This window comes from Trichosurus vulpecula, chromosome 6 (assembly GCF_011100635.1).
Source record: "Trichosurus vulpecula isolate mTriVul1 chromosome 6, mTriVul1.pri, whole genome shotgun sequence".
Lineage (NCBI taxonomy): Eukaryota > Metazoa > Chordata > Mammalia > Diprotodontia > Phalangeridae > Trichosurus > Trichosurus vulpecula.
Genome location: NC_050578.1, coordinates 69309991 through 69361098, shown reverse-complemented (window position 1 = coordinate 69361098; position 51108 = coordinate 69309991). Strand labels below are relative to the sequence as shown.

The window sequence follows — 51108 nt, the reverse complement described above, 5'->3', positions numbered from 1 at the left end:
TTGAAGTTCAGGGTGCTGGCTTTTTCCCCTGAACTAACTGAATGATATTTGTATGCTGAATTAAAAGTAAGCTTGTCAACCCCTTCACCTTGCTTTCCTTAATTAAGCAGATCAAAAGAACCTGTGCTGTTGGCAGCTTTCTGGGTGCTGGCTGTGGGTGGATCTTACACCCCCACAGAAGCTGCTAGCCAGATTGTTAAAACAGGAACCCAGGTTTTGTTTTGCAGAGGGAACTTGACTGTTTAGAAAATTGTAGAACCTGGAACTGTGTGATGGATTGCTATACTGGCCTGTCATTGATCCCACACATAGTATCAGGGAAGGGTTGGTCCTACTCAAGGCATTATGTCCTACCAACATAAAGTTAAGATTTGATGACTTCAAACCCTTGGCTCAAGAGAGAACATTTGAGTTCATTAAAAATAGATTTTACTGGCCTAAGATGGTAGCAGATCTCTGTTAGCAGTGTAAGACCTGTGCTCAATGTTTTCAGAGTAAATTGCTCCTAACTCATGCTTGTATATTTGGAGAGATAAGTACTAGCGAATCACTGGGGTATGTGTATTTATAAAGTTTATCTCTGGAAGGAAGCAGGAAGATCATGAGCATTGCCCTAGTGATGGTACACCATTTCACTTGATATGTTGAGTTGTACCCAACCAGCATAGAGTGGATAGAGTGCTGGGCCTGGAGTCAGGAAGACTCCTCTTCCTGAGTTCAAATCTGGCCTCAGACATTTAATAGCTATGTGACTCTGGGAAAGTCATTTCACCCTGTTTGTCTCAGCTTCCTCATCTGTAAAATGAACTGGAGAAGGAAATGGCAAACCATGCCAGCATCTTTGCCAACAAAACCACAAACAGGGTCATGAAAAGTTGGATACGACTGAAATGACTACAATACCACCCAACCAAGAACAAAAAAGCTTCTATAGTTGTGAAGGTATTGAAGGAGGAATGTTATGCAATATATGGCTTCTCTTTCAGGAAGCATAGGACTACATCTTACACCTCAGCAAGATGCATCCTGCTGAATATATTGGGGACTTGGAAGCCTGAGCCCAGTGGAGTGTTTCTTGCAACAATCCTACTGTCTGCATACAACAGCACCAGTTATAATAACACAGATTTTATTCTATACTCATTGATAGTTGGACAGGAGCCATGGTTGCCTACTAATATGTGGTTTGGGATCCCAGAGAAAGAAGACATAGAGATTCACAACACATATGTACTTTGCCTGAAGATTTTTGAAGGGAGCCCATCGCTTAGGTATAAACTTCTCTCAGAAAAGCTCTGATAGAAAGAGAAAACATGATGTAACATATATATCATGTCAAGAAAGTGACAGCATGATGCTTGAATTTGTTATCAAGAACTTAAGTAAGGTCTTCCTAAGAAATTTTGATATATAGAGAAAGTACATGATAGTGGACCAATGGAAACCATCCCATGGCAAGTAGTTGAAAGATCAGACAACCTGTTGGTATACAAAATATATAGTATACGAAATAGCCCCAGGAAGTGGTTGGGACCTATTAGGATGACACATTGCATTTATTGCTCAGGGGAGAGTTAGTTGGATTCCATGGTACACAGGAGAATGATGGAATTAACCAAATAGGTTCAAAAAAAGAAGAGCTCATTTACCAGATGCAGGTGGACTCATACATCTAGACAATGATTTATATCAGTGGCATCAAACTAAAATAGAAAACTGATCCTTGCAGGTAGCATATTGACTTAGAAAATCACAAATTAACATTATCTATGTTGTATTGTATTTTTGTTTCTTTTGTTAAGCACTTGTCAGTTACATTTTAAGCCTGAGTTTTGCAGCTGTATGTGGTCCAGAAGTTGACATGTCTGATTTATGTGATCAAAACCAGATAGGATTATGAAGCAGCTAGGTGGCACAGTGGGTAGACTCCACTAGCATTTATTAAGCACCTACTATGTGCCAGTCAGTGTGCAAAGCACTAGGGATAAAAAGAAGAGCAAAAATCAGTCCCCTCCCCTCAAAGAGCTCACAGTCTAATGAGGGAGACAACACACCAACAACCATGTACAAATGAATTAAATACAGGATAAATTAGAGATAATCAAAAGAGAAGACACAATGATTAAGGGGGATTGGAAAAGGCTTCCTGTGGAAGGTGGGATTTTAGCTGGCACTTGAAGGAGTCCAGGAAAGTTGGGAGGCAGAGATGAAGAGGGAAAATGTCCCAGGCATGGAGGACAGCTGGTGAAAATGCTCAGTCAGAAGATGGAAGTGTCTTGTCCAAAGAACAGCAAGGAGACCCTTGTCACTGTATTGTAGAGTACATGAAGGGCAATAAGATCTAGGAATCCTGGAAAGGTAGAAGGGGCCAGGTCATGGAGGACTTTGAAAGCCAAACTGAAGATTTTATATTTGATCCCAGAGGTAAAAGGGAACCACTGGGGTTGATTAAATAAAGGGGTGATATGGTCAGACCACTTTAGGAAGCTGAACTTGACAGATGAGTGGAGGATGGATTGGAGTGGGGAGATGCGAGGCAAGGAGACCACCAAGCAGGCTATTGCCAAGCACACCTGTTGCATAGGTATGAGGTGATGAGGGTCTGAACCATGGGGTTGTAGTACCAGAGGTGAAAAAGGGGTATAAATGATAGATGTTAGGAATGTAGAAATGATAAGATTTGACAACTGATTGGATGTGGAGGTGGGGTACGAGAGAGTGAGGAGTTGAGGATGACACCTGGGTTATAAGCCTGGATAAATGTGAGCATTTGACAGTAAACAGAAAATTGGAAGACTGGAGGATGTGGGGGGGGGGGGTGGGGGAGGAAAATGAGTTCAGCTTTGGACATATTAAGTATAGAAAACCTGTGAGACATCCACTTCTAGATGTCTAGTAAGCGGCTGGAGATGCAAGTCAGAAGATCAAATTCTTCACCAGACACTTTCTAACTCTGATTTATGGCACCACTTAATTGCTTTGTGCCTCGGTTTCTTTATCTATAAAATCAAAGGGATGAACTTGATGTCCTTCAACTTCTCTTCCATTTCTAAATCTATCCTCCTATGGTCTAGCTGGGAGGTCTAAGAGAAAAGAAGCCATCCATAGCATTTGAGACTGTAATATTCAGCCTGGACCATTAACAAGCTTAGGAGTGAGTGCAAAGCTATTCGCTGATTGCAATAAAAGTGACAAGAGAGTATTCATTTAGTAATGATGAGGAACAATGGGAAAAGTAATGATCTCTACCTTTTCTGAGGGTACTAGTATTCTTCTTAGCATTCTACCTAAACATTTAATTTCTTATCAGAGAATGACTGGGGCTATATATAGTTCAGATATCACTCAAAATATTCACATGCAAAGATACTTTGGGAATTCATACATTACTGAGCCAGGAAGGATTGCAGAATTTTAGTGAAATCAGTGAATGGAAAACATAGCCTAACCGCAATTATATATACATATATATGTATACACACACACACACATATGTATATATACACACACACACATATACAATATGTGTATGTGTATATACATATATATGTATATATATATAAACATAGGTATATAAATATTTGTACATAATATATGAAAATCATATATATATGGGGGTTGGGTGGGCAAGGCAGGCAGAATTTGATTATCCTCTGGAATATGTCAGGAAAACAAATCTTTTCAGCTGTCAGTGAAAGTATAGCATGCTCAACGTAATAACGATCACCACAAAAAGTACATCATGTTATATGTACTTGTGAATCAACTTGACATTTCCTCTATATCCTGCTGATTCTCAATTCTACTGAGCTTAATAAGAGTTGAAACTAATGGTATTATTCTTCACTTCCTGTATCTTCAAAGCCCAGTATTGTAACTGGAATCCTCAACAATTTCTATTACGATTATTTAATGCAAAGGTAGCTGATGCATTAGGACTTCACTGGATAAATCACAGCATATGCTTCTTGAGGAAAGGGGCTGTTTCAACTTTCTTTTGATATCTCCAATACATAGCACAGTGCTTGGCACATAGTAAACCCTTGATAACTGCTTGCTGACTGATACAAAATAAGACCAGACACTAAGTCCCCAGCCTTCATATCTGGGTGATGATGGTCTTGTCTCTCCTGATAGCTTCCTTAAAATGGCAGGTATCATTTGTCAGAGAGGTGGGTGAGCTCTTTTGGGTCATACAACTTTTATGCCAATTTCAGATCTCTGAGGACTAATGTAAACCCTCGTATCCACTTTGCTGGTGCGGTTGTATATGTTTGGCATACTTGCAAGAGGTTTCTTTAAATAGAAACCTACCTAATTTGGCTTCTGTTTCACTTGTAGCGGTACTATTACATTGTTATTTTTTTTTCCTAAATGTAATTTTCTATATGGGGAGCTTCTTTAATCTTGAATTTTTTTCTTTACAATTTTTAAGAAAAATAGACTATTTTGAGTCAGACTCTATCCTGGAGCATGGAAACACCAAAGAAAATAGAAATACCAAAGATTTAGATTTAATTCCTTTTATTATCATTATTCATAATTATTTATAAGTACATTCCTTGCCAAAAGTTTATGGTTGAGACATTTCCATTTCAACAATATATCTATAGTTTCCTTAGTTTCATACGTGAGACAAAAAACTTGGTATTAGAATACAGGATATTTCTCTCTTTCAAAAAAAAAGTTTTATTGTTGCCTTTTGTTTTTACCCCAGTCATCTCCTCTTAAGACCTCCACATTTTAAATCTTCATAAAAAAAAAGTTATATTTCAGGAAAAAGAGGGCTTAACAAATTGTCTGAATTGCCATTTCTTGTTCCAAAGGAAGTTCTGTCTCCAAAGGCCCCAACAGTCACCTTCACTCAGATAATGACATAGGTCTGTTTCTTGACTACAGACACAATGAGAAATGGGTTCAAGCCCAACCTCTGACACATATTGCCTCAGTGACTTGATTAAGTTTCTTAACCTTTGAGCATTCCAGGAAACTCTTGAAGACTTTAGATTGAAGTACAGTTGCAGATCTGCATGGATACAGAAACTTTCTTGACTAAGACTTCCTATACCATTGATATCACAAGTCTAGATAAAAAAAAAAAGATTTTGAATGATGTTATAGAAAAAAGGAGTCATCTCTTCTAGAATGTTGAACTGTTAGAAAACTTCCATGTGAGTGAAGTATAAAAACTTGAGTGTGAGCTTTAAAGAGCTATTGTCACATATCAGAGGATATTGTGAACCATTCTAGAGGTAGAATAGTTGGTGATGCCAATGTGCAAAATTGAAGGCACTCCCCCAACACTGGATATGACCGTTAGGGGGCAAATGAAAATTAGTGTGGTTCAAGAAAAATTTATTACTAGAGAAAGAGAATCAGAAAAAAAATAGAAACCCTCAAATCTTCAAGTCTCAGATAAGCTGTACTTGAATTATATCAAATAGCAGGTGCTCTTCAGGAAGGAAATCCAAGGCATTTACTGTGCTTTGTTTTTTAATCCAATCACTGCATCAAACTTAACATTGATGAGGCTTTTCAAGGCATTCTGGAAACGCTCTGGAAGGATTCTAAAAGAAAGACAATGCATGAAATAATTTAGGAAATCAGTATTTGCATAACAACTAACTGTCCTTACGTTTAGTCACCTCTCAAAGATCTCTTCATGTTCAAGCCTCCATATTATGTAAGATCAAGAACCTGAGATTTCAGCACATCCTCTGAACCAGATGACTGAGGTCAGTGTTCATGAAAGGGAGGCTGAACTGCTCTTTAGGACAATGAGGGAGAAGGTTAAGTCTTCGGGTTTTAAAACTCCATATATTAATGGAGAGAGAAGGGGCAATTTGCAGTTAAATAAATGATATTTTCTACTAAAAAATATTTATCTCTTCCTTCTTAAGAGACTACGCAACACATTTAATTTCTTTTGGACTGATGATTTGTTGGGTTAAGGGAACTCCCAGTGAAGGAATCCTCTCTACCACTGTATATTAGCATTTGTTCTGCAATTGATAGTCTAAGAGAGTTGCCTGAGACCCTGAGAGGTCACATGACTTGCCCACAGCTGCAGAGATAGGCTGTATCAGGGGCAGCCTTTGAATCCAGATCTTCGTATCTCTAAGGCGAGAACTGTCCACTACACCATGCTGCCTCTTATCAAACACATTTAATTTTTTAAAATCAGAACATTAGACCCTGAACACAGTAATCTTGAAAAGAAATTCATACCTAAACACACCAGAAAGTGATCAAATAAGTGGCATGCTAAATATAAATGCATATTAGTACCTGGTTGTTTATTTGTTCAGAAAGAAGTCAAACATGTAGATGAATCAGTTCAACAGCATATGGGATATGAAGAGATTTTGATTACACTGGTAGTGACCTCAGAGGTCATCTAGTCCTACACCCTAGCTAAGGCATACATTCCCTTTTTAGTATCTCTGACAGGATACTCTCATCTTGAACCTTTCTACTTCATACAAGTCTTCCCAGATTTCTCTGAAACTCTTTGATCATTTCTTATAGCATAAAAGTATTCCTTTATAGTCATATACCAAAATATATTCAGTCATTCCCCAAGTGATGGGCATGCCTCTTAGATTTCTGTTCTTTGGCACAACAACAACAACAACATACATACATACATACATACATACATATATATTTATGCATTGGTGCTTTTACTCTTTCATTGATCTCTTTGGGGTATAGGCCTGGTAGTAGAATTATTGAGTCAAAGGGCATGTTTAGTAACTTTGGGTCATAGTTTTAGAATGCTTTTCAGAATGGCTGGACTAATCCATTCCTCCAACAGTGAATGCATCAATCTGCCTGTTTATCTGCAGTTCATCCAACACTTGTTATTTTCTTTTTCTTTTGTCAGTTTTGCTAATTTTATGGGCATAGGGCAGAATTACTTTAGTGATTTGTGATATTTTCCCATATAGCTATAGAAAACTTAGATTTCTTCCCATGAGAGCTGCCAGCTTTCAACTATTTATCACTCAGAGAATGGCTCGTACTCTTTTTGAATCAGTTTCCTATATATTTGGGAAATGAGACCTTTATCAGAGAAACCTAATGCAAATATTTTTTCCTAGTTAATTCTTTCTCTTCTAATCTTAACTGCATTAGATCTGTGTATGACTTTTTAAATTTTATGTAATCAAATTGTCCATTTTATCTCCTATGATCCTATCACTTTTTTTTGGTCAAGGATTTTCTCCCTATTTGCAGGAGATAATTTTGTTTTTTCTTCTAATTTGTTTATGATGTTATTTTTTGTGTCTGGGTCATATAACCATTTGGAGTTTATCTTAGTATATGGTGTGAAGTATTGTTCTAAATCTAATTTCTGCCAGGCTGCTGTCCAGTTTTCACAACAGTTTTTGTCAAATAGTGAGTACTTAACCACTGACTAGGACTTTGAGGTTTATCAAACATTATGTTAATATGTTTCTTTGCTTTTGTACATTGTATACCTAATCTGTTCCCTTGACCAGTCTATTTTTACAATGTCAAAATTTTTTGATGATTGTTGTAGTATACTTTTCTTTTTCTGGTAGAGGTATATTAAAATCTTCTACTATTACAGTTTTCCTATTTCTATCCAAAACTCATTTAGCTTCTCCTTTAAGTATTTAGATACTATTTCATTAATGTATACATGTTAAGTATTAAAATTAATTCACTGTCCATGGTACCTTTCAGGAAAATGTAGTACACCCATTTACCTATTTTAATTAAATCTAGTTTTGCTGTTGCCTTATTTGAAATCATGCTTGCTACCCTGGGTTTTCTGAGTCTAATTAGGGTATAATAGATTTTGCTACACCATCTTATTTTAACTATGCATACATCTTTATGATTCGAATGTTTCTTCTAAGCAACATATTGTTGCATTTTACTTTGCAATATATTTTCCTAACTTTTTTGTTTTATGTGAGAGTTAATCTCATTCAAACTCACAGCTGTGTATTTCCCTCCATCCTATTCTCATACTATTTTCTCTTTGTTTCCTACCCCTTCTTTATTATCCTTTCTTTCTTTCCTTTTTACCACCCTTCCAAAAAACCCCTGAAACCCTTAGAGTTGCTTTGCTTATTACTAATCCCTCCCTAAATTACCCTTCCTATTAGTCCTCCCTTTCCCCCTTTTCTAATCTTTCATTTCCATGTTGAGTTGAAAGTACTTGTACACCTAACTCTTAGTGTGTGTCTTCAATGCTTTTTGGAGATGGAAGCATGATTCATGTAACATTCCCTCCACCTCTTCCTTGTTTGCACAGACTTCTATCTATGCATCCTAAATAAAAGTTCCTCATCCTTCCTCTCCCCCCCTTCCCCAGTGTAGTCTTTCTCTCCTCCTTCCGTTTCTTTTTAAGACATCATCAAAACATAACAAAACTACTCTCAGGCCCTCTGTCTCATGTGACTCCCTCTGACCCCTTCATGACATTAGGGTTCTAAAGGAACTCTTGTATTATCCCCACTTCCATATAAGGATGCCAACAGTCCATTCTCATAAAGTCTCTTCTGAATGTTTATTATATTTACCTTTTTATGTTTCTCTGAACTTGTTTTTATATTTTAAGGTTTTTTATTCAACTCTGTTCTTTTCATTGGAAATGCTTGGAAGTACTCTATTTCATTGAAGATCCATTTTTCTCTCACCCACAGTTGTGCAGTGGAATTATTTCATAGTGAGCCTAAACTGGCCCCTATGGATCACATCTCCTTTTTCTACATGCTCAAAAATTATATAATTTTTCCACAGCAACCTCAATAATCTCCCCCCATCCCCTTTTTGAAAATTGGGATTAAATTTTCCTACCTACAGTCTTCTAGCACCTTCTTAATGATTGCTGACAGACAATGGGCAATGCAATCACATTTGTTTATAGTTTCGATACCTTATGATAGAATTCTTCTGAGCCTAGGGTCTTAACCTTGCAGGTAAAAACCTAAGTTTGTGAGTCCCCAAGAGACTGAAAGTTCCTGAATTTGAAAATTGCTCCCCTATCCCCACCCCAGGTCTGTGGGAGAGAGATTTCCTTAACAGCATTTTCAGAGAAGAGGATCATTCATAGAAGATCACTCTATAGGTATAAGCTAAAGCAATGCCATGAGGGACTAGTATTAGACACTGACTACTCTTCAAGTTGCTCAGATGGTGGAGGTATGAGGTGAATGAGGAGTATTTAGTCAGCAGCCCTACAAAGTATTTTGGGGGGCATCTTATGTATTTTAATGGGCAATTTGAGAGCTTCATATTTCTATATTTGTTCAAGGGCTCCATTGAATCCTTTGAATTTTAGACATTTCTGTGATAGAGCAAGAAAAGGCTGTCAGTTTTACTTATAGCTGGTGCAACCAAGACAGGAGTCGTTCTATGGAGAACCTGGTTGGGGTGATGAGCCAAAAAATGGTATTGACTCCTTTGGGGTTGGCCTTCAGTATCAGATTCAAATATGCTCAGAGCCCTTGGAGGGCCCTGGTCCATGGGTAACATAAGTATACGTCTGAAAATGAAGTTCATTATTAAGCCTATTAATTTCTAGTACTTTAATTCTAGTGTAAACAAATAAAGCTTTATCTAAACATTTAATTTTAAATCTGACATAAACACCTAAGTTTTAATTTCTAATGCTGACACAAGTATAAAAGATGCTTACCTTTCCAACAGTGTTACAAAACTTAAGGAAGATGGAACAAAAATCATTTCTTGTTCAGTTAGTATGCCCTTCATAAGCTTGTTTACTACTTCCTCTGGCTCCAGTGTAGGTAGAAATCTGAGATTAAAAAGAAATTTTTAAAACTAGTCATATTTCACTAAGACTTTAGGCTTAACTTGGTGACAAATATAATAAAAATAAATACCAATATTAACTAAAAATGTAGACTGTTATAGAAATAACAACAGAAATCAAACATTTACTATACGTTGGGATTTTACTCTGCTTTAACTTTTTGAGAACTATTAATTCTGTATAACAAGAGAAATTATTTTATAATTTTAGTACAACTTTTGCTATATTATTACAAGATAGAACTTAAATATATACAATGTGTGTATATGCACACATACAAAATATATACACATATATCTTATTATCATACACAAATATATAAATACACACATGTATATACACACATACATGTATATGTGTGTATATGTATATATGTGTGTGAGTATGTGTACATATATATGTATGTGTAAATATATGTATATGTCTTATTATCACTGACAAGTACAATCACCTTTCTGTTCTAGGGCTTTCATCTTGCACTAGTTGAAAAACTTTTCCTGTTCACTTGGTACCAACTAAAAGGTGATGACTACTAGGCCTTTCTTGGTCCCTGAGTTCAAGGATTTGCTACATACAATTTCTAATGACTTTTTCCTGTTCCTTCAAACACTGACACCAATCCTGGATGCCCTGGTCTGATGTCCACCTCCAATACATTCTAGACCACAAGGGTACCTTTTTAAGGCCTTATCAGGGGAAAGACTATTAAAATTTTAAAGTAATATGCTAGGATAAAGTAATTAGAAATTTAAATAAAAGAAATTTGATTAGTTCTAGATTAGGTAATCTTTAAGCTTCCTAAATATCTTCAATCTATTTAATGTTCCCAAGTTTGGCATGTAATCCACACCTGTGAATAATGTGCCCAGAAGAGAATGGTGCCATGTCTCAACATACCACTGCACCAATGTTAGGATCTTCTCACTTAGTCATGGTGTAGCAAGATTGCCCATTTTTACCATAACAGGCTGACTCTAAGCCAATCAAAAAGTCAACTTGCTTGAATGGAATGTTTGGGGGATTCCACTCGTAGTCAAACATGTCATCACTTAGTAACTAGATATCTTCCTCTAATCAAGGGAAAATGAAGACACACCACTGGCATATTATTCCAAATATCTTAAAAATATAAATAACAATGCAATACACAGGTCAACTTCAGATTTCATTAGAAAAATTCCTTACTGAAAGTTAGATACCTTCACACAAATCTGAATTATTTCTGAGATTTCCTTATTCCTTATGTTCCTAATACTTATATAGGTAAGGCTGCAGCAATTTGAATGCCTGATTTAAAACTATTGTTCAGCGTCTACATTAGTCTGTTATTTGGCTATTGGGTCGGTTTAATTATTGAGTGGGTCTAATAATAATGATAGCTAGGATTTATATAGCTGTTTTGAGGCTGGTACAAGAGGAGTGTGTTCAGCACCTGTGTTCTAGATATGATACAATCCGATTCTGCTCTCCTCCCCTTTTTCTCTTTGCCCCACCCAGAGACCAATCAAAGGTTCTTGTCTTTTTTTTCTTTCCTCTTAAACTGAATACTCTCTGTGGTTAGAGTTTGTTTTGTTTAGGACTAATCTTTACTTTAATCTACCCTCTCTTGTACTCCCACTTCCCCCACCCCTTACTTCTCCCCTTTCCCATGAATAGAATGAAATGTATTTCTGCCCTCAGCCATGTGTTTTGTATTCATCCTCCAGTCTGACCAGTTCAGATGAAAGCCAGGTTCAAGTGTTAGACTGTTCCCCCACCCCTTCCTCTTTGTTCATATGGTTTATGTATATTTGGGATAACTTTCTCCCACTCCCAACACCTTGTCTCCTTTTCCCTCCAGTTTTCCTTTCCCGCTCCTTTTCTTTTCTTCTTTTTAGATCATCAACAACACCCCTTCCAAAAAAAAAAAACCCAAACAACACCCACTAACAGGGCCTCTGTCTCATGTGACTCCCTCTATGACTCTCAATTATTAAAGGATTCTGAAAATTTACATGTATCATCTCCCCATATTAGAATGTAAATAGTTTATCCTTGCTTTTCCCCTTTTGATTACTCACTAATATTTACATAAACATTTATAAAATACAAAATTTACACAAAATGTTTACATAAAATTTTATCTCTCTTGACTCATGTTCATATTTCAAAGTTTCAATTCAGCTCTGTTCTCATCTACAGTGTTTAGACATCCTTTATTTCATTAGAGGTCAATTTTTTGCCATCTAAGAATATACTGTTTTGCTGGGTAAAATATTTTCAATTGTAAGTCTTTATCTCTTGCCTTCTTGAATACTGTATTCCAAACTTTCTGCTCTTTTAAAATGGTAGATGTTAAATCTTGTGTTATTCTGACTGAGATTCTTTGGTACTTGAATTTTTTTTCCCCCTAACTACTTGCAGTACCTTTTCTTTGACCTGGAAATTCATTTTGGAGTTTCTTTCAGGAGCTGACCGGTGGGTTTTTTCTGTTTCCTTTTTAACCTCTGACTCTAGCAGAGCCAGGCAGTTTTCTTCTGTGATGTTTTAAAATATGATGTCTAGGTTCTTTATTTTATTCATGGCTTTCAGGTAGTCTTGGCTTAAATTATCTTTACTTGATCTGTTTTTCCACGTCAGTGATTTTGTTGTAAGACACCTTAAACTTCCTTCTATTTTTTCAATCTTCTTACTTTAATATTTCTTGCTGTCTCTTGGAGTCATTTACTTCTATTTGGCTCATTTTACTTTTCAAGAAAGTTGTTGCTCAGGTTATGTTTTGTACCTCTTGGAATAAGAGGCACAAAATTAATTTCTTCCCAATTCTTTCTTCCATAGCTCTCATTTCCCCCACCCTCAATTTTCCCCCTACTTCTTTCATTTCTTTTTCAATCCTTTCTTCTTACTCTCATTTCATTTATAACATCATTTTAACTCTTTAAAAAACTTCATCTCTTTCACGAATTCTAGGTGAACTTGTGCTCAGTCTCTGTTCATTTTTAAGACTTTTCCTGCAGAAATTTTGGAATCATTCTGTTCTCCTAGGATTTTGTCTTGAACATCTCTGTTACCATAACACTTAATGGTGGGACTTCTTTTTGTTTGCTCATTACTTCTTGATTTTAGACTGTGTTAGGGCCATGTTATAGGCACCTCTGAAGGAATCATACTTGGTCCCTTTTTGTGCCTTCTTGTTTCTGGGTGTTGCTCTATCAGGAACAACTCAGTCCAGGGACCCACAAGCTTTCAGTACTTCTAAATTGGTCTAATCCACAGAGAAGACAGTGCTTCTCTTCTGATCTGAGCTCTGTAAATTCCCAACCTGGGTTTGGGTCTGAGCAACACAATTGTGAATTTTCTCCTGGTTAGAAACCTAGTAGATTATTGGGGGACACAGCCACTGTCTGCCAGATGGAAAATTCTGCAGGTTCAGAGTGACAGAACTACAGGATCCCTTTGGTCTGGGTTTCCTGCCCTGGTTATTCTACTGCAGACTTTGCAATGGGCCAGAAGCTCAAAGTGAGACCTGCCCTGCCCCTTTCTGCAGCTGGGAGCAGAGTCACACAGATGCTGTCTTCTTCTGTACTTGCTTCACACTCAGCTCCTAGCTTAGGGCCCATTGGTACAACGTGCCCTAGATCACCACCCATAGCTACAGGTCCTCTCCCCTGCACCAGATCTGTGACCCAGCATTGGGGAGTGAGCTACAGAGCAGCCAGTTGACAATCTGTTCCTACACAAGGTCAGGCCCCTTGACAAATATGGACCTCTTCTTGTCCTGGAGTATAGCCAGTGGGGAGGTCCAATCCCAGCACTAGAAGGCTCTACATAACATGCTCTTGGTTGTACTTTATTCCTAGTATATACCGACTTCAGTGTCTGTCTCCCTATGCCAATCTGGGCTAAAAATGATTCATTTTGATTTGTTTTCCTTGGATTTCCTCATCAGGACTCAGTTTGGTGCATATTCTAGATCTTCATGGAGGAGTTGTGGATGAGAGGTCTGTTGTATTATTTCCCTCTACAATCTTAGCTAATCTTCAGTTGCTAAAATCTTCTTGGTTTCTACATTTTTAGGCAATAATACTGATGAAATCTTGCTAATATGACTAGGTCTTCTACCCAGTGGAAGGATATAGGACATGTAGATGGAAACAGTTAGAATGATTGATGAGTCTTTAACAACTAGGTGGCTCAGACAGCCAATTAATCCCATTTAGCTCTCTATGGTTCTCTGAGAGTTAGCAATGATCTATCATTCAGCTCTACCTCTTTCTATGGGGGTAGTACTAACTTGTTAGAGAGTTCATGGATTTGTGGATTTATCCAGAATTCATCTCTGACCCCTATTCAGAGTGTGTGTGTGTGTGTGTGTGTGTGTGTGTGTGTGTGGTCTTCCTCTATTGGAATGTAAACTCCTTGAGGGCAAGAACTGTCTTTTCTTCTGCTTGCATTTATATTCCCAGTGCTTGGCACAGAGCCTGGCACAGAGTTGGTTGGTTGTTGTCCTTTATTCTCCAAGAGGATCAAAATGACATCACTATGCTAGAGGCAAGTTACAGTGTGTCCGACTGTGGCTGATCAGACCAATATGAGCTCAGAATGTTCTACAATAGATTGGGCACAAATAGCCCATGTTGACATTTGGGGTGAATTCTTTAAATGCGGCATCCTGCATTTCCTTTGAGTTACTTCAGTTCTGCTTTGCTCATGGTGCACAGCACTGATTTGGGCATGCCATGCTGGGTGGCACATAGTACACACTTAATAAGTGCTTGCTGACTCTGAAATTCCAGACTAAACTAGCAGACATATTGTCTATGATTTTTCCCATTCTTCTGGAATCTTCCCATCTTTGAGATACTTTGAAAATAAACCTCTGAATTCCATTTTGATGCCTCCAACATGGGTTTTTTCTGTACTTATTTGATTGGACCCTGCTGTTCATCTTCATAATTGTCATTTTCTATGGTACACTGGGGACTCTGTAGTGGAGCATGAATAAGAGGATTCCACCATCATTCATGAAGATAACATAGATCGCTATAGGAACACCGGCAAATATGTTCCATTTCATACATATTTTTTCTTTCTTCAGGTTCATCTGTAATTGATCTTGGGCTAATCTGTCTTAGCCTGGCTTCGTACCAAGTTTCCTTTAGATGTTTTTCTCTTCCATTGCTTTTTATGGTCTTGCAACACAGTACTGTTCAAAACTTTCCATTTGACTTTCCCTGTAATAATTGTAAATGATCATGATTTTAAACTGGTGCTGCTCTTGACTCTCACGTATCTCTTCTTGGCAAAGAAATCGAGTGTTTCCTGGCTGAGACAATTTCTTGACTTCGGTTACTTTTTATGTTGCAATAATTTGTAATTTAGTGTAACTGCTTTTGATAGTTACTTCTCCATTTTCTTCTTTGTGTTTCAGCTAGAAATTGTCTGTATGAGGAGACCCTACTGGGTTTATAGGCTTGTTCTCTTAGCCAACCGGTATCTCTCCCCATCTTGGCTTGTAAGAGCAATTAAGCTTTTCTAATTTTAAATTGTGAGTTGTAGGTTCTTTTAATTATGACAGTTTCTTTCTTGTCTTAATTCCAAACCACAGTTTTCAATACAAACATATATTTCAATACACACACATTATACATATATGGGCATATAATATGTATAGTGTATATGTACATATAGTGTGTATATATGATGGTATACACACGTACATACATATGTGTGTGTATTTGCCATAAGAGGTAGTGAGAACAATGGATGGACTTGTAGACTTGGAGTCAGGAAGGCCTGCATTCAAATCCTGCCTCTGCAACTTATCAGCTAAGTGACCCTAAGAGGTAAGTTATTAACCTCTCTATGGCTCAGGACAATCTATATCCAATAGCTCTCTCTTTCCTGACTCTTTAGAGGGCATCATGTAACTACAGGACTTCCAAGGATGGACAGGGAAAGGCCTGTCTTTCTGCATTACAGCATCATGTTGACCATGCGCACATGACAGGGACTCACAACTAGGCAAGCCTATACCTGGGTCCTTGCCCACCTTTTCCGTTTTTGTCTTGATATCAGATCAATAAACAAGCATTTATTAAGTGCTTACTGTATGCCATGTATTGTGTTAAGCACTGGGGAAAGACAGAAACAGCCTTTTCTCTCAAAGGGGCTCACATTCTAATGAGTGAATGACTATCCTAAGATGGATATGTTCAGGCTTGGGGTGACTTTGTGAGTTCCAGAGGTTCATAGGTCTCATTAATGGAGGCAAGAAAAAAAGAGTTCCCAACAATTGCTGCAGCATTTTTGGAGAGGATAGGTCCAAATCTGGTAACTTCATGTGTAGACGTTGACCAGGAATTGAATAGTGAAAAAGTCAAGGCAAAATGTAAAATTCCTGATTAAAAAAAATTAAAAGCCTACTTTTTGTTCTGGTGAGATTTATGTGTCAGCCTCCCACTAGATTATAAAATTGGTTACAAGTTGTTGCTGAATCTTATTTTAAGTTGTTCTGATAATTCTTGGTGTGAGTGATTTTTGTGGCCTCGTGGATAGTCCTGGACTTGGAGTCAGTATGACCTAAACTCAGATCCTGTCTCTGACACCAACCTCTCTGTGCCTCATTTTCTTAATCTCTACAATGAGAGGATTGGTCTTGTCCCCCTCTAAAATTCTTTACAGTTCTAAATCTGTCATCCTATGTTTAGCATATCTTTTGTGTCCATACACAAAAGAATTACCTACTACCTATCCCATACCTGAATAACATTGTACAACTGAGTATCTTTTTAGTCCCTCTTTTTAAGCCATAACTTAAGCTATGAATAATTTTTTTCATCCAGGGCACTGGGCTGTAGATTTAACAAGTCTAAGAATATGAGAATACGGGATAGCTAGGTGGTACAGTGGATAGAGCACCAGCCCTGGAGTCAGGAGGACCTGAGTTCAAATCTAATCTCAGACATTTGACACTTACTGTGTGACCCTGGACAAGTCACTTAACTCCAATTGTTTGTGTGTGTGTGTGTGTGTGTGTGTGTGTGTGTGTGTGCGCGAGAGAGAGAGAGAGAGAGAGAGAGAGAGAGAGAGAGAGAGAGAGAAAGAGAGAGATGAAAGGGAGAGGGAGAAAGAATTGCACCTTCTTCTCCCCTACCCCATCTATTAGAAGCTAAATTTCTCAAGACTAAACTTAGTCCAAACTGCATACCTGGGTAGAGAAAAGGGAGAGCTCATAGAATTTCCTGTGTGGGCCTAGTAGCAGCTCTTTAGTGTTAGGAGGAAAAGAAGGAAAGACAGTTGATTAATGTAGGCGTTGGTCTCTATTTTAAAGACTTGTAACATCATTTCTATTAAGTAAATACAAGCTAAGATATTTTATATAATTTTATTACAGTACAGTTCTATACTTTGTATCATATGGTTGGATTGTATGCCATTATTCTATATCAGAGATGGAACTTTGGCTGAAGCAAGTTATGAGAGTCTATAATTATTGGAAAATATGAAAAAGAAATGATTATGGTCAGGACTAGTCTGAGGCTAAGCTGTAAAAAATGTGTTTAAAAGATGTGTTAGAGGGCTCAAGCAGGAGGTCTTTAGACAGGACTCTCCTTACTCAACATAGGTGAGTTTTAACTAGTCTCTTTCACAGTCCGTTCCCTATCCTTCCTTGTTTCCAGTGGGGCTTTCAGATCACTAGGGGTGGTACTTGAGGATTAAATGAAGTAATATATATACAACACTTTACAAACCTTAAAGCATTATAGAAATGATGCCACAAGCATGCCATGTTATTATTATTGTTGCTGTCGTCATTACTACTGCTTCAGTCTTTTTCTGGACTCCTGGTAAGCATCTCTTCACCCCCCTCACTCATCTCCCTTTAGGGTTGGTTGTGATAATGGTGTCTTCCAGATAGAGCTTGCCCTATCTCTGATAAGGTCAAACATTCTGTTTCTTTGCTTGAGAAATATGTCACCCAAATTGCTAAGAAGTGAGGGAGGATGTAAGGAATGAACAGGACTTGGAAATTAGTTCCCAAACCTGTTATGTACATAGATAAAAGAAGGTATTCAGCTGGAACTGATATGTGAGGTGTGGACTTCCATGTTCTAATGAGGAAAGAAGATATGGTAAATAAATTCACCTGTCACATGCTATCTATATCCAAGCTCTCTTTCTGCCCATGTCATCTGTGTTCCAAAACCTTTGGGCAAGTTTCTCTAAAGTTTGCCTTAGATGTTATGTTATCCATGAAGCTGATGGTCATAGCAACTTCCAGTTTCTTTTTTCTTACCTCCTCTGAGTTTACACCTACCTGGTACTTGGATTTTTGATGAAGCCGGTGTTTATGAAATTAGGGCAGAGGCATGATGTTTTGATTCCATATTTTCCTAAGGCACGCATTTCTGCAGTAAGACCTCTGTGAAATCCAACAGCAGCAAATTTGCTCGAACTGACGAGGAAAAGACATAAAATAAACAATTTTAACTTTGACAAGTCTCCCACATCCATTTCTGTGACAATTCATGCCCTTTTAAAACTCACAATCATGTATAGTCTCTTCAGTGGTACAAATCATAACATCTATACCTTTTTATTTTATGCAAATTTTGCCTGCATCCTCCCATAAATCTCTTCAAGGCACTCACCCCCAGGACCAGTGATTTTCCTCTGGATCTTCTGATCCTGTCAGAATATCACTGGGGCCCAAGCACTGTTCATGGGTTCTCTGTCCCTCTTTGTACATGACTAGCATATCTCCCTTTTGGATCATACATCTCCCTAATATGTAGTTTGTGCCATTTCATCAATACAGTCTTTGATGGTGCCCATTGTATGACTAATGTGTAATGTATAATGTATGTATAATCTTCACAGATTATGGTATTCCATGATAGACAGCCAAATAATATCACTGTAAGAATACCAGCGCTCAAAAGACGAACCTTTGTTTTAAGGAGTACCTAATTTATTTCAGTCTCGAAAAGAATAGCAAAGGCCATATCACCTCATCTTCCTTTGCTTAATTCTGAGCCAGACTCTTTGTCCAACTGAAGTATTTCTTCAAGAAATATGGTCCATAAAGACTAATTATAAGGGCAATCCATCCAATTTGGACAGTAGGCATTCTTTATCCAATTAAGTCTTCCTGTGTGAATAATTAGGCTAAACTTTTCAGCAACTATGGATCTCAATTAGGAACCTCTGCAATATTTTTTCACTTGATATAACTAGGATAATATCACCCACAAATAGAAACATCTGGAAAACTTCACCATCTCTATTTGTGGTCTTCATTAGACATCTCCCATGACAATAGCAAATACCTATTTTATGCTTTGCTTGATATAAAGAATCAAAAATAGCAGAATAAAATTATTTTGTTCGTAAGTTGTTTTTGTCTTGTACAGAGTTAAAGACATTTTTACATTGTTTTGTTTTTTATAGGAGACACTTTGTTGAAGGAGAACCATTGGTTTGAGGGCAGTATTTTGCTCCGCTGAATCAAATAGTTAATAATCAATGACACTTTTTGAATCAATTGTGCAACTGTACGATATGGTGTACTATGGAATATCATCCACAAAATCCTTCTCAAATGTTCAGTGGGTTCCTTTTCCAAATGTTCATTAAGAATGTATTCAACAATTCTCACAAAAATTTCATAGAGATGGGAAAATAGGACTAAGGGGGGGTTAGATATTTGAATTTTTTCATCCACTTTTTTTTAGTAATAATAAGATTGATGATTTTTTCCAAGTATTTATTATCCTGACATATTTCAGTCATTTTGAGAATTGATCCTTTGATATTTACTGGGTCAAAATTGTTTCACCTCTTTTTTGTATAACTAGTCTAGTTCAACAGCTCTTCAATTTATCTCCATTTTCTTGAGTATTATTTCTACTTCCTCATAAAGCATATCATGGATATAGATGGCATTGTGATATTAGAGCACAAATGTTGAGGATTCATTGTTTGTTACAAAAAATCTTTTCCATTTTTATCTGTTCATTGTCTTTCCAATTTCATCCTTAAATGACCTTGAGATGATCTGGATTAGTTGAATCTTTCACAAGCTTTCTACAAACTTGTTCTCCCTTGCATTGTTTCTGTTTTATGAGATGATACTGAAAGCAGCTAGGTGGTACAGTAGATAGAGCACTCAGGAGGACCTGAGTTCAACTCTGACCTTATGTATTAGCCGTGTGACCCTGGGCAAGTCACTTAACCATGCCTGCCTCCAAAAAAAAAAAGAGATGATACTTCATATAGTCTTCTATCTTTCTTCTCTGTCAGATTTTACAAATGAGATTATATTCTAAATCAATGTGTAGATGAAATATCTCTTTGCTTCATAAGCAGTGTTTGCTGGATGAGGCAGTTTCTAAACTCTTTTGGTCTCCTCAATGTGGTGATTGATTTCCATCTGTTAAACTTCTGTAGGAGAAAATGATACTCTGTATTGATGTACGCTGTTTTATCCATTTCTTTTTTTTTTTTTGCTTATGGCATCAACAGCTTGTTTAAACTGGTTATGTTGGTGACTCAACTGCATGCAATATATAATTTTTATCCTTCTAATTTGATGTTGATTTTTTATCTTTTTATCTTGCTCTGTGATTGGCTACTTAAGCAGCTTTTTAAAAAATGACTGCCACAAAGAATTAGAAATTGAGGGTTGCCCATTGACTGGGGAATGGCTGAACAAGTTGTGGTATATGATTATGGAATACTATTGTACTGTAAGAAATGATGAGCAGGATGTTTTCAGAAAAACCTGAAAGACTTGCATGGGCTGATGCGAAGTGAAATGCACTGTGTACAAAATTACAGCAATATTGTAAGATGATCAGCTGTGAATGACTTAGCTATTCTCAGCAATACAAGAATCCAAAACAACTCTGAAGGACTTATAAGGAAAAATGCTATCCATCCCCAGAGAAAGAACTGATGGTATCTGAATAGAGATTAAAGCATTTATGTTTTGCTTTCTTAATTTTTCTTGAGGTTTCTTTTGTGTAAGTTTTCTTTCACAACATGACTATTATGGATATGTTTTTGCATGACTACACATGTAATAACATATTGAATTGCTTGCCTTCTCAGTGGCAGGGGAAGTGGGGAAGGAGGAAGGGAGAGAATTTGGAACTCAAGGTTTTAAAAATGAATGTTAAAAATTGTTTCTACATGTAACTGTGGAAAAATGAAATACTAAATGAAGCATTAAAAATGACTGCCACATCAGCAACTACCTGTTGTGTTAGAATATAATCAGATTCATTCTGAGTTATGTTACTTAGTACTTGTCTTGGTTGCTTGTCTTCTTGAAGATGTATTCATCATATGAAAATATGAGGCTTCTGTCTTTCCTGTGATCATTTTTTGCATCTGAACCCTCAAATATCAATGTTGATTTAATTTGGAGGGCAGTGACTCCTTCACAGAATTTCTCTACCTCATCATTATCTTCAATAAATATCAGCACATAAACTCCAGGTATGATATGAGTTGGTCTTTTTGGATTAATTTTAAACTCTTCTGTTCAGCATTTAAAGCTCTTCATTGCTTGGCCATTTTGTACCTTTCCAGTCTTCTTACACACTACTTCCCTTCCTGTACTCCATGGTATAGCCACAAGAACTTGATGGTACCAACAGGAGTCTCTGTGTCTTGTTTCTGGCCAACTGGCCAGACATGAGTCTCCATGTGTTGTTCCCTGGCCAACTCCCATGCCTGAAAGAGTGCCTTTAAGCCTTTGCCTCCCAGAGTCTGTTTCCTTCAAGATTCAACTCAAGGGCTTCTAGAGGAAAGTTTTCCTGGTTTTTCCAGATGCCTATGCCTTCCCCTTCAACATTACCTCCTGTCTGACTAAGTCTGTGTCTTGCTGTATGTTGGGTGTACAAGTGCACATCGTCTCTTCAGCCAGAATGCAAGTTCTTTAAGGACAGAAACAGTTTCACTTTTGTCCTTATGTCCCTGGTACTTAGCATAATGCCTGACACATAATAATCACTTAATATATCCTTGTTGAATGATTTGACTTGAGAGCTATTTGTCTAGAGGTATACATGGTTTACAGAGTACTGGATATGACATCAGGCAGACCTGGGTTCAGATCCTATATCAACTGCTTATTGGCTGTGTGATACTGGACAAGTTTCTTAATCTCCCTATGATCCCTTCCAGCTCTAAATCTATGACTTTAAGATCCTCTTATGAGTACTGCAATACAAGAGAAACAATAATTTCATTAAATGATGCTTTTGCTTACTTTGGCCTCATGACAGAATCAGCTCCTTTATTTGTCTGTCCCAGGAAGAACTGTGAGTTATCCTTTTATTCAGCAATCAATTTCTTTTTGTCCTTTGTTTCAGTTATACTCATAATATCAAGATGAACATCAACTGTGTACTCTAGTAGTATATCTGATCACTGGACAAGAATCTTAGATTTATAGTACCAGCAGTTAAATTAATGTTCATAGATCCTTTAAAAACTCCATGGAGCTGCTCATAAGACTGAGGGCCATTTCATAATTTTATTTGTTTTATGGCCAAACAATTCATTTCTCTCTCTTTTTTTTTTTTTTGCTTATGGCATCAACAGCTTGTTTAAACTGGTTATGTTGGTGACTCAACTGCATGCAAATCACCATGTGAATATCATCCTGTTGATCAGTCTCTCATACTTAACTAGGTTAGGACTTGGAAAGCAGATGGTGTCTGTTGGCAGGACTATACTTTACCAACCTTTCAAGCATGGTAGACTTTTAATGAACCTGTTCTCTCCTGGCTGAGCCTTTTAGAACCCAAGGTCACCTTGATGTCATGAAGCAGCAACATAGTAAGACTCTATGGATGAACTATTTAACTATTACTTTAAAGAGTACAAGGAAAACAATTTACTAAGGCAGATGTTTTGAAGATCAGAACTATAGCCGGGGGGCAGCTAGGTGGTGCAGTGAGTAGAGCACCTGCCCTGGAATCAGGAGGACCTGAGTTCAAATGTGACCTTGGACACTTGACACATGTACTAGCTGTGTGACCTTGGGTAAGTCACTTAACCCCAATTACCCTACCTTCCCCCCTCAAAGAAAAAAGACATCTAAGATGTGGCTTATTAGTTGAGTTGCTTAAAACATAATGATAATGAGACTTGAGTCACAGATAAATCTCATAGAATTATAGCCAGGTTCTATGACAATGGCATCACTGCCCTAGTGATGACCTAGGGTCATATTATAATTGTTAGAGGAAGTTACTATAATAGCATTTTGCTCATTTTACTCCAGTATATTCACTAAACTTGGCTTCCATTAATGCTGATGACTTGTTAGTGATCCTGGGTTCTCCAAAACTGTCAGTAGAATGCAGTTTCTGGAAAGCCTTGCCCTGGTAGTAAAGCACTGAATATAGGCCCAGTGACAAACCATCTGGGACCCTAGGTATGTTCAGCTACCAGGTTATGATTTGTTCAACCATATCAACTCATGAAATTATCTACTAAGATACGAGGAGATTATGATCTGCCATCAGTAGGAGTATCTACAATGATAGAATCATGGCTCATTTGAAGTACCAAGGAAGGTAGGAATCAAAAAATGGTATAACTATAGAAACATTCCATTGTTATAAAGTACTTTGGAGATTAAAGCTTAAAGTGGTGCTTCCCAAGATCTAGGATTAGATGTCTTTTTTGTGTGTAGGTATTTACATAGAAGAAATGTGGAAATGATGCTTCTCAGTCTTCAAAGCCCTGTTAGAAGCAAATCCCACAGTATAACATAATTGCAAAGAGAAACACAGGAAAAGCACTGCCATCCATTTGGGATGATAGTGAAAATATTTAGTCTTGATTTTATTTTGTTCAAGACAATATCCTAGGCTGAATCACCAGTGGTCAGGGAGGGGATACAGAGCACCTCTCAAAAGGGGATTAACACAGACTCACTGATTCCAAACTTGGGAGCTCTTCCATGTAGGTAGCTCACTGGAGTAGGTTAGAAGGTAAGAGGATTGTACACTTCAGCCAGTGACCAAGTTATAACTTTGTCTCTTCCAGTAGCCCTTCCTTAATCTCTGTGTCTTTGTTTCAGCAGACTGAAGGTGAATTCAAGTAGGTCAGAACTTGATCAAAACTTCAAAGTATTTTCAGATTATAATTGGAAGTGCCTCCTTAGCAAAGGAGGTTGGGTTTGCTTAGGGAATGTGTACCTCCTACTTGATTAGTAAGCCTCCTGTAGTTTTCAATTCCTGCCATTGAGTCAGAATGTTAGTGCCTGCAACAAAGGGAAGGCAGGGAGCATGAGCCTATTCCATAGCCTTATATTTGGTTATTCTTTTATTTCTAACAGCCATAGTGTAGCTGATAGAGAGATGGCCTTGTCATTCAAGGTAACAGGGAGAACTACCCTATTATGCTAGCCCCGATGAATGGATGCGCATTCACCACTTCTAGTCTTGAATACTTCCCTGCAGTGGTATACACTGGAATGCAGGAGATCCACAATCTGCACCCCACATGTTTACTCAATGGCTCACTTCATTAGGACTTTCTTGGGAGCAAAGAACAATGTTTATGGCATAAGCATCCATCTGCCTCTTGTGATTTGTCCATGTTGCAAGGGATGAGAAATGTTATGAGATATGACTGATTTGAAATTTCCCTTTTACACATCACTAGGATTCTCCTAGGGAATCCAGGTTTATATGTACATAATACCCATGAAAAAATGACTTCATGTGATTGTTACTTCTCCAAGTTAGCTATCTCATAACCATTAACAGTAAAGATACTGTTTGTTAACTAATTGGGGAAACAATATACAGTAAATAAGAAACAAAACAAAAATGAGAAAACTAAGTTACTAACATACCAATAAGCCAATAAGAAGGGGACCACTGTATGTCCTGCCGCTGAAGCCACTGTAACAATATGGCCATGATTATTCTTCAACATTGCAGGGAGGAATGCTTTTGTAGTCTTGAAATAGTTTTGTCAATTTTTTTTTAAAAAGAAAAAAAAAGATGTTGTTATTATCTACTCATAACATGCTCTGAGAGATTTGAAAATTTACTATTTTCATAATTTTATAAGATGAAGCATTATTAAATAAAAATGAATGATAAAGCTTGGTTAGACTTGGTTAGCCTGTGTAGTATAAAAAAATTAAACAACATAAGAAAATCTCACGTGAAAAATTAAACAACATAAAATCTCGTGGGAAAAATTAAACAATGTAGAAAAATTCTGAGCATCTATCCTGCCTCTACCTCTAACGTTGATTTCCCTTCTCTGGACTTCAATTTCGTCATGTAAAAATAGACCTACCTAGAATTGTCATTGAAATTATTTTTAAAATTTCAAATATTTCTTTTTAGTAAAGCTTAACTAACTGTGGCACTACCAGAGGGTGGTGGGTAAAGGGGTATTAAATCGACTTTGAAAATACAAGCTAGAGAGGCCATAGTTTGTGCAAAAAGATCTGGTGAGAAAAAGAAGAGTCACATATACCAAAATATTTATGACAGAACTCTTAGCAGTAATGAAGAAACAAAGTAGATACCCATTGATTGAAGAATAGCTAAAGAAATTACGGTACATAAGTGAAATGGGATATCAATGTGCTACAATAAATGATGAATATGAAGAATGCAGAGTGGCATGGGGAGACTTGGGTAAACAAAGTATGCAAAGTGAAATATGAAGAACCAGGACAACAATATGACTACAACAGTCCAAATGGAAAGAGCCAAAACAAAAAACTCAAAAATAAATACTGTGAAAATAAAATATGTAAACTGGGCCCCAAAGAAGAGATACAGGAATGCTACGCTTTCCCTTCTTTGCAGGTGCAGGTGACCATTATAGGTGTTGGCTGCTGTGTTTGTTAATTTTGCTAAATTGCTATTTCTTCCTCTTCTCTTACTCTGTTAGAAAGGAAAACTGACTCTCTTTGTGGGAAATGCTGGTGATTTTAAAAACAAACGATAAAAATTTAAACAATAAATAAAAATACCTGGGGACATGAGATAATCAATTTTGATTATAAGATTTAAAAAGTTTTGTGCAAGCAAACAGAATGTAATTACAATTAGAAGGAAAACAGATAACTGAGAAAAAATCATTGCAGTAAGTTTTGCTGCTTATGGTCTCATTCAAGATTTATAAGGAACCTATTCAAATTTATAAAATGAGTAGTCATTCTTTATTAAATAAACAATCAAAGCATGAACAGTAGTTTTCAAAGAAAGACATACAAGCTATCAACAACCACGCTAAATAGTCTAAAAAACTCTAAATTACTAACAAATAGTTGACCAGGAGGTGATTCAGTGGATAAAGTGCTGGGGTAGGAGTCAGGAAGACCCTAGAGTTCAAACCTGGCCTCAGATATTTAGTAGTTGTGTGACCCCAGGCAAGTCACTTTATTTCTATTTGCCTCAATCCACACCACTCCAGTATCTTTGCCAAGAAAATCCCCAGGATAGTAGTATTGGTGTATTATGGTCCACGCGGACAAAAGAGTTGGACACAATTGAATGACTGAACAACAACAACCAGTAAACAGAGATGGAGTACAGAGCATGCTCATCCTGCTTGTACTTCTTCGCAGACCTTGCAGCATTAAAAAATTCACCAATTCACAAAAACTAAAAAATTCACAATAAAATAAAAAAAAACTGGAAGCAAAATAGGTACCCATTGATTGGGGAATGGCTGGAAAAATTGTGGATTATGAATATAATGGACTATCACGGTGCTGTAAAAAGTGAGAAATATAGGGAATAAGGGAAGATTTATATGACTTGATACATAGATACATAGAGAAAAAAAGCAGTATCAAGAGAATATACAATGATAATCATAATAATACAAAGAATAACAACAAAAGGCAGTTGAATGCTAAAGAATTTCAATAAAGCATTTTAGTCCTGGAAAACTGACATCTTTTAAAATAAAAAGCAATGATAAAACTTTTAAAAGTCACCCCAAATTTGCAATGTAAATATGTGAAAGGTTTTGATTTTATCAGCATAGATGATTCCTGATGTCGAAACTCCTTCTACATCTACAATTCACAAGGCAGATTAAAATCCTGCCTCTGAATTAGTCAGTTCTGGATAAGCCAGCCTTACTGAAGGAGTAAGCTGTTCTGAGGAAGAGAGAAGGGGCATGGTGCACCCCTTCTTCCAGGAGTGTGAAACCAACCTATCATTTCAATTACTGTCTACCTCCTATTCCAGTAGAGATAGCCCAGGGTCCTGAACCCAAGAGCCCTGGGAATGGAGGCCCTACACTACCAGCTTCACCCCCACAGCTATCATCCGGGAAAACAAAACTTGTTGAGATGAGGCTGCTATCCCAACCATCACCAACTGCCACCTATGTACCCCAGGAATAGCAGCTCCCTCCCTACTTCTGTCCTTTAAATAATCACCCAAGAGCCTGGCCTCTGCAGATGCTGCCTCCTTCTCCTTGTTGGCTGCCATAGCTACCAAGAATACAGAAGATAAAGTTCTCATTCCCCCAAAGGGGAACATCAGAAATAGATATGCCTTAATCAATAGAAATGACAGTAACAAAGGTGCATTACTATCTACTTTGCTGCTGTGCCCACATTTCTTGAAATCTCTAGTTTCTCTACCACACTTCTCAGGTGCTACCTTGTATAAGAAGCCTTTCCTTATCCTCTCAGTTATTAATACTCCCTCTCCAAAAAGACTGTATCTAGCTTTCATATATTTTGTAAAAAGGTGGAGTTAATTAATTAAATAAAGTCATCTACTTGCCCTAATATCTTAAGACACCCTAATTACTTATCTTAAGATACCCTAATAAGGTGACTATATCTCAATCATGAGTTTGGGTTTTAATCAATCAGTCATAGGCATTAGAACTTAAATTATGCAGGAATCAGGTTGAGAATAGCTGAGGAAAGTTGGTCATACCTTACAGGTCATCTATAGAAATATCAAACTGGCTGAGAACCAGAGTTATTTGAGAGATTGGAGCAAGCATGGTATTCTGGTAAACCCCATGAGGAGGAGCAACCTCAGCTCTAGCCTTGGCTTAGGTATCCTTACTTGGATTCCCCCACCCCTCTTTGCATGTAGTAGCATTGGAGGCAGGAAGACCTGAGTTCAAATCTGCCTCGGACATATACTAGATATGTACTCCTGGGCAAGTCATTTAACCTCTGTTTCAGTTTCCATCTGTAAAATGGAGATAATATTTGTAAAGTGCTTAGCACAATGCCTGGCACATAATGGATCTTTAAAAATGCTTATTTCCTTTTTTTTTTTAAACTTTCCTCCCTTCTCTCCCTACCCTGACCTCTACTTCTACCCCCTGCTTTTTGGCTGCAGGAGAATCTTATAAGATTTGAAGGGTATTAAGGATTTTGGAGTTCCCATCTTCCCATTGGTTTCCTAGTTGCATACACTCATCAGCTGAAAGCAACATCTGTTTTCAGAGCCAAGGACAGCATTCTTGGCTCCATATGGAGCCCAGTGAAAAAAGTACATCATGTCTAAGGGGAACTTCCAAGAGCTAGGGAATATGAGTCATTCTTTTGCTATATGTGTTGCCCAAAACTGAGCTTAGTTTTCTTTGGACTCTGTACTTATGGGAGAGCCAAAGATTTATCTTTATTGGGGGTGGGGTGGAACTAAAAAGGGGGAAGAGCATATTGTGTAACATCTGCTTCTACCATACTACTTTAGTAAATAGTCATTTTTTAAAGCTACTTAAGACACACCCAGATTTTAAAAACCCAGTCAGCCCTCACTCAGGGTCTTTGGTCATTGACCCAATTTATTGGTTACTGATAGCCTAACTAATAAATTCATCAAGCTGGGCAGGGAAGCTACTTAAGGCTGAATGACTAAATTGGTTCTCAACTGATCATCATGGAAGGAAGCACACTAGTAGGGCCTCAGGACTAGAAAGCTGGTCTCTAGAAAAGATACCCCTAGAACCCTGAGAGGGAGAGGTAGGTCTCCTTGTTCTGGGGGCTCCTGACTCAATGAGAATGGTAGTTGAGATAAGTACCTCAAAGACCGTGCTATATTTGTATTTATTCATCTGTGTGTATGGTGGAGGGAAACTTCAATAAAATGTGAGTTTTGGGGGATAGGGACTCTTTACTCTTGTTTTCATCTCTCCAGTCCCTACTGAAACTGACCATTAAGTAGCTTGCTCACATTGCCTGGAATATACTGAACTCCTAAAGTGTGCCCGTATTGAATGGAAGGGAAGCCTGACTATGTACTCAGCCCTGATTTTCAGTCCTGATGAGATTCTGTTCTCTTTCTAAAATGCCTTCAGACATGATTTTATAAAATAAATCGTACTTACCCAGAAGTGAGCCAGAACATTGACTTCAAATGTTTTTTCGATCTGAGGGTCTTGAGTAGCAAATAAATCTGCCGTGTAGACTACACCTGCATTATTCACTAAGATGCTAACATCTCCTACTTCTGCTTTCACCTTTTAAAAATAAAGTAAATGAAAATATTATTAATGAGCTATTAAACATAGATGTAAGCGATTAGCAAAACAGTACCTCTAGAATATATATTTTCTTCCAGGTGTAAAAAATTACTAGGTTTATGAGATTATCTTTTATTTTGCTTAACTATGTTTATTTGTTATAAGGTTCCCCCACTTCCCTGCAATGTTTTAATCTGGTGGAGATGTTTAGAGAAGAAAGGAGATAAGCCATAGTAATGCCATGAAAAAGAGGGCAAATGCAAAGAAGAAGTTTAGCAGAAAACACAGATAATCAGGGCAGTTCTGAAAATAACGAGTGAAAGGCATTATATAATTTTTAAAAAATCAAGTTGTGTGAAATGGTGACTAATAGTTTCATATACAATCCTCTTGTGTTCTGATATATATGTGTGTGTATGTATATCACATATACATATATGAAAATGTTCAAATTTTTTGGTGTTTAAATTTGGAGTAAAAATTATTTTTAAAATTAGAAATTTAAAGATGTGTATAGAAGATACAAGTAAGGATAGGTAATAGTGGATGAATATATAAATATGGCACAGTTTATATAAGAATCATTTCAGGAGTCCTACAGCTCACAGTGAGCCAAAAATGTTGAGGGAAACTGAGAACGACAACAAAAAAAGAATTTGCTTTTTGTTTTTTTCTTTATTACAGGAAAGAAGAGAAACAAAGAAGGGACTAGGACACTTGTGGCTGGTTTCTTGGGGTGGCCAGGATGATGACAACAGAGATAGGGGTCAGGTGCTCAGTTTTTAGTTTGCTTCCAATTTCTCTTTCAAGGAAAATAAACTGCACACCGAAGGGACAGATTGAAAATGGCTATAAGAGAGTTCACAGCAAAGACAAGGAAGAAAAGCACTGAGTGGTTCTTGATGGATTTAAGTCATCTGAACCAAATGAACTCTGTCCTTTGGTACTGAAAAAAACTGGAGGATGGGGTTGCTGAGCCACTGTCAGTGACAGTCAAAAGATATGGAAAATCAGAGAGGTACTGCAGGGATGGGGGACAAATGTCCTCCACTTATCAAAATGGAGAAGAGAATGCAGTGTGCAAACCTGATATATAAAAGCAATACATCACTTTGCTGAGTGATTATAGCCACAGACAGAGTCAACACCCATCTTTTCACACCATAGGTTTAGAGAAGGGCCCTGAGGCTTCACATTCTACATCCTGACTAGAGTTAAAATTTTTTTAAATGCTATTTTTATTTAAAAATGTTTTTAAAAATTACTAAATTAATTTAAATAAAATTCAAATAGACTCAATGAACTTGAATTTGATTGACAGCAAAATTCTAGAATGAATCATTAAAGAGATAGTAAAGGGGCAGCTAGGTAGCACAGTGAGTAGAGCACCAGCCCTACAGTCAGGAGGACCTGAGTTCAAATCCGGCCTCAGACACTTGACACATAGACTAGCTTTGTGACCTTGGGCAAGTCACTTAACCCCAACTGCCCTCTCCCTGCCCAAAAAAAAGAGACAGTAAAAGTCCAACAAAGGGAGGGATGATTTAACTAGCCCAGCTTTATTAAAAGCAGACTGTGCCAGACTTATCTTTTCCCTTTTTTAAAAAAGGATAAAAAATCTGGTAGATCAAAGTAATGCTGTAGATGCATTTTACTTAGATTTTAGTAAAGCATTTGAGATACTTTAATATCTCATATCATTCTTGTAGAAAACATGGAGAGAGATGTGGACCAGATACAGACCAGTCATTAAGAGTTCAATGTAAATTTGGAAGGAGGTCTTCAGTTGAGTGCCCCAAGAATCTGTGCTTGGTTCCAAAGCTGCTGACTATTTAAAAAAATTAATTGCACAAGATACTTACTAAATGTGCAGGTGACACCAAAATAGCTAACATATTTTATTCCAGAATCAAGACTTACAAGGGCTTTGACAGGTTCACGTAGCATGGGCCAGATGTGACAACATGAAATTGAATAGAGATAATTATAAAGTCTCAAACTTGGGTTCAAATTATAAATTTAATAAGGATAATTATAAAATCTCAAATTTAGGTTCAAAAACTCAACTTCTCAAGAATGAGCATAGCTAGGGAACAAAAGATCTTGGGTTTTTAGTGTTAAGGCTAGTCAAATGAGCAAAAATTTATTAAGCACCTACCATATTCTAGGTACTGTACTAGGCTGGAAAGGTTAAATTTGGTGTATTTGTCCAATTCACGATAAAAAAAGAAAAATCTTGAAAATTAAATTTTAAAAAACATAAGAGCTTTCTGTCTAAGAGCTTTTGTAGCTAGCTGGCTGGGAGCAGTGACCAGTGAACTCTAGATGGTTCTCAGGGCTACAAGCTTAAGACCAAGAGACAGAAGTGATTGGCAGAAGTGAAACACAAAACCTGATATCTCCAGGGAAGAGAAGCTCAGAAAAAAAGCAGCATTGCACTATTTCCAGAGGATCTCAGTGACTGTATTGTTAAATGTTTTGGCCATACATGCTCCCTGACTTCACAGGCTCAATGCATGTGTCCCTGCTAGTGTGAACCTCTATGTACATGGGGGAGGAGTTCTTCTGTATCACTTCTTTCACTTTTGATTTGTAGTTTAGTGAAATGTGCTTTGCTTTGAACTATAGGTCTTTTAGTGAAGAGACATATTGGTCTGGTCTCATAAGCTATGGTTTTGAGTGGTTATTGACCCAGAAAATCCATCAATGAGCCAGAGCCTATCTAGGTATATTTTCCCTTCATTTCTTTTATGTGTTATTTTCCCTCATTAGAATATAACCTCCTTGAAGTCAGGGACTATCTTTTTTTCCACTTATATTTTTATCCCCAGAACTTAGTGCCTGACACATAATAAACATTTAACAAATGTTTGTTGCTGGTGTTGATTTTCAATCTGGAATAGCCACTCTCAGATCTGTACTCTGGGAGGTTGATTAACTGAGAGACCTCTGATACAGCAATGCTGCCTCAGTTCGGAGAGACTTCCGAGAAGGAGAGAGAGAAGTGGAAAGACAGCAATGCATGAGAGACAAAGCTTGAACTTTTAAATGTGTGTGACATATGAGGAATCCATCCCCTGATTCTCTGTGCCTACACTGAAGTTGTTCTTCCTTGGGTGAGCAGAGATTTGCTTTTACATATTACGCCATCTGCCCTAATTTGTATAATTTCCCATCTCTGCTCATTGTTTGCTTGAAAAAGTGTGTTTGCTTGATATATAGCTCAATATACATCTCATGTAAACAGAGCTCTGTGGGACAGAGCAAAGCTGGCAAGAGTAAGCTCCCTTGTACACAGTCAGGGAAGGTGGCTTTTATTCAGAACTCTTTTATTTTGAAAATGTAAAAGAACATTACACGCCTAGACTACACATATATAAACTGTAATAGAGATATAATTCTAGCCTAATACCCCTCTTGGAGACAGGAGAGTGATGGATCACCCAGCCAAAAATGTCCTAGATTTTGCCTGTTAATTTCCTGTTAATAGTAGGAGATATACTAGGGATATATCCATGGACTTCCTCAGACTCTCCACAAATGTAGAAATAGAAATCTCCCTAGACAAGGTGGGCTAGATCCCAGGTCAGATATCTGTGTCACAAGTATGCAAGTCAATCTATGTTAGATGGTCCATCCATCTATATTACACTTGAATTATTACCTTCTTTGCACAATCGTAAATGTCTTCTTTCTTACTGCAGTCTACCACATAGGTGTGAACTCTTGCACCCAGTTTTTTGCATTCTGCACCTGTCTCCTCAATGCCATGCTGTAATCAAAGACAAAAGGGGTGAGACTAGAATTCAAATGACTACCACATCTGACAATTGAAAATTAAATTAGTAATTTTATTTAAATTAATTTAGCAATCTTTAAAAATTTTAAATAAAAATACCATTTAAAAAAATTAACTCTATTCAAGATGGAGAATATGAAGCCTCAGTGCCTTTCTCTAAACCTATGGTCTGGAAAGATGGGTGTTGGCCATTCCTGTGCCTATAATCACATAACAAAGTGATATATTGCTTATTTGGTAATATATCAGCAAAGTGATATATTGCTTATGACTTAAATTTTATAAAAACTTCCTTGAAGTAGTCCAGAGAATTCTACAAAGAAGGACATTGCAATGCACACACTGCAAACCCATCTACTTTACTATTTCTATCACCCACACACAATTGTTCTGTTCAGTCAACATAGGGAGCCATTGGAGGTGGTCTTAATTTCCTCAACTGTAAATTGAAGAGGTTGGGCTAGTTGACCTCTAAGGCCCCTATAAGTTCTTCATCTCTGATCCTATAATGTAATTTCACTGGTTTAAGGGCTGTGAGTAAACTCCCTCTTCTAATCACTAAATCAGTCAGCAACACTTGCTAACTCCTAACCAACACCTACTTTGTGCCAGCCACTGTGCTAAGAACCAAGGGCACAGGCAATTTTTTCTGCTGCTTAGAGCTTTTCTGTCCTCAGTTCTTTTTGACCCTCATGATTCCACCCCCTTCCCTCAGGGAATTCAACTTTTATGTAAGTCAAAGGGGAAAAATTTTTGTGAGACATGTTTCCAAATATAAGATCCTTTTTGGTAGCAAACAATGATATTCACAGGGTGTAACATCGTTTGATTCAGAATAAAATCATGATTTGAAAAAATATCTTTAAAATTTAGCCCAGTGTTATTTGAAATCATTGGTGGAAGGCATTTAAATAAAATCTTATTATGTTTTTTTTTGCAGGGGGGAAGGCAGGGCAATTGGGGTTAAGTGACTTGCCCAAGGTCACACAGCTAGTGTGTCAAGTGTCTGAGGCCGCATTTGAACTCAGGTCCTCCTGATTCCAGGGCCGGTGCTCTTCTCGCTGTGCCACCTAGTTGCCTAAATAAAATCTTTTAAAAAATTTTACTACAAAAGTTCCCCCAAAGTTTTGTTTAAAGTAAAGTTTTTCACTATTGCCAAAAGTTTGAGAACTGCCATTTTAGACTATACTTTGGATCTTTTAGACAGCAAAATGTGACTAATTCTGTTATAAAAGGCAGGATGGGAGAAAGTTCATTTCGATTACAGCATCAGCCTTAGAAAGTTATTGCATCAATTTCAGAAAAAATAAATCATTTTATGGGACTGTTATTTCCTTTTAACAGTTTATACAAAGTATCCATAGGATAGTTTACATTTAAGCAATTTTTAAAACTTCTTTTCAAAAGTAATAATCTGCTTAAGGTTGAAGTCAGTTTATATTTAGTCCAACAGAAGCTTCTGAATGGATGTTTCAAGAACTGTCAAGTGCAAAATATACTGTTAATTTGGTAAATATTTATACCTGCCTGAAAAGACATTATTTAAAAACAAACTGAAAATTTACTAAATTTCTAAGAGTGAACACCGACCTAGTTGACAATAATCATTGTGCTGCTTCCGACAGGTCAATGGATCTAAAGTCAGAGGACCTGGGCTTGAATTCCAGTTTGACTTATTGTGCTGCCTCAATACTCACTAAACATTCCTGAAGTTACCATTTCTGTAAAATGCAAGTTTGATCAGATGATATATCAGGTCTCAGGCAGCTCATTATAGGTCACTAACCTCTACCTAAACTTGTTTTCATTACTTCATAGTTATATTAAGTGAAACAAGTCCAACTACAAATTCCCTAAGATGAATGCATTTTGGTTGGGTAGGTAGGTAGGTAGTTAGTGATCACCTCAAATCTTGGTTTGGATCACCCTGTCCCACTTTAAAGTGGGAATTAGCATACTCTGACCCATTAGCCTGTAGGCTGGCCTCAGAAGAGTTGAGTGATGTCCCAGGCCTTCATGTGCCACCCAGAGCCCCTTGGTATGCTTGAATAGCCACCTACAAGTACGGATGGGTGGGGTCAATCCGTACTCCCTCACCCTAAACCACTAGGGCATGAGGAACAATATACTCACAAGAAAGTATGACCCACAAACATTTACTGCTTCCAGGCGGTAAAGCATTTAACAAAATAGGCAGTATTTGAAAGAAGGGTAGCATTAGATGTTCTCAGTCTGCTTGGGGGCATAATCTTGAAAGGCTATTTTATTTTCATCAGTAATCACAAACAGGGATTTATTCAAAAGACATTCTGTTGTATTTTACTAGATTCCAGTGGTTTCATCTAGATATCTAAAGGACTCCAGAAACCAGTCCACCCTCGCGCACCCACACCCCCATCCCTCCCACCATCTTCAGAAGGGGAAACAGGAGCCCAGAGACGTTAAGTGACTAGCCCAGGGTCACACAGTAAGCATCAGAGGAGGGGAGTTGAACCCAGGTTCTCTGACTCTAAAGCTACTGTCTGAAAAGCCCAAAGCACACGCACATGAAATTTTAATTAATCTTACTGCGAGCTTCACCGCACCTGTGAGCAAAGCAGAACTATATCAAAGACACTAATGACCCTTGGACCAAGTCCTTTATTCTCAGGCTGAGGCAAGACGCTTACGAGACGAGCATCTCTCAAGGTGGAATGAAGAAGGATTTAAGAGAATGAGATCAGAAACAGGGAACTGGGCGGGGGGGGGGGTAAGGAAAGGAGGAAATCAGATGAATAAAATCGTGTCATATTACTGGTGGGCAGAGCTCTGGATTAAGACCTAGGAATTATGGCTTCTCTCCTTATCACATGACCCTAAACACATTTAACTGCTCTGTATTTATTTTTTCCAACTGTTCGACAAAAATAATTCTACATACCTGCCTCACTTTGATGCTGTAAGAGGTTCATTCCTGTGAAAGGTTTAAAAACAGAGTAGAGCTATTATTACCTTATTGATATCCCACAGAACCAGTTTGCTTTTAAGTTTGGCAAATTCATAGGCAGTGAGTCTCCCAATTCCATGACCAGCTCCAGTAATAAGTACAGTTTCTCCACTGACTGATTTTCTCTTCTTAGGAATAAAAAGCTTCACGAAAGACTCTAGGATGGAGAAAATCAGAATAGGGAGAAGCCGAAGAAGTTCCAAAAAGACGTGCATTATTGCAGCGAAGAGCTCGCCTAGCTCTCCTAGCCTCGGGCTAGTAAGCTCCTCAATCAGAGAAACAAACAAGGCAGGGGAAGGCTCCTTCCGCTCCTTCCGCAGGGCAGCGTTTTGTGAGGTCCTCTGCAATTGGCTCGGGTGACCATGCAGACAGATTGCTCACTAGCCAGCTTTCAGCACCAGGGAGGGGACAAAGTCCTAATGGGAGCCAAGCTTCCTCGCTCTCCTTGATCTTTTCGTAGGGTTTATGGGGCCGAAATAGGTTTTCACTCAGCTTTTTCCAGCTTTCTGAACTCATCCTGGGTTGTGAGCTGTTTACTCTCTCCAGTCGTGATTAACCGCTTCTCATTTGTTCCAGGAAACGCGAACCGAAAACATTTTGAGTCGAAAACCATTCTTTGAGGGTTGATGACTGACATCTCCATTTTATTCAGAAAACACTTGTGATTTCGTGTCCTGAACTAGTGAAGTCTATGTAGATTAAAAGTTTACAGGTTCTGCTTTTTGAGAAAAATGAGGTTAAAACGTCTTAAAGTTTTCTATAAATAAATTTCTTTGGGACAGAAATTTTGTCCTTTCAAGGGCAAGTAACCAGTGAGAAGTGTAGTAAAATGGAAAATGCAATTGACCAGGAGTTAAAGAACCAAGCTGTTATTTATTCCCTCTGGGACGCTGGCTAAGTAACTTAACTTCTTTGGGTTTCACCAGAATCCTTTCTGAAAAGAAGCTCTCTTCCTCCTCTACACCTGTGACCCTATGAAGTACTTGCTCCTACCAAATAGAAGAGGTGGTGGAGCCTCAAAATAAAACTTCAAAAACCAACAGCATTTCTATGTAATAATAATGAAATCCAAGAGGAAATGATAGGAAGATGCCATTCAAAATAATTACAAAATGCATGAAATACTTGAGGATCCATCTACTGAAGCATACAAAATGTTGACATAAATTCAATTACAAAATATTCCTTAAAGAATAACGTTAATATTTGGAGAAATCTTCAGCGTTCATGAGTGGGCTTCAATGATATAGTAAATCAATCAATAAACACTTATTAAGCATCTACCATGTGCCAGACACTTTGCTAAGATTAGAATACTACCAGTCTTAATGATAATAGCTAGCATGTATTTAACACCTACTATGAACCAGATACTGTGTACAAATATCTTGTCTGATCCTCACAACAGGTCTTTGAGATGGTACTATTATTATCTCTAGAAACTGAGGCAAACAGAGGTTTAATAACTTATCCAAGGTCACACAGCTAGAAAGTGTGTGAGGCGTCATCTGAACTCAGGTCTTCTTGGCTGTGGGCTCTGGGCTTTATCCACTGTGCCAGCTAGCTACCTCCAAGCTACTAAAGTGTTACTTTACATAACTCAATAGAAGAATGAAATTCATCTGGAGAAACAGAAGATCTAAACTATCAAGGGAAATCATAAAAAGAGGAAGGGATAAAGGGTAACTTCAGATCTCAAATGATATAATAAAACAGCAGTCATTAAAACCATTAGGTGCTGGTTAAAACACAGAGAAATAGATCAAGGGAACAAGACTAGACAAGGGAGAAACAATGGATCACAATAACCAGGTATCTAATAAACCAGAAAACATAAATTTGGAAGGAACTCCTTATTTGATAAATCTTGCTGGGATGGGAAGCAGTGTAGCAGAAATTAGGCTTAGAGGGCAGCTAGGTGGAGCAGTGGAGGGAGCACCTCCTCTGGAGTCAGGAGGACTTGAGTTCAAACCTGGCCTCAGATACTTACTAGCTGTGTGATCCTAAGCAAGTCCCAACCCCAATTGCCTCCTCCCCCCCCCCCCAAAAAGAAAGAAATTAGGCTTAGATCAACACCTTACTCCATATTCTATAACTCATTCTAAATGGAAATACAACCTTAGTTTTAAAGATTACACAACAAAAAATTAGAAGAATAGTAGATCAAATATATTTCACAACTATAAGCAGGCTATAGTCTAACCAAGGGACTGAGGCAGTTACGAAAGATAAAATGGAATATGAATGGCTCCAAAGAAGAGATATAAGAATCCTCTCCCACCTGCTTAGCAAAGAGGGGAGATTTTCTAGTACATTGAACATATGTTCAAACTCTTTCAATTTATTATATAAGTTTTGCTGATTTTTTCCTCTTCTTTTTCTTTCTTTAAACATATTGTTTGGTATATGGGATAGCTCTCTGAGAGGAGGTATGTTGGTAAGCAAAATGGGCTCTTAGCACTCAGTTCAACCAAGTGCCCTTGAAGAATCTGGCCTATGTTTCCTTGATTAGATTTGGCAGTCCTTGGTGACCTCCTTGTCTCAGGGGAAGGCCTAGTTTACACATGAGTTTGAGTGACATGTTTGGGACATCGGAGGCTTTTAGACCACGTGGGTTCAAGTCGCCTCTTTGTGATGATTCTAGGTCATATGGGTGAGTCGCATGTGTGACTCACCCTTGACCCTGAAAAAGAGATAAAACCAGGGGTTGGCTTTCTCTTCTTTGGAGCTCTCACCCACAGCCATGGTGGTGAGCGTGACTCTGGGCCAGCCCTTGTTATGAGCTCACAGGCTGAACCTAGATGTTGGTAACTATGAATTGTATTGGGTCTGTCTGTCAATGTTTATAATTTGTTTGTATTTGCTCCGAAGTTCAGCGTGCTGGCTTTTTCCCCTGAACTAAGTGAATGGTATTTGTATGGTGAATTAAAGTAAGCTTGTCAACCCCTTAACGTTGCTTTCCTTAGTAAAGCAGATCAAAAGAACCTGGGCTTTTGCAGTGTGCTGGTAGCGTGCTTGTTGTTGGGCTTGTGTTGGTCTTTCACCCCCACAACAACTACTAGCCAGTTTGTTGAAACAGGAGGAAGTCAGAATATTGGGAGGGGGGAAGGGAAAGGAAAAGTGTTGCTGATTAAAAAAAAGATATCAATAAAAATATGAAGAAATATCCTTGAGGGCAGATGGCATGTTTTTGCCTTTTTAAAATTCCTATTGGGCAGCTAGGTGGCACAGTGGATAGAGTGCTGGACCTAGAGTCAGGAAGAGTCATCTTCCTGAGTTCAAATCTGGCATTAGATACTTATTAGCCATATGACCTTAGGTAAGTCTTTTTATCCTGTTTGCCTCAGTTCCTTATCTGTAAAATGAGCTGGAGAAGGAAATGGCAAACTACTTTAGTATCTCTGCCAAGAAAATCCCAAATGGGTCATGAAGAGTTGGACATTACAACTCAACAACACAGAAAATATTCCAGGTAATCAGCATGGAGCAGGACCAGAAGTTTACTGCTGAGGATAATTACGATGATGATGATTGGTATAATAGGGCAATTGATTGAGATATCCTTACAAGGAGTAGTATTTGATTACTGTTCTCAAAACCAGAATTGAGAAGTTAGTTAATAAGTCAATGCAGATGACATGATGATCTACTTAGGGAATCCTAAAGATTAGCCCCAAATTAATTGAAGCAATTAATAACTTCAGCAAAGTAGTAGAATATAAAATAAACCATGCCAGTTATCAGCCTTCCCATATATGACCAACAAAATCCAGCAGAAAGAGATAGAATGAAAAAATCTATTAACGAACACTGTAAAATGTATAAAGTATTGGGGATTCCAGTTCCCAACACTGTTTACTAAAATAAGACAGGCCTAAATAGATGGAGAAATATTCATTTCTCATTGTTAGGCAATGCCCATGTAATAAACATGGCAATACTACAAAAGTTAATTGACTATTCAGTGCTGTACCAATCAAACTACCAAAGGGTTATATTATAGAACCAGGAAAAATAGTAATGGCATTCATCTTGAGGAACAAAAGATCAGGAATCTCAATATATGAAAAGAATAATGTAAAGTAATAGTGAAAAGCAGTAATATGGAAGAAGCTTAGCAATATCAGATCTCCAACTATACAATACAGCAATAGTCACTAAAACTATTTATTGCTGGTTAAAAAATAGAAAAATTAGTCAGTGGGACACATTAAGAACATAAGACTGAGGAAGGAAAAAAATGACATTCCCTCATGAGGAAATCCTGATTTCTATCTGATGCAATGTGTTGCTTAGTGGCTCTGTAAGTTCTACTAAAAGCCTAGCCAAAATGGAAAGCCATTTGGCATTGAGTTGCTCCCTAGCTAGCTTTAAATCTTTTTATTATTTCCTTTTCTGCTCATTTCTAAAGTTATGGACCTCCAGTCTGTGGATCCAGGTTGAGGACAAGATTCTCCCTGAGATTCTATGGACCTCAAGCCGAGAGATTCCTCAACAAGATCCAGAAGCAAACGACCATAGTAGCGCAATGTTAGATAAACCCAAAGACTTCAACTTCTGTGGTAAGGGCTCACTTTATAGTGCAAAAACTGTTGGGAAAACTGGATATTGTCTCCTCACATGGGTAAAGAGCTTGTTTCTAGAAACGTACAGATTTTTTAAAGAAATGTTTTCTTTGAATCATTGAAAATAGTTTCCAAAAAATGGCCAAAGAAATTGTGAGACATGAGTATGTTATATTATTGCATCATGAGAAAAGATTAATTTGAAGATTACAGTGAAGCATAAACAGACATATGATTTAATACAAAGTGAAGTAAGTAGAACCAGGTATACAACATACAAGGTAAATGAAAAGAAAAACAACAGCATATATCAAAATTAGATTCCATTGAGTTTAATGTATCACTACACCAATCTCTGTGTGTGTTCAAGTCTTTGTTGAGTTCAGATAAGAGTGAGATCCACGTGATGTGCCCCCTCACCTTCTCTTCTATTTCGTAAATTCATCTCATACTACCTGCATTTAGAAAAACACTAAGTTCCACCATCTTCTTCCTTCTTTCTTCTCTCATATGTTCTCCTTTCCCTCTCTCAAGGCCACCAACACAGAAAACAAAAACAAAACTCCAATCCTAATTTAATTCTTTCTGTGACCCTTGGCAGTGAGGTAGCTTGGGGTAATAGATTGGAGTGATGACTTGTGAGTCAGGAAGACCAGAGTTTGAATCCTGTCTCAGCCACCTACCAGTTGTCTGACACTGGGCAAATCACTGAGAGGCAACAAGCTCTAGTCAACTTAGGTTCAGGAAGACCTGGCTTTGAATGTTGACTGCTCAATTACTCGTGAGCTGTATGGCCCTGGAAAAGTCACTTCTCCGGGTCTCAGTTTTCTTATCTATAAAGTGCCGTAGATCTTTCAAGATCCCTTTCAACTCTAAATTTATTATCTTATGCTCCTTGAAGTCATCAGGAATATGAAAGAACACTTCTAATAGTATTTGAATGTAAGCACAATCACTATTGGTTAGCCCCTTCCAATTGCCCACCTATACTTAATTTACCTTTCTAGATTTTTCTTGACTCCTGTGTTTAGATTTTAAATTTTCTACTCAGGTCTGCTGTTTCATCAAGAATAGCTGAAGGTCTTTTATTCCAATAAATAAATTAAATCTAGATGTTTTCTCTTATAGGATTATGTTCTGTCTTATAGAGCATATTATTTCAGTTTTATTTTTTTGAAGGGGAAAGGCAGGACAATTGGGGTTAAGTGACTTTCCCAAGGTCACACAGGTAGTAAAGTGTGTCAAGTGTCTGAGGCCAGGTTTGAACTCAGGTCCTCCTGGTTCCAGAGCCAGTGCTCTACTTATTGTGCCACCTAGCTGCCCTGAGTATATTATTCTTGTAGGCCTTTATCTTTTGCCTTTAGGAAAATTGTATCATAAGGTTTTCTCTCCTTTATAGTGTTTGCTACCAGGTCTTTTGTGACCCTGATTGGCTTCTTGATACTGTTTCTTGATACTTGTAGCATCCTTTCTTTGACCTAGAAATTCAAGATATGGGCAGTGTCGCTTCTGAGACTTTTAATTTTGGGTTTCTTTCAGAAGGCAATTGGTGGATTTTTTCCCATTTTCGCTTTTTTCTAGTTCTAATAAATCTAGAAGGTTTTCATTTCAAATTTTTTTTTTTAAAAATATTGTATCCAGGCTTCTTTTCTGGTTATGATTTTCAGTGAATCTAATGATTTTTAAATTATGTCTCCTTGAAATATTTTCTAGGTCAGGTGTTTTCAATAGTAGATACTTTACATTTTCTCCAAATTTTTCAATCTATTAATTTTGTTTTAATTTTTTTTGTTGTCTCACAGAGTCATTTACTTTTGTTTTGTCCATTCTAATTTTTAAGCAATCTGTTACTTGAGTAAAGTTTTATACCTCATACTAAGCTGTTATTCTCTTCTCAGTTCTTTCCACCAGAGTCCTTGTTTTTTTCTAGGGACTGTTAAATCCTATGGCTAAGCCACTCTTTCCCCTGGGGGTTGTACTTTTAGTTTTTATGGAGTTATTTTTTGAAGGGTTCTATTGATTCTTGACCTATAATATTTCTTCATTTTGTTCAGTATCTTGTTCTGTTTACTCATATTTTCAGGATCAGTTCCTAATTTGGGACTTTGTGCCAGGGCCAGGCTCTGTCTCCCTTCATCTACTCTTCATGTGGCTGGTAAAGTCCTGATTGGTCCTGATCTCCATTTTCTGGGTCCCTGATACTAGCTTCCACATTCACTCATGTGTCTGTGCACAAAGCACTAGTGAATTTCATTGTGTCCAGTTACAGCTCTTTTTTTTCCTACCCCATTCCCCAGTCCAGGTATCTTTGTTCAGGACACTGCCATTGGTTACCATGCCATTTGGGGCTTCCTCAGTTAGGGAGCTACTACAGGCTTCTAGCCCTCCTAATGCTTCCCCAGTCAGGTCATTACTTGACAAATATTGGACAAGCAATCTGTTTGCCTGTGCTTGTGGTGACTTTTGCGGCAGAAAACTTCTTCTAACTCCTATAGCTTCTGGATTTTTTTTTTTTTTTGGTGCGGTCCTGGGCTGGATGAAGGAGTTTGCTCATGTTTCTCTTTGGATTTACAGGTAATTGCTCAATCTGGTACCTTTTAAAAATAATAATAATGATGAAGCTGCTTATGATAATGTCTAGCATTTATATAGCACTTCAAGTTTTGCAAAGGCAGTTTATAAATATCTCATTTTATCTGTGAATTAGATACTATTATTATCCCCATTTTATGAATGAGGAAGCTGAAGCTGACAAATGTTAAGTGACTTGTCCAGGGTTATGCAGCTAGTAAAGTCAGAATTTGAACTGAGTTCTTTCTGACTTCAGATGCAGTGCACTCTCCACTGTGCAACCTAGCTGCGCCAGATCATTGCTAGAGTAAAAGTGGAAGAGATGGGATATTCTATGACCTTTTGTGTGTTGGTCCTAACCACAATCCTCCTCTCAGCATTTGTAGGTAGGGCAAGAGTGGCCCAGGGACATCTAGGTTGGTGTGTGATCTTGAGAACTTCAGATAGACATGGTGACAGCAAGTGGCTTTGGAGCATGTGAATCTTCTGCGCTGCACCTAGAAGGATTAGTTTCTCCTCAGTATCTGAGAAGACACACCCATGTTAGTCCTAGTCTCTCTGCTGGACTGTCTTGGCCCAGGAGTATAGTAATGTCAGCTTCTACTTTAAGCCTGCAACTTTGCACTGGATTACTGAGAGGGCTCTTTGTACATTGCTCTTTAACCTGTTCCCAGGTAACTATCTGTGTCTGAGTTCTTTGGTGGAATACTCATTGGCCAACGTTCCATTATACTGAGGTTTTGGACTGGTCATCACTGACTATATCTGGGAAGATATCTTGATGAAAGGAGCCTACGCAGGTCTTTTGGTGCTGTCAAATATGACATTGGCAGCATTTGGCTATTTCAATTGTGATGATATAGGCATCTACAAAGCTATTGCTATTCCATGGAAACTTTGACCTCCCTGTTATCTGCTAGGGAAAACAAATGATTGTAAAACTATAGTCTTTGCTCTATCACATTGCGAAACAATGATAATGAGAAGAAAGTAGTGATGAAGTCCCTTGTCATGCACACGTAATTATTTCAATATTTGGTGTCTATAAGGAATGTAATCCAAGAAGGACTAGATTAAGAAATTTGTGAAATCATTACCTTAAATTCTAAATTTTGATGAGTGACAGTTTTCTCTGAGGATCTTAACTAGATTTATAACTCATTTAACCCTTGCTAAATGACTATATTTTATTTATTGATCTCTTCAGAATCCAGTTATGTAACACGTGTCCTTTTGCGTCTGGGACTGTCCAATAGACCTGTTCATTTTATAACACTTCTTGTTTGGGGGATGTTGGGCATAAGGAAATGTTTTGCTAATTCTCATTATATATCTATATATATTATGTATCTCTAAGGTCTTTTCCTACTCCACATAGGATATTTGATTCCATCCAAGGCTCATAAAGAACACAGTTATATAAAATTGAAATAAGATAAGGACTAAAAAATAATCAGGTTAAAGGTTAGATAGAGATAGCATTAAATTTCAGCCAAGTACACAATTCCTTATCATACTTCAGGTTTCTAAGAAGTTTTATATACTCATCAAAGAAGAATATTTGAAGAGTGAAGATGACTTGCAAGGTTATATAGCACATATGCTGGCTTGTTTTCAGGAGCATATCTAATATTTCCTGAATTTGACAAATGAGGTATAATTTTTGCTAGTAACTAACCCCATAGTTTATTTTATTTTTTATTTTGAATGCAAGTAAAACTCCTTTTTATAAGAAAAAAATAAATGAACAAAATACTCATTGCCCAACTCACTGTAGGTGGTATTGACCTATTTAAAAAGAACACGGGCAACTGAAAGTACTCCAACAAACATTTACTTTGTTAGCAAATTTACTTTTGTTAGGATTTGGCTTCTCTTTTTCTTCCTGTAAGATTTTTATGGAAGAAGTTTTCTCTTGTTAAGAAAGGTCTGGGTATACTATGGGAATGCCTCACTTTGGCTATTGTGTCTATTCCAGTGGAACCTGGGAACTTCAGTATCTGGTACTTTCACTTCCCCAAAGGGTAGCCAGCATCTCCCTATTTCAAGCCCTCCTGCTTATAAGATCTCAATACATAAAACAGTTTTATTTAAATAGAGAAATATGTAGATGTAGATATATACACATATAGATATGAAGGACCTGAGTATGAATTCATGGACTACCTTGCCTCTTGTAATTTTTTCGGCTCTCTCCTCCAAAAGCTTTCTCTTATAAGTATGGTCAAGCAAAACTAACCCACACATTGGTCATATCATTCCATACCTCTAGACCAACATCTCCCTTTCAGGAAGTGGAGAGAAGTATGATTTCATCATTAGGCTGCTGGAGCTGTGATTGGCCGTGGAACTGATCAGAGTTTTTCAATCTCTCAAAGTTGTTTTCCTTTGCAAGTTTTACTCACTGTATAAATTGTTCTCCCAGTTCCGGTCACTTCACTATATATTACCTCATACTAGTTTGTCCCAGGTTTCTCTGAATCAATCCTTTCAGTATTTTTTTAATGGAGAAATAATATCCCATTATATTCTTGTAATGTATTCAGCCATTCTCTGATTGATGAACACCTATTGCTATTACAAATATTTTTATATACATGTCCCTTGGCATCTTTCTCTGATAACCTTGGGGTATTAGCAGGACCATTTCTGGGTCAATGGGTATACACAGTTTACTGATTTATGGCATATAATTCCAAATTGCTTTTCATAATAGGTGTGTCGATTTATAGCTCCATGAATAGTACATTAATATCTATCCTTTTCCAGCTCCACAAAACAATTATTTTCTTGTCATGTCATGCTGCCAATATGATTGGTGTGAGGTACAGCCCCTGTTTATATTTTCATTTCTCTCATTAATGATGTGGAGCATTTTTCATATGGCTAAGGATAGCTTGTATTATTTTTTCCTTGTTCATATTCTCTTGACTACTTTCTCTCCGTGGATGGGCCTTATTTTTATATATTTGTATCAATTCTCTACATGTCCTGGATAGAGAATCTCTGTTGGAAAAACATGCAAAAATTCCCCTGCCCTGCTCATTGTTCTACTTCTTAGTACAAGGGAGAACATGTGAAAAGTGTTATCCCACACAGAGATAATTTGCTTCTCAAAAGGGGAGGAGGAGAACAGCAGCTAACAGGGACAGTCTCACTATTCAGCCTCCATGCTCACAGCGGGCAATACACAGGGGGCTGTATGCATGTTCCAGTCAAAGCTTAGCGACCTTTATCATGTCAGACAAAGACACTATGATGGATACCAATGAAAGACTGCCCTACTGCCTATAAGATAGGTCAGTAAAGTTGAAGGTATATTGTATTCTGAATGACCTAATAAAGAAGGAGGACTGAGGAGTAGGGAAGTAGGAATAAAGAAAGTTAACCCTCACAATACCATTCCCAGCAAGAAGCTGAAAAGGGAGGTTGGGGCCCTCCCAGACAAACTGTTTTTCATGAGTCAACAGTTCTCACTTCCTTTATTTATATGTAATTTGCAACATTATTTCCTATCATTGTTGATGGCTTGAAATTCTTCTTTTAAAAACTATTTGTTCACATATTTTGACCACTATCTATTTGGCAATAACTTAGCCTTACATATTTGTGTCAAGTCTCTAGTGTATATCGGGCATCAGACTTTTTAGCTGATACATAATACAAAGACATTTCCTCACTTGATGATTTCCATTCTTATTCTAATCACATTTTTTCCTGTAAAACCTTCAAAAATTTTATACAATAGTCTACTTCTTAGTCCACTATATTTCCAAGTTTCCTCTTTTGAGTCTATTTAAATGGCTGGATTGAAATAAGAGGGATTTCCAGTGAGCGAGGGATGAGCCAAGATTAACTGAACCTGAATTGGGAGTAGATTTTCAAAGACAAGAAGAAGATGGTCCTAGGGATACTGTCCCAACACAATCTACCCATTAAACTTGATAATCCCTCTATCTTCTGGCTAGCAAACTACCACCTCTTGCTCCTACACTTAACTCATTGTCTAGGAAGGCCAATAACCATTTTTTTTCTTCTTTTCCTGCGTCTCCTTGCCCTCTTATCCATCTCTCAGTTACACCTCTCCATGCACAGAATCTGAGAATCTCAGAGTCGGAAGGAATGTCAGAAACAATCTAGTTCAGTCCAGATGAGAATAAGTATTTTCTCTCTAATATACTTAAGAAATGATCATTTGCTATATAGTATAGTATATAGTATACTCCTCTCAGAAAATGACAGGGTTGGTCCCTCTCCTCCTTCGTCTTCCACTGTGTCCTGTGGAACCTTTATTCAAATTAGTATTTTAAAATCTCCCCTTCGTCTTATCTATCTTCTCCATATACTCATTCCATCTTCTTGAGTTCACAAAACTCTGGTTTTCTCTGAATGATACATCATATGTGGCCACTCCTTCTAGAGTTGGTTGCTCCCATATGACCCTCTGATGCACTGCCTCCAAATAAATTGTAGTTTGCTTATTCCTTATTCTCCATTGTTGCTTCCAGGCTCTCTCTCTGGCATCATTAGTCACCTCTACTGCTCTGAAATTCAACCCATCCAATTATATTTCCCTACCCATATTCTTGTCACTATAAACTACTGATTTACAGGTTATTCTCTTTCTTTTGAGTTCTGACTCTGTTTTCTTCCCTATACCATGCCCTGCCTTCAGTCATACTTGATTATCTATGTACCTTTGCTCAATATTGATGAGCAGGTCATCAATCTCCTCACTTCCCATAATTTCAGTACTACCTCAGTCACTAATAGTCATACCTTACATCTCACCATCGAGTTGAGTCTACAAACATTTATTAAAGGTCTACTGTCTTTCAGACACACTCCTTTGCTCCCATTACTCTCTAGTTTACACGATGCTTATCTCTAAACGCTGCCTCTCTCCATGTTCCTAGTTCTTGAGTACAAGGACTCCTCTTCATCTTCGTAGCCTTGATCCCTAACAGTGCAGGTGCTTAATATTTTAAGTGTTTGAAGGGCCATTGTGGGCTTTTTTAAGGGTGGGCAACTATTTTTCCATTTTACTCTTAGTCATTCCATTGGGGTTGATAATATTTAGGTTATTATGCCAACTATAGTGATCAGATGAAGTTAGATATTAGAGACTAGGTAAGAGAGAGCAGAGATATATGTTGATTTCGGGTAAATTATGCCACTGTACTGCATCACAAAGCCTCCATATGGTTTTATTCTGATGTATTAGTGTTAAGAAAGGAGAGAAAATGAACAACAACAACAGTAAAAAAGGAATACTCTCAGGAAGAAATGAAAAAGTAGTGTAACATTTCTCATAATTGATGTGTGCCAGAAGAGAATACAAACATAGATAAAGGTTGGGGAGACCAGGGATATGATGGACCTCACTCTTGCCCTAACGAGACAAAGGAGGGCTTCATACATACCCAGATTTTGGTATAGAAATATATGAAATTCAGTGGGGATATACATGGGAGTAAGGACAGGGGAAAGAGGGATTTGAGAGAAGTTTGGGGAATGAATAGCCACACACAAAACACACTTCAGCTTTGGAGGACAGATCCTAAAGTACAAATCAAAAGGAGAAAAAGAAAGCATAAGAAAGAGGGATTGGGGTCTGGATTGTATGAGGAGAAGAAGGGCAGAGAAAGTGAGATCAGACCACTTCAATTACCGATGGTTAGTATTGATTTGTAACACATTTCCCCACCTTCTTTTTTTTTTGTTTTGTTTTTTGGTAAAGGTGGGTGAGGTGGATGCAAGGGGAGAAAAGATTATAAGAAGGTCTGATAGAAGGAAAAACACAATTAATAAGCACAACTGGAAATATCAATGATATAAACACCTACAAAATAGAAGAGGGTAGCAAAATGGGTTATAAAGGGGACTCCTTAAAAGACAAAGATTCCCAGAATCAAAAGGAAGAGCTAGAGCAAAAATTATTATGCCTCAGGCAATATTTTTAATTTTTTAAATTTTTTTTAGAGGGGGGAAGGCAGGGCAATTGGGGTTAAGTGACTTGCCCAAGGTCACATAGCTAGTAAGTGTGTCAAGTGTCTGAGGCTGGTTTTGAATTCAGGTCCTCCTGACTCTAGGGCCAGTGCTCTACTCACTGTGCCACCTAGCTGCCCCATCAGGCAATATTTTTAAAGGAAGGGTGTCAATCATAATCTCAAAGCAACAGTAAAAATATACATAGTTAAAAAAAGAAAAGCTGAGTAACTCAAATCACCTTGATAATGAAATAATATCAATATGAACAAATGGCATCAACTGAATGCTTAAAAGAAAAAAAATAAATTCAGGAAGTAGACTGCAAAATTATAATAGTTGGGGACCTCAATATACCCTGTTTAAATTTAGACAAATCCAACCAAAAAAATCAACAAGAAATTTTAGAATTTTAGAAATTCTAAAACAGAATTTTAGAAAAATTAGATATGATAGACATCTAGTTAGCATCCTTCTAAAGTTGGTTTGCATTATTTTTTATGAGAATGTTAGGAGAAATGTTAGAGATTTTCCCAATAAGATCAAGGATAAAACAAGGATGTACTCTCAAAATTACTATTTGATATTGTTCTAGGAATGTTAACTATTGCAATAAGACAAGAAAAGGAGGTTAGGGGAATAACCATAGGTAAAGAAAAAACAAAATAATTACCTTTTGGAGGTGATGTCATTATTTAGAAAACACAATAAGCTCAGTTTTTTTTTTTAAAAAAAATTAGAGCTATTTCCACTTGAGCTGATTTTAAAGATCACCCACAGGGCAGGAGTGTTATGGCCTATCATTGCTCATCTGATCCCACTACTCTTTTTCTAATTCATCCAAGGAACTTGTTAAAACCCCATAAAGGGATCACCTGGTTTGTCATAATGATGATATAACCTATCATCAAAGTGTAGCTATTTAATTCCAGAAAATATATTAGACTCTGAATCTTTCATTTCATGTTTTAAGTATTATTTAACATTTATTTTGATTGAAACAAAATTTACTTGGGCTTTTAAAAAAAAGGATATGTTCCTGTAAGACTAGTGCAAAGAGTGGTAAAGCTCAGAATGAGCTAAGGCTGTCCAGGAAAACCAAGGGCTATTGTCATTCAGTCTATCAGTTTTGTCCAACTCTTTGTGACCTCATAGGCCCTTCTATCCTCCACTATCTTTTGAAATCTAAGTTCATGTCCGTGTTTGTTGTTTCCAAGTTTTTCTTCTTTTTAAAAATTCCACCAACTATTTGGTGGAATTAAGGAAAAGATAGAACCACTTCTCTGGGGTGATAGGTTGATGATAACTAATGACAGAAAAGGAAGAGCTGTTCAACTCTTATTTTGCTTCTGTGTTCTCAAGATAATTATCTTTGAAATGAAAGGGATGGAATAATAACAGCTAATAGAGAATCAAGAGAAATAGGTATTTTATTGTTATAGAGAATTCTCTGATGAGAAAGCTCTACCTAAAATGTACTTTCTTTGCAGCATATGGTCCTAGTGAGTTGCCTAGAGCACTAAGAGGTTCAACAACTTATCTGGGGTCACACCAGCTAATTTGTGTCAGAGGTAACACTTGAAGGTAGACCTTCCTGCCTCTGAGGTCAACTCTATGGCAGAGAGAGTTGACACCAAATATAAATAGGCAGGTGCTAAGAGAGCACTGAGCTGTCTTTCCTCAATGACCTTGGGCAAGTCACTTAACCTTTCAGAGGACTCAGTTTTCTCTTCTGTAAAATGAGGGAATTGATCTAGATCTTCTCTCAGGTCCCTTCCTACCCTAGAAGTCAACTGTTTTTCTGTTGAAGTATTTCATATTTTCTTTCATTTTTTTGATTTTGTTTTTATTGTTTTTTGGTATCTCATGAAGTCATTAGCTTCCACTTGGCTAATTCTATTTTTTG

The 51108-nt window shown here is 37.5% G+C and overlaps 1 protein-coding gene across 1 annotated transcript; it reads right to left on the bottom strand.

Annotated features, from left to right (window-relative positions):
• Positions 1-4507: 4507 nt before the first annotated feature.
• On the bottom strand, positions 4508-36418 carry HSD17B11 (hydroxysteroid 17-beta dehydrogenase 11). The gene is made up of 7 exons (XM_036763123.1): positions 36084-36418; positions 32958-33065; positions 29159-29290; positions 24675-24781; positions 18111-18248; positions 9677-9793; positions 4508-5567 (listed from the first exon to the last, which is right to left on the bottom strand). The coding sequence occupies exons 1-7, from the start codon at positions 36291-36293 to the stop codon at positions 5477-5479; spliced, it is 903 nt and encodes a 300-aa protein (XP_036619018.1). The 5' UTR covers positions 36294-36418; the 3' UTR covers positions 4508-5476.
• Between the last annotated feature and the right edge of the window lie 14690 nt (positions 36419-51108).

Excerpts from the sequence above, each read along its gene's own strand:
- HSD17B11 (XM_036763123.1), bottom strand. The coding sequence starts at position 36,293 with ATGCACGTCTTTTTGGAACTTCTTCGGCTTCTCCCTATTCTGATTTTC. Across the intron at positions 24,782-29,158 it reads ATGTTCTGGCTCACTTCTGG|ACTACAAAAGCATTCCTCCC; the intron begins GTAAGTACGATT and ends AACTATTTCAAG. Across the intron at positions 5,568-9,676 it reads TTTGTAACACTGTTGGAAAG|AATCCTTCCAGAGCGTTTCC; the intron begins GTAAGCATCTTT and ends TCTTTCTTTTAG.